General features: G+C 34.1%; 4 protein-coding genes across 6 annotated transcripts; 1 reads left to right on the top strand and 3 right to left on the bottom strand.

Moving 5' to 3' along the window:
- Positions 1–21598: 21598 nt before the first annotated feature.
- On the top strand, positions 21599–23638 carry LOC123892801 (F-box/kelch-repeat protein At3g06240-like). The gene has a single exon (XM_045942671.1). The coding sequence runs from the start codon at positions 21718–21720 to the stop codon at positions 22831–22833; it is 1116 nt and encodes a 371-aa protein (XP_045798627.1). The 5' UTR covers positions 21599–21717; the 3' UTR covers positions 22834–23638.
- Positions 23639–37151: 13513 nt separating this feature from the next.
- LOC123892800 (AT-hook motif nuclear-localized protein 7-like) lies at positions 37152–41798 on the bottom strand. Of its 3 annotated transcripts, none has more exons than XM_045942668.1 (7): positions 41497–41798; positions 41271–41381; positions 39933–40338; positions 38654–38709; positions 38406–38537; positions 38108–38269; positions 37152–37801 (listed from the first exon to the last, which is right to left on the bottom strand). In XM_045942668.1, the coding sequence occupies exons 3-7, from the start codon at positions 40288–40290 to the stop codon at positions 37505–37507; spliced, it is 1005 nt and encodes a 334-aa protein (XP_045798624.1). In that variant the 5' UTR covers positions 40291–40338; positions 41271–41381; positions 41497–41798; the 3' UTR covers positions 37152–37504. The 3 variants fall into 3 exon arrangements, with proteins under 3 accessions (XP_045798624.1, XP_045798623.1, XP_045798626.1); XM_045942667.1 differs by having other exon boundaries at positions 39933–40318; positions 41497–41647; XM_045942670.1 differs by having other exon boundaries at positions 41271–41389; positions 41497–41638.
- A 12209-nt stretch (positions 41799–54007) lies between these two features.
- Positions 54008–59312, bottom strand: LOC123892799 (65-kDa microtubule-associated protein 3-like). The gene is made up of 13 exons (XM_045942666.1): positions 59170–59312; positions 58157–58242; positions 57803–58000; positions 57449–57694; positions 57047–57253; positions 56808–56963; positions 56544–56703; positions 56035–56186; positions 55836–55923; positions 55472–55545; positions 55245–55319; positions 54892–55093; positions 54008–54799 (listed from the first exon to the last, which is right to left on the bottom strand). The coding sequence occupies exons 2-13, from the start codon at positions 58226–58228 to the stop codon at positions 54354–54356; spliced, it is 2076 nt and encodes a 691-aa protein (XP_045798622.1). The 5' UTR covers positions 58229–58242; positions 59170–59312; the 3' UTR covers positions 54008–54353.
- A 2352-nt stretch (positions 59313–61664) lies between these two features.
- On the bottom strand, positions 61665–65134 carry LOC123891923 (LOB domain-containing protein 19-like). The gene is made up of 2 exons (XM_045941790.1): positions 64838–65134; positions 61665–61949 (listed from the first exon to the last, which is right to left on the bottom strand). Exons 1-2 carry the CDS (start codon positions 65132–65134, stop codon positions 61665–61667), a joined length of 582 nt encoding a protein of 193 aa, XP_045797746.1.
- Positions 65135–72089: the final 6955 nt, after the last annotated feature.

The raw sequence follows: 72089 nt of genomic DNA, 5'->3' as shown, positions 1-72089 counted from the left end.
TAAACCACCGTAAACTACCGTACTACCTAAATCTATAATTATAGTCATTTTACATTAAATAAAGTTTGAATTTAAGAAAACTAAAGCGTGGTCCTAAGACCGGATATCAAATTTTATTTTTTTAAAAAAAACTAAAACGTACTAGTATATAGTGCAAATTAAATTTAGTTTCAAGGAGCATGAGATATATAATTTCATCACACTAGCTATACTAATACATGAGAGAGTATTCTCTCATTACTGTAGGATTTTTTTTTTTAGCCATTGATTTGAGTGGAGAGAGAAAAGAAAAAGAAGAAAAAAGTGAATTGAAAGGTAGAAATCGAATAAATTGAGAAACACGAGGAAAAATAAATGGAGAGAATTCATTCTCCTAATACATGTCTTAAATGTCATGTGCTAATTTTACCGACCGCAAACAATCATTACTCAAGTTATAGAAGTATACATACATAACATATTCCCGTGAGCTTAACTCAGTTGGCAGAGAGATCGCACTATATGTGCAGGAGTCGGAGTTCAAACTCCGGACACTCCATTTATTCACCTTTAAGGTGAATTTTTTAGCCACTACGCTACTTGAAAAGAAAAACAAAAGTATACATAACATTTTTAAACCAATTAATGAAATATAGAACACACGAATCCTTCATTGAGAAGATTTAAATTACAAGCTTATTCCTTGAAAATTAACAAAAGACATTTGAGTTTCACAAACTTGATAAATAAAATTACAACCGGTAATGCTTCTCCCGTAAACATAGCCTCCAGTCCTCCACCCATGACATACGGCGTTGGTGTTTCTTTGTATAAAAATAGTAACAAGTACCAATTATTTATTTTTGAAGAGGTAAAGTGCCAATTATTAGCAAACAAACCAAACTATATATTCAACTAAACAACCATATACTATATATTTCGGTAACATAGAGAAAACAAAATGACCCTGATCTTAACTGTTGATCAGAACAGGTAGAAGGCCAGCTGGAAGTCCGTTGAGCAGGTGGTAGGCAGTAATCCGAGCAGATGATCCACGGAGGGGGGGGTTGTACCTGCAGGTGCTCCGATGCCTAAGTCAGTAAGGGTAGAGAGCAAAAGAGATACTAGAGAGAAGTTAGAGAGAGAGAGTAATTGCAATAATGAATAGTGTCTACCTTGCTCTCCCAAGAGGGAGAGTATTTATAGCCCCCAGCTCTGGGCCAAAGGTCCTCTTAGTGGGCTGGACTAGCCAAGGCCCATTAGGAGGGACTGCCAAGATATCACCCTTAGATAGTGGGTAGAGTAGTAATTTTACCCTATCTTGGTGGAGAGGTTGTGCCATGCTGACATGGAGGTGATTGGGCAAGCCATGTGGACTTTGTGAGGGTCTAGGTGGACTAGCATTAGTCTAGTCCAGAACAGGAGCCCCCCAAGTCGTTGCTCCTAGGCATAGGAGTGATGACTTTAGATGTGTGCCCAAGTGCAGAAGGAAATCTCCTTGCAACCTCTCTTGAACGAAAGTGGACGAGGAAGTTGCTCGTCTAGGCCTTGCTCGCAGCAAGTATCTGCAATGTTTTGCTCGAAGTAGTTTCAGTATTCTGCTCGTATTTACTGCGAGGAGATAACTACGAGAGGGATTTGTTGCTCGTATTTATGACGAGGAGATAAAGGAATTGTTGCTCGTTGCTATGACGAAGAAGTTAGCAACGAGGAGGTTTTCTGCGAAGAGCAGCTTTTTGCTTGAAGACTTGCTCGAGTAAAATTCGAGCATCCTCTTTCATTGGGGACGTGAAAGGGTGCATTTACTGCTTTGATTTTTACGAGGGAGTGTAAGGACCATTGGATCAAAGCGTCTCTTCACTTTCCTGACTTGATCTATATAATAGAGGAGAGTGAACTTCATTTTTACTTTTCACTCTCTCTCTTCACTTGTGGATTTCTCTGAAGTTTAAACATCCTAGTCACATCGCTCTTCAGATTTCCCTCATATTCAAGGTAATTCTTCCAAATTTTCTTGCTTAGATCTATCTTTTGTCATTTCTGCCCAGTTTTGGGCGTTTTTTACATGAAGAATGTATGAATTTATGAACATTAGGATGAACATGCCGGGCACCATATGGATTTAGTGCCGGGGAGCTTTCCTCCCTTTTGAAACTTTAGATTAGACGACTAGTGACGGGGAGCCTATCTCCCCGTTTCAAACTTTGGATAGTTTATTAAGAGCCGGGGAGCCTATCTCCCCGTTTGAAACTTTGGATAGTTTGTTTAGGTGACGGGGAGCTTATCTCCCCGTTTTTTAACTTAGAAAATTTTGCATGAAATTTGCTGTTTAAACTTCATGCCGGGGAGCTTACCTCCCCGTTTTTAACTTAGAAATTTTTACATGAAATTTGTTGTCAAAATTTCATGCCGAGGAGCTTACCTCCCCGTCTTTATCTTAGAGAAAATTTCACGAAATTTGCTGTTTAAATTTCATGCCGGGGAGCTTATCTCCCCGTCTTTATTTGCCTTATCCTCCTCGGAAACGATTTTGATTGCCATTTGAAAAGGGCTTTGGTCGGGGACAGCGTCCTCGTCCTATCCTGCGCCCTTTCACTTGAATTGCGGTGAAAGGGTGGATTTGATCATCGAATTCACTTTGTTTTTGCTGCATTTCAGGTTGTAAAATGTCAGAGTCCGAGGAGGTTGTGGAAAGCCAGGGTGCGGAGAAGTATACATTGGTCGACTGCATAACCGATCCTGCGCTGGATTGGGTTGCTCCAGAACCCCGGGGAATAGCCTCGGCGCTTAGTTTCCAGGATCCAAGATTATATATGACCGTCGAGCAGCAGAGAGCAGACGGGCTTCAAAATTGGTCGACCCGTATACCCGGGGAGGGTGAACGGGTGTGCTCGTCTTTTGACGGGCATGATTTCGCTATGTACGAATTTGTATTTAAGGAGATGGGGCTCAGGTTGCCGTTCAGCCCCTTTGCGGCCAGCGTGCTTAAAGCCTTGCAGGTGGCTCCGTCGCAGCTGCATCCAAACTCGTGGTCTTTTATTATGGGGTTCGAGCACCTCTGTACGTATAAAGGCGTTCTTCCCACTCTTCCCCTTTTCTTTAGAATCTTCAAAATTCAACGTAAGCCGACGAGGGAGGTTGGGCGAGCACCTCGTCAGAATTGGGTTTCATTAAAGCATCACGAGGATGTTAAATTATTCAAAATGTTTGTGGATTCCGTTAAGGATTTCAAGGAGAGGTACTTTGTTGTCCGTCCAGAGTCTCCATCTGCCCGGGAGAGTTTACTGGAGCTGGAGGAAGATAGGGACGAGCAAGGTGTTGCTCGCAAGGATGCCAGCGGGCAAGTTATAGTTCGGGCAGTCCCTAAGTTCCCGTTAAGCTGGTCGTACACCCATTTCCTGAAGGAGCCTAAGGAATATACAACCGGGGACGCAGATTTGTCTCCCGAGGACATGGCTGCCTTTGAAAGTCTGAAGACCTTTGTGGCCGGTTTTACTCCCGGGGTCTGGACGACTCGTAAGGGAGTTACCATAAGAGATGAACACGGGGAGCCTAAGGCCTCTCCCCGTTTTATTAATACTAGGACCCTCCTTAAGTGCAAAAATGCCGGGGAGGTTAAACTGTGCCTGGGTATTGTTTCCTTTCCTTTTAACTTAGAAAAATTTATGTTATTGTTGTGTGCATTCCTCGTCTTTTACTAACGTGCTCGTCTTTTATTTGCAGACGAAATGGAAACCATTGCCGAGCGCATGTTGAAGGCCAAGCAGGATGAGAAGGCGAGCAGGTCTGGCCGAGGAAAAAAGAAGATTGTTGCCAGGGCTTCCCAGGAAGTGAGGCCGGGGACCCCTTCCGTGCAGGTTATTGGGACCTCGGGTGTTGGTTCGGGCACCCCTACCTCAGCTCCCCGGCCTCCTCCGGCGAAGAGGACAAGAGAAGAAGATTCCCCGGTTGAAGATGCGGGCATGGGAGGATGCAGCAAGTTTCCAGTTCCTCGGTGCTTTACCGTGGACAAATTTTTTGAGAAGTATCCTCCGGAGGTCTTTGAAACTGAAAGGGCTGCTATTCTTGACCAGGAACCGGAGGCCCGTAGGCAGCAGCATGCTCGTGACATGGCTGCTATGGTGCGGATGGTCTCGAGCTCCCTTGTCCTTGGTGACGAGCGGGAGTCCTTAGTCGAGCAGCTGAACACTGCCCAGGCCAGGCACGAGCGGTCCAAAGGTCGGATCAACCAGCTCAAAATTGCTGTGGAAGACCTAAAGGAGAAGCAAAAACATTGGGGTGACCAGCTGGACGAGCACCGTAAAAGGGGAGAGGATTTGGATGCTGCTCGGGCTGAAATTGAAAGGCTTACTGCTGCTATGGCGCCGGGCGAGGACGAGCACAAGGCTGCTGAGGGGTTGACCACCCGGGCAGACTTGGTCAAGGTGATTGCCCAACTGTCCCATGATTTTGTGGAGGGCACTGAGTACGCCTTTGAGAATGCCGTGCAGCAAATCAAGTGCCTTAATCCTGAGGTGGAGTTGGTGACCCGGGGAATGCATGTCAACGGGCAGGTCAAGGATGGCCAGATTGTTGTCCCGGCTGGCCTGGCCGACTCTGATGAAGAGGAGGAAGATGCTGAAGGGGTGTTCGAGGAGGGTCACGAAGACGAGCAGGAAGATAGATGCGAGGAGTAGATGTTCCCATCCTTTTTATTGTAATTTATTTTATCTTTTTGAATTTTTTGGGGCCTTTGAGCCATGGTTTGTAATTTTGGAACAAATGGGCTTTTGTCCCTTTTTGATTTTTATGACAATTCCGGGCAGGTGCCTGTTTTATTTATCTCTGCTTGTTTATACCTGCTCGTCTATTCCTGCTCGCATGTATGTTTACATTTTCTAACTTAGAAAAATTTTTGATGAAACTTTGTTGTTTAAAATTTCAGCCGGGGAGCCTCCTCGTCTAATAATAACTTAGAAAATTTTTGATGAAACTTTGTTATTTAAAATTTCAGCCGGGGAGCCTCCTCGTCTAATAATAACTTAGAAAATTTTTGATGAAACTTTGTTGTTTAAAATTTCAACCGGGGAGGTCTGGTCCCTATTTTTAACTTAGCAAAATTTTATGCTAATTTCTTGCCCAAAATCTGAGCCGGGGAGATTGTCCCCATTTTAAACTTAACGAAATTTGCTATTTAAACTTCGTGGCGGGGAGTTTTCTCTCCCCGTTATTGAGGTGCTCGTCTGAGCATGCTGGTATGCTCATTCGAGCAAGTTGGTGTGCTAAGTTTTGCCTGTTTGTTTTTATGCCTGTTATATTTTTGCATGTATGAATGCTGCGCTCGTTGTTATTTTTGCCGGGGAGGTTTCCCCTGCTTGATACTGAGCATGTTTTAATGAGGGTAGTCTCCTCTGTTTTGACTTAAACAGTTTAGGGAACTGTATAAGCACTTAGAGTTGTTTCTAAGTTACGCGAATACAAGCACGCTAGTGTACCCTTCTTCGCAACCTGAACCTCCCATCGCGAGCTGGGTGCTAGGTCGTGGCACGGGGACGATGGGCTCGTTTCGAGAGTTATCCTCGTCTAGCAGGAGTTCCATTTCCCTTATGGTGAATTAGTTCCCCTGCTATGGTTTTAGATGAGCACGTGTGCCATGGTGCCCTCCGTTGTTTAAGGTGCTCGATTCGTTGTGTTCTGAAGTGCGAGCAGCCTTTTAGTGTGGCAATAACTTAGCTGTAATATTGTTTCAATTTCTGGGCATTCCAAGGTCGCGGAAGTTTCTTTCCTCGAAGGTCCTCGAGATAGTATGCACCATTTTCTGTTTTGTCAATGACGCGGTATGGTCCTTCCCAATTGGGTGCAAGTTTGCCATCCTGGGAGTCTGCATTGCGTCTTAGGACGAGGCTGCCCACCTCAAACTCTCTTTTGATGACTTTGGTGTCATGACGGGCAGCTATTTTCTGCTTCAGGGTGGCCTCCTTTAAAGAAGCTCCTGTTCGAATTTCTTCGACGAGGTCAAGCTCCTCTCGAAGTGCTTCGTCATTTTGCTCCTCGTCAAGAGGCTGCTCAGTCCGACGAGATGGTTCCTCAATCTCTACGGGGATAACTGCCTCCGTTCCATATACCATTCGGAAGGGGGTTTCTCCAGTTGTGGAGTGTGGGGTTATTCGATAGGCCCAGAGTACATTGTCAAGCTCTTCGACCCATTTCTTTTTGTTTTGGTCAAGTCTTCTTCGTAACCCTCTCAGGATCACTCTGTTGGCTGCTTCAGCTTGCCCGTTGGTTTGGGGGTGCTCGACCGATGTGAAGTGCTGCTTGGTGCCCAGGGCAACAAGGAATGCTTGAAAATCTTTGTCTGTAAACTGTGTTCCGTTGTCTGTGACTACCACCTGTGGTATTCCGAATCTAGCTAGCACATTTCTTTTGAAGAAGCGCAGGACTCTGAGTGATGTGATGTCGGAGAGGGGTTCAGCTTCCACCCACTTCGTGAAGTAGTCCACTGCTACTATTAGGTAGCGATTTTGGTAAAGTCCTTTGGTAAAAGGACCAAGTAAGTCCATGCCCCACCAGGCGAAGGGCCAGGGGGAAGACAAAGATTTTAGTTCTCGAGGGGGAGCTAAGTGCATATCCCCATGCCTTTGGCATTTGTCACATTTTTTTACGTGGTCTTTGGCGTCCTGTTGCATAGTAGGCCAATAGTACCCTGCTCGTAGAGCTTTCCTGGCAAGTGACCTTCCTCCCAGGTGTTGGGCGTTAATGCCCTCATGGACTTCGCGCAGGATGTAATCTGCTGTGTCCTCGTCCACACATTTTAGGAGAGGAATGGAAAATCCTCTCCTGTATAATTTTCCATCAAGGATGACATAGGAGCAGGCTCTTCGTCTGACTATAGCTGCTTGTTTCTGGTCGTCAGGGAGAGTTCCGTGCTCGAGGAAGTTGTATACTGGAGTCATCCAGCAGTCTTTGTCGCCAATGACGTTTATGTCCACAACCTTGCTTGGTTTTTCTATGCTTGGACGAGGGAGTATTTCTTGGATGACAGATTTGTTTCCGCCCTTTCTTTTTGTGCTTGCCAGCTTGGACAGGATATCTGCCCTTTTGTTATGCTCGCGGGGAACATGTAATATTTCAACAGAGTTGAACTTGGTGATTTTTTCCTTTACTAGCACTAGGTATTCAGAGAGGTTATCATTCTTGGTCTGATACTCTCCTAGCACCTGTGAGGCGACCAGTTGCGAATCTGTGTATATTTTTATCTCCTTGGCTTGCAAGTCCTCGGCCAAACGTAGTCCAGCGAGGAATGCTTCATACTCTGCTTGGTTGTTTGAAGTTGGGAAGGATAGTGCTAGGGAGACCTCGATTAGTAAGCCATTCTCATTTTCAAGAATGATGCCTGCACCTGCTCCTGTAGCGCTTGATGCTCCGTCTACAAAGATTGTCCATTTATCTGCTCCGTCCACTGTAGGGGAGGAGCTCGTCATCTCTGCGACGAAGTCAGCTAGGACTTGGGCTTTTAGAGCTTTTCTGCTCTCGTAACGAATGTCGAATTCTGAGAGTTCGAGGGACCATTTGAGCATCCTGCCCGCCATATCTGGTCGGCCAAGCAAAGACTTGATTGGTTGGTCTGTTCGGACCACAATTGTATGGGCCAAGAAATAATGTCTTAGTCTCCTCGCAGCATAAACTAGTGCAAGGGCTATTTTTTCAATTTGTTGGTATCTTAGTTCAGGACCCTGCAAGGCTTTACTCGTAAAGTATACTGGTTTCTGCCCTTCGTTTGTCTCACGAATGAGAGCTGCACTTACAGCCTCTGAGGCGACGGAAAGGTACAGGTATAATACCTCCTCGTCACTTGGTCGTGAGAGGACAGGTGGCTCTGATAAGGCCTTTTTCAGATGTTGGAGAGCTTGCTCGCATTCATCTGTCCATTCGAAGACTGCTTCTTTCTTTAGTAGTTTGAAAAAGGGGAGTGCATGTTGTGCTGATTTGGATACAAATCTGGAAAGCGATGTTAGCATTCCATTAAGAGTTTGTATGGACTTCTTATCGCTCGGAGTGGGGAGCTCGGCAAAAGCTCTGCACTTGTCAGGGTTGGCTTCAATTCCTCGCTCGGTTAGGTAAAATCCCAGGAATTTACCTGCTCGGACCCCGAAGGTGCACTTCTCTGGGTTGAATCTCATGTTGTATTTCCTGGCCTGCTCGAACACCTTTCGAAGGTGCACGACATGGTCGAGTTCCTCGGGGGATTTTACGATCATGTCGTCCATGTATACCTCGAGCATGTCTCCTATTTGTCCTCGGAAGACTTTGTTCATCATTCGCTGGTATGTAGCTCCTGCATTTTTGAGACCGAAGGGCATTACGTTGTAGTAATAGTTGCCCGACTCGGTCATGAAAGCTGTTTTTTCTCTATCTGCTACTGCCATTGGAATTTGGTTATAACCTGAATAAGCATCCATAAAAGACAATAATTTAAAGCCAGAAGAATTATCAACAAGTCTATCAATGCAAGGTAAGGGATAAGAGTCTTTAGGGCAAGCCCTGTTAAGATCGGTATAGTCGCAACACATCCTCCACTTTCCATTAGATTTTTTGACGAGTACAACGTTGGACAGCCAAGTTGTATACCTGGCCTCCGAAATAAAATTTGCCTCTAGGAGGTCTTTTACACATTTTTCTGCAGCCTCCGATTTCTCAGGAGACTGCCTACGCCTACGTTGTACAATGGGAAGTGCAGTGGGATCAATAGTCAGCTGGTGACATGCTATGTTGGGGTCCAAGCCGGGCATCTCAGAAGCGTGCCAGGCGAACAGATCAGCATTTTCCTTCAAGCAGGCTTCAAGTTGCTTCCTAGCAAGCTCGGGGAGCCCAGTCCCAATCTTCACTGCCCTGTTCGGGTCTTCTCCGAAGGGCATCAGCTCGAACTCGCCGTCTGGAACTGGACGACGGTGCTCTTGGCTTGCCTCGTCGTCTTCCTTCTTCTCCTTGCGGAGCTTCTTCTCATCTTTGTTTTCCTGTTTGGAAAAGCGGCTGTCGAGGTCAATGGAGCTGATTTCTGGCAAGGGCAGGGAAGTTGTTGCCTTGGACTTCTTGGACTCGGGGAGCTGCCCGATATATTCATTTCCTTTGGAGGATGCATTGAAGACTCTCCTTGCAGCTTCAATGTCTCCATGCAGTGTCGCAACTTGGCCTTTATGAGTATAGTACTTCATCTTGAGGTGGGCGGTTGAAGGGACAGCCATTAAGTCAGCAATAGCTGTCCGGCCCAGGATGCACTGGTAGAGAGAAGGGCAGTCTACTACCAGGAATTTCACTTTGATGGTTTTTGCAGTTTCTTCAGAGCCAACGGTGACTAGCAGGTCTACATAGCCCCATGGCTTAGTTGTTGCTCCATTAAATCCGGAGAGATCAGATCCAAAATAAGGAGTGAGGTAGGTTTCATCTAGTTGCAGAGTCTTGAAAAGTTGGGAATACATGATATCACAGGAGCTTCCTTGGTCGACCAGTACCCTGCGGACGTCCATATTGGCCATGTCCACTCTGATGAGCAGGGGTATTTGGGAGTTTGCAGTTCCACCGGGCAGCTCTTCCATATAGAAGGCTAAAGGCTTTGACTGCCCTTTCGGTTTATCTAGAGTTGCGCTCAGGTTGGAGGAGCCATCTATCAATTCTTCAAATTTTCTCTTGATGGATCCTACAGTCTGTTTGTCAAAACCTCCACCAGAGATAACCATAGCTTGGGCAAGTGCGTCCCATTTGTTCAGTGTGGGAGCAACATAGGTGTTGTCCAAGTAGTCAGGGACAAAGAAGTCTTCAGGTCTGGAGATGGCGAGGGCAACTGGCTTGTGCCCGGATCGTTCTGGTGCAGCTTCTTCAGCGTTGCTGGTCTCAGCAGCTTCTGCCCGGGGAGCATTGCTCCTCTTCACGTATTGTTTCATTTGCCCATTTCTAATCAGAATTTCAATGGCGTCTTTAAGTTGTATGCAATCGTCAGTCAGATGGCCGTAACCTTTGTGATACTTGCAGTACCTGCTCTTGTCTTGGCCAGGCTTTGTGGGTTGTTGTCTTGGAAATTTAATTCCTGCTTTAGTGAACTCAGCTGAGTTGCACTCTTTCCAAATTTCTTCCTGGGTTTTGCTAAGGGGAGTATAGTTGCTGAACGTGCTAGGAGGTCCACGGGGTTCCCTAGGCCTTTCGCCTCTTCGTCTTCCTCCTCCTCGGCTGGACTGTTCAGCATTTGAACGAGGAGCAGGTTGACTGTTTCCTGCTCGCCCATAACGGGCAGCATCTGCAGCTTGTTGCTCTTCATATTGGATATAGGGTTGAGATTTGAGGAGGAGGTCGCCAAAGGTGCGCGGTTTTTCGATGCCAACGGCTTTTGCAAAGTCACTGTTTGGCCTAAGGCCCCTCTGGAGCAGGTATTTCTTCATATCATCAGTTGTTTCTACCTGGACGGCTTCTTTGTTGAACCTCTCTATGAAACTGCGGAGAGATTCATTATCAGCTTGGAAGATGGCATCTAGGACTGCCTCGGTTTTAGGTTGCTTGCGGGAAGCAGTGAAGTGCCTGCGGAATTGGTCGGACAGATCCATCCATGAGGTTATGGAGCGAGGAGCTAGGCTGTGGTACCAAGCCATAGCTCCCTTTCTCAGAGTAGTTGGGAATATTCTGCATCTAATTGCTCCGCTGACCCTTAAGAAGTTCAGGGTAGCATTGACTGATGCAATGTGTTCATCTGGGTCAGTAAGTCCATCATAAGCAGGGAGAGGAGGTGGTCGCTCACATCCCTTTGGAACGGGTGCTTGAAGTATGTCGTGAGATAAAGGGCAGCGGGGATCATCCTCGTCACTCTCATGTGAGTTTAGGGGAGGTGAGCCCTCACGATCAGGAGTTGGGCTTCTGGAGAATTGGTCAGTGTGATGGCTGCGGCTTGCTGGCTGCCCTTGTTTGGTCATCAAGCTGAGTCCCTGGGGAGAATGACGACGAGGAGGTGTTCGGTCCACAATTTTTCCTTTTTTCACATTTGGAGAAGATATACCCTCGCGGGGAGGGGAGACATGGTCTCTTTTCCTGCCAGGTTGCTCAATCCTCTCAAGGGCAGGTCGTCGTTGTCTGACAGTTTCCTGACGAGGAGGGGATTGAGAAGTGGGAGTTCTCCTCGGGGGAGAGTTGTTCCTTGAGAGTCGCTGATTCTTTTCTAAGCGATCTAGTCTCATATTCTGCTCGTCCATTCGGCGATTCTGGCCTTGGAGAGCTTCGGTGGTTTGCTTTAGGGCAGCTATGAGTGCTGCTAGTTCAGCATTGGTAACTGAGGCAGTGGACAAGTCGGTCTCTGCTGATTTGCCCTGCTCGGACTGGGGGCGCTTCCCTGTCTGCTTCTCAGTCAAGACGACCAGGTCGCCATCCTCAGAGGTCCAGGAAGTTTCCTGCCCGTCTCTAGGGTCAGACTCGGGGAGGGCCTGGAGGTCAGTGATGAGAGCAGGAGACAGACGGGGAGAAGATGGAGGAGCAGCGTCCTCAACGTCATTGTTGAAATGAGATGAACTGGCCATGATAAAAAAGTGATTGGTTGGTTTTGTTCTTTGGTTTACTTGCTCGAAACAAAGAAGGGGAGAACTCAGATCCCCACAGTCGGCGCCACTGATCTTAACTGTTGATCAGAACAGGTAGAAGGCCAGCTGGAAGTCCGTTGAGCAGGTGGTAGGCAGTAATCCGAGCAGATGATCCACGGAGGGGGGGGTTGTACCTGCAGGTGCTCCGATGCCTAAGTCAGTAAGGGTAGAGAGCAAAAGAGATACTAGAGAGAAGTTAGAGAGAGAGAGTAATTGCAATAATGAATAGTGTCTACCTTGCTCTCCCAAGAGGGAGAGTATTTATAGCCCCCAGCTCTGGGCCAAAGGTCCTCTTAGTGGGCTGGACTAGCCAAGGCCCATTAGGAGGGACTGCCAAGATATCACCCTTAGATAGTGGGTAGAGTAGTAATTTTACCCTATCTTGGTGGAGAGGTTGTGCCATGCTGACATGGAGGTGATTGGGCAAGCCATGTGGACTTTGTGAGGGTCTAGGTGGACTAGCATTAGTCTAGTCCAGAACAGACCCAAATATGTAAGATATATATCCCTGTTGAGAGCATTAAACAGCTGCTAGTCCACCTTGTAATTTTGGGCAATAGAAGTGTAAGTAGGGTTTATTTTCTCGTATATCCGTTTTTTGTATTGGTAACCCTGCAAATATATAAGAGATAAGGTTGTAGTAATTAGTGTTTGGAAAAACCGGATACAATATTTAAATATATCGGTGGTAAATTTATTTTTATAAACTCGTGAAAAACTCAAATTTCAACGAGGTAACTCGTGGTGAAATCGGATAAAATTGAGATAAAATCAAGTAATTTATTTTGATTTTACTTGATTTTGAAGAAATAAAAAAAAGTTTTTTTCCTTACTTTTTTTTCTTTTTTTTCTTCTTAAGTTTAAATTTTGAATTATTGATGGATTTATAAAATTATACAAGTATAGATGTCTTGTATATAATAGTATAATATTATTTTAATATGAGATAAACTCGAACGAGTTTACGAATTGAATTCATCTAGGCACAACGAGTTGAAATAAAAGCTCGAGTTTGACAACCTTGATAAAATTTTAACTTTCTCTCTTATAATCACAAAATCAAACTAATTAACTACTAAGTTGATACTCGATGAACCAAATACAATAATTTAAAAATATAATAAATAAATAAATATTTTTCACGAGCTTAACTCAGTTGGTAAGAATATCGCTATATGTGCAAGAGCCGAGGTTCGAACCTAAAACATCTCACTTACCAAAAATAAATAAATAAATAGCGAAGAATACCTTATATGTTCCATAAATGTAGTCACAATAGGTAAATACTGAGGCATAGTTGCATTGACTTCTTCCACCAACATAATGATGGTAGTCATGGTATTCAGGACCTCCATAAAATGGTATATATTTTGTGGGACTCCAAGGAAAATCATACCTATAAATGTTAACATGTTATAAAATGTAAGATTGAGGTCATCCAAAAACAATAGGTCAAAAAAAAAATGATGGCTATGATTTAAAATGTGTATTAAAATGATAATGGCAATTCAAGCAAGCTAGAAAATAGTAAGAAATAATCCAATCGAAATAATTCGTCTTTAATTATTATGTAAAACCAGCCTCACGTCGTACCCTCTCGTCTAAGACCCACAAGAACCATGTCTTCACTCAAGTCTCATGGTTCAATTCTCAACTTGGAGCTAACAGGCAAACATGGTGCACACACCCGTCCAATTTATTAAGCCAAAGCCATGTTCCATCACCTTGGTGCCCCGCTTGGGTCAAAAGGTGACGCTATTCAGCTCAGCAAAACAGTCACTCTCTACAACTACGTTATGCATGAAAATCTATCTTCAACTGAAACTCATTGATCACAATATAACAATTCTCTAATAATAAATATGTTTATCTAATTACTTGAGAAATAATCAAAGTCTTACCCACTATGTGTCTCAATGGCTTCTAGTTGTCGCAAAATGAACCATAACCAATAGGTTATTATGTGCCCTGGAATCAATGCTGGGCCAAGAAATGCAGGGAAGCCCAATATAAAAATCTCAGCCCAATGGGCATAAGGTGCTGAAAGCCCAATAGGTGTTCTATATTCATGATGAACCTTGTGGATATTCTCATATGCCCATTTGCAATGTAACCATTTATGGATCCAGTAGCTTACATAATCTTCTATAAGAACGTAAACTAGTAATTGCCAAAACAACTCCCAGCCTGATGGCAATGGCAAGCCTGTTCTGATTCCAAGCCACTGAACAAAATTTGTTGTAAAATATAAATCCATAGTCAAAATTTATAGCACTTAAATATGTAAACCACATCATTGAAAAATATACATGAGAAACTATGGCTCTCTTTAGTAAAATTAAACTGATAGTTGAAAAACTAACTAATAACTGTAATTTACTTTATAGTTGATAATTAAGCTATATTATTTGTTATAAGAGAAAGATTAGAGAAATAAGACACGTATAAAAGTGATGGTTATTTGTGAAAGTACCAAATAATTCATGGCATTCAAAAACACCTCCTAAAAAAGAAGATTATTTATTTATTAATTTTAATTAAGATAATCAATTAAATTATTGCTTCAAAAAAAATATTAAATTATTAATTAAAGTCTTAGAAATGAGTATTGGGCCTAACTCATCCTTACAAAACCGGCTTGTAAGGTGAGGATTGCCTCTAGTATATAAATACTTAGTCAGGCCATCTCTCAACCGATGTGGGACTCTTAACACACCCCCTCACGCCCAGCACTATTGGGCTTGGTGCGTGGATATAAACGGTAGGTGGCCAGATAGCGGAAACCTGATAACAGGTGGCCCAACGGATCGTGGAGAGGCTCTGATACCATCTTAGAAATGAGTATTGGGCCTAACTCATCCTTACAAAACCGGCTTGTAAGGTGAGGATTGCCTATAGTATATAAACACTTAGTCAGGCCATCTCTCAACCGATGTGAGACTCTTAACATAAAGTAAAGTAAAACAATTATCTCCATGAGTTTAGCTTAAGGACATGGCATTTTACGTGTATTTCTCCACTTTCTTCACCGATGTGGAAACTCCATGCGGAGAGAAGCAAAAAGCAAGGGCTCCCATCAACTTGTTAGAATCAAAATAAACAAATAGTAGGAAAAGAGAAACGAATAGCTTAACATTACAAAAATATTACTAGAGAATATATAATAAAATATAATGGACTGTAAACTAACAAATCCTATATACAGCGAAAAAACTCATCACGAACAGTTCACGAATTAACTATAGCCATTAGATATGGTGTTTGACTGAATACACGGGGTAGATGAGATTAAAAGGGTCCAACTACATATATATTTGTGCTTGTCGTGATACATTTCGTGATCACACTTTTGCAGTAACAAGCATTATGCAATCAAATAATATAGACTATTATTTTATTATCTAACAAGTATCTTCCATAGTTCTCCTCATACCAAACATAGGAAATATACCAATTTTCTTATATCTGTCACTCTCTCTTTGCTTAATCACCCCTACCAAAAAAAGGCTAAAAGTAAATACTAGTACTGTAAGATTCACCTTTGTCTATCGTCATTCAATTCATATTAAATTCCGGCCCCGCTAACTTCTATTCTGCGCAAATCAATTATTATGGTCTGGATTTTGCAATAACGTGGCTAGTAGTACTTCTGCAGTTGCATCTATAGATTTTGCAATAAAGTGGCATTGTACTTCTGCAGTTTCATCGCCATTTCCATTATTTCACAACAACAACTCTCCCAACTAGTCCCACAGCTGACCATGCATGTTGACAGTTGTATCTCCAAACAGGAGTATTTGTTTTGCTGTCTGGGGTGATGTTTGTTCGGTTCAGATTAAATTTGATCTAGATTACATTCAATCAATTATTTTTTTTTTCTAAGTAGTTTAGTGACTAGAAATTTCACCCTTAAGATAGATAAATGGAATGACCGGGGTCAGGCCCGGCCTAGATTCATGTGCAACATGTGTTGTGACATCGGGTCTCTAAAAATGAAGGCCTCCATTTTTTTAAGAGTAGTAGTATTAGTAAATTAAGGGTGTAAAAATTAATATATTATACAACAAACTGCAAAAGCCCAATTGTAAGGCTAATAATCTCTTTTATGGAGTTGTAGTTTTAATAAATTAGGGACCACAAAATTTAATACATTACTTAATTGACGAATTTTCTTAAAAAAATGTTCCAAAAATGACTCGTTTTAAGTAGTTAGAAAATATATTATATTGTTATTGATTAGACTATGACTCTTTTTACGTTAATTGCAGTGATGATTATTTTTTTTATGCTATTTGTAATTTAAATCAAGGATAATTTTAAAAAAAAAAAATTGTGTTTTTATTTATTAAAGGACCATTTTTTATATTTGCATATGACCTCCAAAAACTCAGGGCTGGCCCTGACCGGGGTTTGAACCCCGATCCCCGCGTATATAATGCAATGTCCTACCAATTGAGTTAAGTTCACATAACATATTCAATCAACTATTTTAGTGTCGTCAACATTGCAGACTCGAAGACATGAGTATTTCGAGCACTTAAATTTCTTTATATTTGTAGGCATTGTCACATTTGTAGACATTTTACCGTTGTATGCTATTAACGTGGGTACAATATGTTTGTTCACAGATTCATCATTTTCAGTTTTAAATAATTTTAAATTTATATTATTCAATGTATTTTATCAATTTGAATGAATGTATATTATTTTAGTTAAAAAAAACATGCAAATTCAAAAAAGGATGTTTTCTATGAAATGGATGGAGTAACTATGTTTTAAATAATTAAAATAGACATCATTTTTACACTCATTAAGACGTGAAATAAAGTTGTCAAGAAAAAATGTAGTTATCAAGAAAGAAGGAATTAATTTTATGGAAAATGTGAAGTAAGAATTATTGAGAGAATAAGGGTTTAATAAATTGTAATTTTAAACTATCAAAGCGACAGTTAAATAGGAACAAATTTTCTTCTTCTCAAATGACACTTTAAAAAGAACAAATAGAATATGATATATGTTTTGGTGTTTATGGAAACTAGGAGTATTACATACATTCACTTTTCAACGTTCTATTTAACAATTTTATAATTGACTAAACTTTATGTGGGTCTCGTAGAAAATTTGTATTTAATGTTTAAAAAGTTGAATGCACAAATTTTTAAAAGAATATCCTTAATTTTGTCTCCTTAACAAGTGTCCTAAAAAAGTAAAAATAAAATGGAAATTTTAATAATATAATCATTGATACGTGTTTTGTAAAAACATCAAGAAAAACTATTCTAGAAGTTCCATATACGAGAACGGTTTCTAATGCCTACGATTCAAATATTTTAGAGTAAATTACACCCTCCTCTCTTGAGAGATACTTAAATTACAATATCATCCCCTCTTATGTTAAAATATACATTCCACTCCCCTTTTATACATGATATATTAGAGAAAATTACACTCACCGCCCTTGAAAGAAGCTTAAATTTCATTTCCATCCCCCCTAATATGATAACCTACATTTTCCTCTTAATAAAACTCCATTTTAATATAATCAAACTTCTAATTCAAATATTATTATTATTATTATTATTATTATTATTAATTATTATGTTTTACTAAACTCTATTAAAAAACTATTATATATTCTAAAATAGAAAACAATTTCAAAGAAAGAAAAATTAATTTCTTCAATGATGACTTAAAGTTTTTTGACATAAAATACTGATTTAAAGTTAATTGTTATCACAAAAATATTTATTTATGTTAAAATGGACTAAAGTGTATATTTTAACATAAAAAGGGAGGTGAGTGTAATTCAAGCTTCTTTCGAGGGAGGAAAGTAAATTTTATTAAAACCGTTATCTATGTACGCATTATCAAAGAGAAACATTTTGGCGTATTATTGCCTTTGTATTGTAAAATTGTCCCCGTACGCCGGAAACAAAATCATTCTCATAGGTAGGTAAAGGCTATGGCTATGGTTTTTATAATTTGATTACAATGTTTTTGTCTTGCCTTTATGAAGCCCTCAAATTTTCGAGACCCTATGTGATGGTTCACCTTGTATATCCATAGACTGATATGCTTATTTTAAGTTAGAGACTCACACCTTAATTTTAATTGATAAGAGAGTGAGTATTACATTGAGTATTACAAAGTGAGTTTATTTATCTAATATGAGATATATGTATAGGATGGGATGTTCAGGGTGCCAACTTAATTGGTCGACACATTGTGGGTTTAGATCCAACATCCGTTGATATGTTAAATGCCACTTTAAAAGTAAAATAAAAATATTAAATGTCATTTTGATTATTTCATGCACCATAATAATTTTTCTTCCTCTTATTATTTTGATTTAAAAAAGGTAATACAAACTAATGTATTTATAGAAACAAAAAAAATTATACTTTTTTTTTACTAAAAAAAAAATATACTTAAAAATAACATTTTTTACAATTTTAATTAAGAGGTCAACCACAAAAATTTCAAAAATAATTTTAGTATATTTGATTCCTTATTACAATTATCTTAATCTTTTTATTTTTTTGACAAAGCAATTATCTTAATCTTTTTATTTTTTGACAAAGCAATTATCTTAATCTTAGAAACACTTATTAGCATTTTCTTTTAAAATAAAATAGTACTTGCATCATTCTTGGACAACTGATAAGAAATCAATGATTAATACTTCAATCACTGATAAGAATAATCTTATAAAATTATTCCAGTCATGACAAATATATTTTAATCCTTTATGAAAAAAAAAACTAACTTTAAATATGGAGTAATTAAGTTCACTCATTCTTAATTTTAATTATTGAACTGGTTAACATTTTTTTATTTACAATGGAGTTGATGACTCACTAGACCAAATCTAATGGCTTATTGAACTGGTTAATTTTATTTACATTGTCTAAAAGAAATATATAAAGTAGGATTGCATACCTTAATGGTAGGATAAGAAATGATCTGAATAGGACCAACTGCAATGATAAATGTCCACATAACATATTTGTAGCACTTAAACATTTCCCAGAATGTTCTCTTAACCAAAGGTTGAATCTTGTATTTGTTCAATTTCTTGTATCCACTTAGCTCGATCAATAGGAATGGAATAGGGGCTATGGAATAAAACAAGCACAAGAATAGTGTGTTGTGGCAATGAAGAACAAAGTCAGATTTTTTGGCAGAGTAATTGAACCATAGTGTCTCACCAAAAGTGAGATTTCTAGCAAGTGCATATTTTGAATATTCTTCAAGGGTCTGGTAAGGGAGCATTGTGAGAGAGGGTGGAGGAAAAGTATTGAAATAGAAATAGAATATATGAAGTATATAAGGTGAGGGAGAGATGAACTTTGTATGTTATATAGTTGGTGGCATTTAGGCACTGTTTGTTTTAGTTTCTTTTTAAAATAATTTTTATAGTGTGTGTGTTTTAGTTTTTTTTTTTTTAACAAAGTTTTTATTTATTTAAAAGTTTCAAATGAAAAATTGGATTAAATAGATTATTTTAAAATGTCGTTTTAAGTATTTTATCATTTTGTTACAATATGAAACCGGAGTAGTATAAAGACAAATAAATGTTTTAATTAATTAAAAATTTAAAACTTTTGGTTCTTGTATTTCTTTGACTCTAGTGTAACTTTATCTGGTCGTTCTTGGCACGTCTTGTGCTAAGAAGACTTTTTGTTTATATATATCTCATTTTGGCTTGTTCAAAAAAAAAAAAAAAATTAAACTTTTATTTTGTATTAATCTTCTATTCTAAGGGGAAGGAGTCTAGTAATTTGAAATTCGATTGCAAAATAAGTAAAGTTTAACTAAAAATTATTCTTTCTCTTAATCGTTTTAAATAAGTCACTAACTACATGAGTCAAATTATGCAGGACTTTGGATTTGTTTCCTATTAAACTTCTCACTACCAAAACTAAACTTATAAGACCATATCTTTATAAATAAACTCATTTTAGTTCGTATCTTTATTGTATGTGACATGTGTCTCAATTTTATGTAGAAAAAAAAAATTGAAAAATAAAAGTATATGAAAGTTCAAATTTTTTTTACTAAAATCACTTTTTTTTTTTATCTTGGTCCCCCCGAAGTCAAAATTCTGGCTCCTCCCCTGCATGCAATGATTCCTCTCAGCTGCCGACCACCCCAACCCTCTTTTCCATGATGATGATTATTATTATCTTTGGATTTTCGGATTGTTTTTATGATGAAAACAAGCTAACAAATTATAATTTGTTTTTCTTATATTTTAAAGACGACCAAGATCATGGATTTCACCTATAACTTGAATTCCTAACCCTTTTTCAAACATACATTTGCTGTGTGAAAACCTTCTTATTAAACAAGTTATAAGTTACGAAAGTCTCTCCTGCAAGCTATCCTTTGTCATAGCGGTCGTTAATCGCCCCAGGTCCTCAAATTCAACCACTCGCAATACCCCTAAATGCACAGTTTGCCCACTACGCCTGCCATAGATGATAGAGATCGAGGTGATCGGTTCATCCTTTCGATTCTCACCACCACCTTAGAATTTCCAAGACAAACATCTACCCTCTGTGATATACTTGCTAGTAATCACAATCAACATCAACACATAGGGAAATAATCACAAACTCACACTAAGATTACTCTCCATGACCTCAAGTTGTGGGTGGACTACTCACACCTTGACATGGTAACACTAATCTATGAACATATGAATGAAAACAATAACAAAGCAAGAACAACTAGAAAATAAACTAAGAACTTTTATTTGATAATATGCTTTGTTACGATACTTGCTTCATGTGTTTACAAGGGAAATGAAGCCTTTATATAGGCCCTCATAGCTGAGATTTTCATAGCCTTAAGGATAAATACAACTTAAATGAGCATAATGGTCATTAAGAGAGGGAAAACCAAAAGTTGTAACTGATTTTGTCTTCAGCAAAGCCTGTCACGGCCGTGTGGATTAGTGTTACAGCCATGACAATATTTCTAGACACTCGAATATGATTTTCTGGCCCTGTCACGGTCGCGACAACTCTTCTAACCCTTGATCTTTGATTTCTTCAGCCTTTAAACAAAATGTAACGGGTGGAAATGACTTAATGCACGAAATTAACACTTTGGCCTTCAAGAGATAAACGAAAAGAGAGGTAAAGAAAAGTCTCCTTGTAATGTGAATATATGATACATGAGATGTTTTGTATTCTAAAACATAATTATATTATTTTAAATTAAAATAAACTATAAAAAGTAAAAATGGATTTCAATTAAAATGATAAGGGTAAAAGTGAAAGAAAAAAAAGAAGTTATAAGCTACATGAAATAATGTCTGAAAAATAAGTTATAAGTTAGTAAAATAAGTTATACGTTCGTGATGTAAACAAAAACTGTTATCAAACAAGTCTTTTAGCATATAAGTTATAATTTCATTTTTTGATCTTACCAAACATATCATAATGTGATGGCTTGTAAATAGGTAACGATTAAATTGTACTATATGTTAAGTTATTGTTAAAAAAAAGTTGTTTGTTAAATTATTTTTTTTGGGTAAGGAAATAGTGGTATAGGGATTTGAACCCTAGTTTTTTTTACGCGGATTTGATTTTGAACCTTATTGTTGTGTGTTAAGTTGAGCACGCTTCTTATAATTGAATTTTTTTCTTTCCACTCCGTGTTTTTTTTTCTACTCCTTATTTTTCCATTTTTGTTCTTGTATAGAAACTTCAAAATGCATTTTTTGAAGTTTTCTAGTTTAAATTCGGGAAAAATTCAGAAAACACATTCCGAAGTTTTTCCAAGGTAAGAAAATTTCGAAAAACGCATTCCGAAATATTTTATTCAAAAGTAAAATTAGAAATTTGAGGGTAAAAAAGCATTACATGAGGTGGGATGAGAAAAATTCCTTATAGTTTAGCAAGGCAAACACCCTTTTAGTAAACAAAAAAACCCATAATTTGGTGAGGTGCATTTAGTCATTTCAAATTGGGCTTAATTCCATAATAAAGCATGGTTAGGCCGCCATGCACAGTATCATTCCCTTTCCTTTCCTTTACTATTCTTCAAGTTCAAAGTTCAAACTCATTATTCATCAGAATCGCTTTTTCTACAACACACTTTTTTTTTTACTCAAAAATTAAGTTTCTGCCTCGGCAAGATGATTAATATGGAGCCGAAGAAGATCGTGGATCTCCCTCAGGAACTGATAACTGAAATTCTGTTGAGATTACCGGTGAAGATTCTGTTACGTTTCAGGTGCGTCTCTAAATCATGGAATTCTCTCATCTCCGATGATTCCCATTTTGCAACTTCACATTTTCAACTTTCCGCAAATAAAATTTTCATCATACGTGATGATACTCTTGTAGCCCTATCCGTTGATTTTGATTCATCCCTTAATGATTATGTTTCATTAAGCCTCAATATTTGGAATCCCCAATCTTATATTGACGATGAAATTGACACTCGTATTGGAGGTTCGTGTAGAGGGTTCCTGTTTATACACAATGAAGTAGGCTTATACCTATTGAATCCATCCACACGTGTCCACAAACAAATACCTGTTTCTCCTATGACTATTGCCTCCTACTCCCAAGATTCTTCTATTTACAGGATTATTTATGGCTTCGGTTATGATTCGTCAACGGATGATTACTCGGTAGTTTTAGGGTTCTACAATTGCAATACCAATCTTCTTGACTTTGAGATTTTCTCACTTAGATCTAATAACTGGAAACAAATTGTGGTTGGTTCTCATTTTCCTTATATATTGACTGCTTATCATGAATCCGAGGTAGGGTTGTTCTTTAATGCTTCTATTCATTGGCTGATTTATAATTATGAAACCAATAGGGAAGTTATTATCGCCTTTCATTTAAAGGAAATGAGAATGTCTGAGATTGCTTTGCCAGATGATTTTCATATGTATTCATCTGTTAGTGGTTATGACTTGTTTGTATTTGGCGGTCTTATTGGTGTATGGATCGAAGACATATATGAAATCAAGATAAGAGTGATGAAAGAATACGCAGTGTATTCATCTTGGACCGAGACTGTTAGTTTTTCTGCTCGTCCTAATCCGACTTTTTCCTCGGTATGCTTTACCAATTGTGGTGATCTCGTTGGATCAAGTGGTGGTGGATTAGCCAAGTTTAATGACAAAGGAGAGCTACTAGAGGAACGCTCCTATCCTGACTGTTTCTTTGAAAGATCCCAAATGACGGTGTATACAGAGTCTTTGCTTTCCCTCCCTGATAGCAGTGACCAAAGCTAAGAAGTTGACTTATCATACAAAGAAGAAAGAAGAAGAACGTGATTGCGAAATATTCCCATTTACCATTTTATCGATGCTTGAGTAGTGTGATAGGCACAAGAAGAAGAAGAAGAAGAAGAAGAACGTGATTGTGAACAATAGTGAAGCTTCAAGAAGACAGAAAATAGTTGAGAGTAGAGTTTGTGAATCCTTTGATTTCCCAAGGTTCTGAATCATAAATCGTTCTCAGCTGCTCAAATACCAATTCACAAATGGTTAAGCTCTGAGGTTTCTCTCTCTTGTAGCTCTTTAGTTAACATAAACTTTATTTACTTATACCTAGGGTCCGTTTGGCCTAGTTTTTTTTCCTCTTCTTTTTACTTAAAAGTAAGAAGCTATGCCAAACAACAATTTTTAAAAGCTATAGTAAAAAAAAAAAAAAACAGTTTCTATATTTTAGAAAAAATAATAATATATTATCAAATATATCTTTTCACCCTATTATAATAAAAACAACTTTTAACTTTTTTTTTATAAAACAAATTAAGATTTACCAAACAATTTTAACTTTAGTTAAAAAGCTATTATTTCTAGCTTTATGATTAAAAGAGCTTCTACACCTAAAAAAAGTTAGGCCAAACGGGCCCCTAGTAGGTTATACTTTATGCTTCTTGATTTATGCTTGAACGGTTGATTTTAATTTGTTTTAAATGGTAGTGCTTGATTTTGCTTGAATGGATATCCTTTCTTTATGTTATCTTTGTTGATATTGTGCTATATGTTTGAATGCGTGTTGTGTTCTATTACGGCTTTGTTATGTAACTTATGTTGCTTACACAATTAGTGAAATTCTGGCAAACTGGTGGAAAGATGCTGCGAAAGATAAATAAGACAGATCGTTTGTTAACCCAGTTCGGTGCAACATCACCTAATCTGGAGGATTACCAATCCAGGAATGAATTCACTATAATAGCTCTAGTTCAAAGCCCTCGACCAACACCCGGTACTTGACTTCTCGCCTAGACACTACTCGTGCAATCCTATTTAGGAACCTCCTAGATAATGAGACCCCGTCCCAAATTCCCTCTAACAACACGTATCATGTTGCTGTCAACTTTATAACAATCAAAGATGGAGACACCCTCCTAAGAAACTAATACCTAGCCAATATTTGACTAAGTTCACAATTTGGAGTTGCTTACAAGCTTCCTCCAAGTACAATACCCAACTCATTACCTATAGGTTTCTGAGTGAGGACATAGTGACCATCTCACAACCCGAGTGGTTCACTTACACCAACTCTCCTAGAGAGTGGCTCAAAGACACGAAACCCTAAAGACTACATCTTGATGAACAATGGCTTCGGTGTGCAAATAGGTCTGAGTCTTCATGTATTTATAGCCTTGAATTGTCTTAATGTACAAGCTAGGTCTTCAGACAAACACAGCTGGAGTATTACGGCCAACCCTAAATTAATTTCAAAAATGTAATCAATTTTTTGTTTCACGTAACAAAAACAAATTATATTTTTGTTTTAAATAATACAAACAGCCTTCCAAAAACTTGAGGAGAAAGACTTCAAATAAACAGCTGGAATCTTCATTGGTCAGCTCACAAGATTTACTTCAAAATAATTCTTCAACAAAGATTTAGTCCAAAACAATATTTGATTGAATTCAAAAATATATCACGATATATTTTTGTATCAAATAAGAACACATAAACCGCCTTCAGATACTTGTGGGACAAGGCACGTCTTGGCTTGTTGGATAAGCACGAAAATTATATCTGAAACAAATCTTCCAAAGATGTGATATAAAAATTTTGCGTAAAACAGAGCATCAATAATGCTGTACGCGATGCTACAGCATCCTATGTAGCATTATGACTATAACTTGTTTTTGCAAAATGTAGCCAACATAAAAACCTCAACAATTAGGATCCTTAAATGGTTGGGACATGAGATGAAAGGTGAAGTATTTGTAAGACTTTTACCATGTCTTGTCATATCATTTAGGAGCAAAAGCGGGTGATTCATCCATCTGTTTAGTTCTTAACACATCAGCTTCATTTAGCCTCATCAAACATTGGACATGGTTGTGTTAAGTCCTATAATATTTTTGCTAGGTTTTCTGATTATGGCTTTCAATTTTTCTATTTTTTTTTTGTCGGGGGTCAATAGAAAAGAGAGGGTTAGTTTTTTTTTTTGATAAGCAAAGAGAGGGTTAGTTGGTTACATGGATTATGAATACCGGATAGAAGGGGTGGTGTGGTGGACTGGTGGTGTTTATGGGTTTGGGGTGATTTTGTTGGAACTTTTAAGTGTAAGAGGATATGAGTGAGGATTGTTGGTGGAGTGAGATTTAGTGAAGTTTTGGCTCCTAGGTTGATGATTTTTTCTGATGTGAAGGCTATTGTTAGATTAGCAAAAGTTGCTTTAGCTTGTGTTGGTAATTCGAGGACTAGTTCAATAAGTTGCTCTCATATAACTGTAATTTTCATAAACTAGTGAAGCAGGCTGTTGTTCAATAAGTCATTGAAATATATGTCCTGTACAGCTGTAGTGTACTGGTTCTGTTTTGGAATGTATGCTTTCATGAAGAGTTTATATTGGATTGTGTTTGGGGTACATGTTGAAATATTTACTTTGAAGACTTTGCAGGCTTATGAAACTTTACCTGCATTTGTTGTTGTCATGTTATTTGCTTGATCTGTGGTGCCAGATTTTAGAAATGTTGGGGTATATACTTTTTAAATCCGAATGCCCAATTACTTATCATGCAACTATACTATATCGAATTACTTATATGCAACAGTATTATAAATTTTTTGAAGTGAGGTGTTTCATTATAATGTTTGGATATATCGAAATTGCAAACACATCCTCAAGTGTCTATTTTACTTGGTCATTTTAATCTTCTTATTAGTCATTTTGGTTCTCAAATATGTTTTTCGTTGGACACTTCGGAATGCATTTACATTTTCAATATGCCCAGGTACTACTAGTATAATACGGTGCCTCAAACATATGGGTTTGTTTTGTTTCATGTGTTCAGGTTTACTAGGAGAATAATTCCAAGATTTCATAGTTATGGACCTTAAAATTATTTGACATTAACCTATTTATGCAGGTCTGTAATGGCAATACAAAATACAAATGAGATTTATGCAGGTTAAATTTAATAAGCTTGCGATGAGTCTTTAAATTTATGCAAGTTGCTTTTATTACTATTTTTTCTATTTAAGCCTTCAATATTTGTGAGATTCCTAGTTGCTTCTTAAAACATAGGGGGAGAAGAAAGAAAAAAAAACTCTTAAAATTTCTTCTATATCCAGTTTTAAAAACTGAACCCAAATCAAACTTGATCATCAAATCTTAAAATTGGTTTCATAAAACCAACCTGGTTTGGTTCATAATATAAGCACTAAATTTTAAAATGGTTTATGTGATGTGATTTGGTTTAGTGTCTGACTATGATGCATGGGTATGATGGTACCCAATACAATACTGGCACGGTTTCGAGAATATAAAAAAAAAAATTAATATACGACTGCAGGTATGTCTACTGTGTTGCATAAAAAAATAATTCAAAACCTGTTGAAGAGTAGCCTCAGTTTGCTCCAATGTCGTTGGAGATAAAAAATTGTGAATCATGTAATGCAGCTCCAGCAAAAGTTTCTAATTCGTATCATATTGTGAACATTGGCCAATACACTTGATCATATTTGTCCAAGAAGGATTTGTATATCTATTGTTGTTGAAAGTTGAAACATCGGTTGAAGCTAACGAAACTATTCTTGTTACTGTACACAAGTTCACTCCGAATGTTGCAGATGCACCTGTTATTGTATAAACGTCGGTTGTGACTAAGGCTTGCACTACTGTTGTTGATCCCATTTTATATTGATATTAGGAATGCATTCCGAGTATGCATATCGATTCCGTCCCAAATCTTTAGTTTTTTAGTTTTTTAATTTTGTCTCAAAACTTTGGTATTTTTATTAAACCAATGCATTTTTTAAAAACACTAAAAATTGAACCAATCGAGAGTTCATTATTTCAGACATTGGATTAACTCAAAACTGATCCAAACCGGTCCAACTACTCCCCTACTTTTTGGCCTTTTATTTTTTAGGGTTTTGGTTTTGTATCCGGTCTTGTATATATTTTTCTCTAATTTTTTTATATATAACACGAGTGAGGGGGTAGAGGATGAAGATCTTCTAGAAATCGCAAGTTGAAATGTTGAGTTTACCCCTTATACTTTCTACACTCTTAGTTTACCTAAAAAAACCATCAATAAAAACATGAGACCATGAGAGAGCTAAATTGTTTAATTCACAAAGAACAAAAAAAAAACCCTAACATTCTTTTGAAATTTGTGCATTTAACTTTTCTAAATAGCTTCTCTCAAAATGTCGTTTTAAATATTTCATCCTTTTGTTATAAAATTTTTTGGATCATAAAATTTCAAAAAAATCTCTAAAAATTGGTTTAAACTTTAAATAGTTTTTCATAAAAATCATTTTTGAGAGATACCTTATAAAAAACCGTGATTTTTATTAAGTTAAAATCTCTAACATGAAGTCTTCGAGAGCTTAGCTCAGTTGGCAGAGACATCGCACTATGAGCAGAGGTTTGAACTCTGGACACTCCACTTATTCAACTTTAAGGTGAATTTTCTGGCCATTAGGCTACTTAACAAAAAAAAACTCTAACATGAATATTTAAGTTATGAAATGTCAAAATCACTCTTTTTATTCATAAAAAGATGAATTTGAAATAATTTTTATAATTTTTAATCAAGTTATCATACAAATCATTTTTAAAAATACAAAGAAAAAATTACTACCTCCGTCCCTAATTATAAGATCCTGTTTGACAAAAATATACTATTCATTTACCTTATTTTGACCGTATTTTTTTAATAATATATAAATGTAAATATTAGCAACTACCAAAAAAAAATGTAAATAGTAGCATATAAGATCTTGTTCAATTGTTTTGATGAGTATTTTCAAAATATTAAATTTTTATAATTTTTATGAATAGACAATTAAATATATATTAACGATCAAAATTATGCATTGGCGTACGTGTAGTGGTCAAACATGATCTTATAATTAGGGACGAAGGTAATATTTTTTAAAGCTAAAACAAAGGCCTTTATTTTATCAAACAAGCTTATAAGCTATATATCCTATGGTATTTATGTATATTATTTTTATATCCAATAAAAAAATGGTTAAAGGAGTAAATAAAAAGAAACTAGGTTAATTTTCTTTGTAAAAAAAAAAAAAAAAAAGAAGAAACGAGGTTAATTTTTGTTAGTTGTTATTTCCCAAAAAGAAGGAACGTGGTTTAAGAAAAGCAAAGAGAGGAAGAACAGGCATGCAGTAGCAGTAGTGGGCGTAATGGCAGATGTGATGTATTGGATATTAACGTTTGTTCTAATTTTGACACTTCTTTGTCTCCTAGGTTACCAGGTACATACATACATACTACGTAGTACTACATCTCAATTTTTGTTTTGTTATTTTTCCATCATTACATCGCAGTTATAATAACTACCTCATTTAGATTTGATTCCTTTAATATTTTTTTTATCAATCCTTTGTTTTTTATTTGATAATTGTATTCATTGATCATGTCCTTTGTTGTTTTTTGTGGATCAACATAACCAGACCAACGACATCACAATTCAAATTTTCGTTCAATTGTTGTTTCTTACATTCAATGTTTCTCATTAGAAAAAAAGACAAGAATTTTGTATGGTTAGATAAGTGATTTTATTTTGAGTGTGCAAGGACATTCCACATAGTGAAATGTTCACTACCACTCTTAAGGGTGGTGAATGGTGATTTTATCAGATGTTTAATCTGTACCATTTGCTTATTTAATTTTTTATATTGATACTTTGAAAATTTTATATTTAAAAGAGAATTTTTAACACCCTTTGCTTATAAATGGTTCTTAGAACAATTTGCTTCAACAAATGATTTGTATGATTGTGTTTGGTTCTATGAAGCACGAACACTCTTCGGATTAGGCATGTTCCGATGTCCGACACGCATCAGTGTCAGACACCGACACTTATAATTGCATCGAATTATATCATTTTCTCAAATTATTATCGATGTCAGTGTCGTATCTGGTGTCTGTGTCCGTACTTCAATGGTTTCACCGTAGAGAGAGAGCCGGAAGTGATTCTAGAGGTATTAAATTGATTCTAACCTAAAGTTAGAATTTGTATCTTTTGGCCTCAGATGCAACTTTTACACTAAATTTTTTATTTTTTATTTATCAAAACAAACTCATATTATTTCATTCATCAAAATTGGAACAATAGAGATGGACTTAAATCAAATGTTTGGTGACGAGCATGAAATTTTGATGCTCTAGCAAGTGTGTGAGTAACAAAATTGGCTTGCCTCCTAATGAAACTTATCTTAAAGTTTGGGAAATTAGCTAACATCGTTTTACAATCATCTAAAATAGCTCCAAATTCGGTGAAGTCGCTTGTTCTATCAGTAATGGCTTGTACCACTAGCATGCTGCTAGTTCTATATCCACTCTCGATAGTCCAAGCTCTCCAAGCCAAATGAGTGCTTCTTTCAATGCATAAGCTTCAGCTTCCAAAGGTGGGGGGCTGCCATCAAAAATCATGGTCTTAGCTTTCATGAAGATGCCTTGTGTTCCTCTAATACACATGCCAATACCAAACAAGTGTTCTGCATTAAACAAAGCAGCGTCGATATTACATTCAACTATTCCATCTAACGGTGGCTGCTACCGTGCCTGGTGTAGTCACATAATTCGTGCTTTCTCGTACCTCTCGCCATTGTAACAAAAATTCCCTTGTGTCTTGAATCAATGCTCTTACTGGCTTTTCCACCTCCTCCCATATTTTTTCATTTCTTCTCTTCCATACACTAAAATTTATTGATTCTCACTTCACATGTAACTCACTTTTAACAACAACAAAAAATCTCGTAACTAAACATACACTAAGTTCTGCATTGGTCTGAGTCTCACTATGTTTATGCCTCACTCTCTTTTTGTTGGTCTTTTAGCATGCCATGGAAAGAAAATTGCCATTATTTAGAAAGCTTCATTTGTTTTTTCCTGTGTAAAAGAATGATGGCATAGTTTTTAACTTTAATCATTATATTTGGCCATTACATTTGGTTATTTAGACCTCTGTAATGTCATCATTGTCATCTGTATTAATCCTCACTAATTCCTTAATTCATTGCTTATTGTAAATATATTCTATAATATCAAAGATTATTCTTAGCATATTCCATAATACATATTCCTTTTATAAGTAATGCTCTTAATTGTAGAATCGACTATATAATAGAATTTTCGTGATGCTCTTACACACACCGTTTTCACCATATACCTCTTGTATTCTCTTATCTTTTCCTTTCAAGATGGCATCTAGAGCATATATTTAAGAGGCAACCCTACACCGTGCTTACCCGATGGACCCACCGTCCTCCAGTGAGAGTTTTTCCGGCAAATTGCGTGTTAACTCTAGTTTTTCCATTATTAGTTGCCGTGATTTATTCCGGCATTTTTCCGGTCAGTTTTCATCACCTCCAGTCATCGCCGCCGCCAGCCATTCCGGCGACTTTTTCGGTACCCAACCCCACGATCCGAATCGCAATACCTGATCCGACCGGTCCGCAAAACCGTATCAGCAAATACTCCTCACTGGCGATTTCGTCCAAGCGCAGCCGCCGTAACATCGCGTGACAGCATGTCCGGCCGCCATATAGGTTGTCGTTTGTTGCACCGGACTCGCCTCTCTGTGTTGTTTCCATATCTGCCCTTAGTTTTCAGTTTCAATCAACCAAAATACGTGTTATTGCACAAACAACCCTTATTCAGACAGGATTGTTTGTTGTTTATGTCTTTTGTATTACCATGGCTGCTGCCTCCTCATGTCTTCAGCATGTTTTTTTCACAATCTCTCTCCTGGTCTTGACAAACTGTCAACCCGATCACTAAAGTGTGTCTTTCTTGGTTATCATTGGTCTCAAAAAGGTTATGGTTGCTATTCTCCTACAATACAATGATACCTTGTATCAGTTGATGTTACCTTCCTTGAATTTGTCTCATACTTTGAGCCGAATAATATGACTCTTGAACCCCTTAAGACATTAATCCTGAACCCATTTAGGAAGTCACTATTGTTCGTCTTGAGCTTTATCAGTATGTCCCACCAGATACACCTCTTGTTGATCCTCCAACTTCACAACCACTACAAACATATCAACGTCGTCCACGACCCTCTAGTGTACCTGTTCCTACACCTGTTCCAAAGGCCATTGAAGACTCTCCGCCAACGTCATCTCCATCATCAGATCCAGTCCCGCAAATTGAGTCTAATCTTCCCTTTGTAATCCGTAAAGGTACTCATTCAACACAAAACCCATCTCCACACTATATTGATTTGTGTTACGGTCGTCTTTCTCCTTTACATTACACTTGCTTGTCATCTTTGTCGTTTGTTTCTATTCCTAAATCTCCAGGTGAAGCATCATCCCACCCTAGGTAGAGGCAAACAATAATTTTTTTTTTTTTTTGTTAAGCAGAGGCAAACAATAATTGACAAGATGTTTGCTTTCCAAAGCAGTGGTACTTGGGAACTGGTTCCTCCACCCCCTAAAAATTCTTTGGTACGTTCTCGTTGGCTTTATACATTGAAGATTGGTCTAGATGGTAAGATTGATCGATTTAAGGCTCGCTTGGTGGCCGAAGGCTATACTCAGATTTTTGGGCTGGATTATAATGATACTTTTTTACAAGTAGCCAAGATGACACCTGTTCGACTTCTTGTCTCCATTGCAGCAATTCAACTTTGGCCTCTCCATCAGCATGACATTAAAAATGCCTTTTTACATGGTGATCTTGAAGATGAAATGTAAATCGAGCAACCGCCTTGGTTTTTTGCTTAGGGGGAGTCATCTAATATGGTTTGTAGGTTACACATGTCTCTTTAGGGCCTTAAACAGTCTCCTCGAGCTTGGTTTGGCAAATTCAGTACAGTAGTTCAACAATTTGGCATGATTCGTAGTGAAGTTGACCGTTATGTTTTTTTTCGTCACTCTGTCCAAGGTTGCATTTATCTTATTGTTTATGTAGACGATATTGTCATAATTGGTAGTGGTCAGCGGGGAGTACTTCAGTTAAAACAACATCTCTCGAATCAGTTTCAGATCTAAGATCTTGGTAAACTCCGGTATTTTTTGGGTATTACAATACTGGAGTTTACCAAGGGATGAGGTAGAACATAGAGCCATGGCACTAGTAACATTGTTGGAGGAAACTTAGTATCTTGGAAGAGTAAGAAGAAAAATGTAGTAGCAATATCAAGGGATGAGGTAGAACATAGAGCCATGGCACTAGTAACATGTGAGCTGATTTGGTTGAACTAGTTACTCAAAGAACTTCAATTTGAAAACGCTAAACCAATGACATTTATATGTTATAATCAGACTGCACCACACATTTCCTCAAACCCAGTTTTTCGTGAGATGACCAAACATATTGAGATAGACTGCCATTTTTCAGGCGAGACAATCGAATTAGGCGACATTGTCACAAGCTTTGTCAGTTCTAATGATCAATTGGCAAATGTTTTTACAAAATCATTGCGAGACTTGTATGCTCCATCTTGAGGGGGAGTGTAGATATTTAATATTATTGTAAATATACTCTAGAATATCCTAGATTATTCTTAGCATAGCATATTCCATAGTACATATTCCTTTTGTAATTAATGCTCTTAATCGTAGAATCGACTATATATTAGAGTGTCTGTGATGCTCTTACGGACACGGTTTTCACCATATGCCTCTTGTATTCTCTTATCTTTGTCCTTTCAACAATACTATATCATATATCATACTGTATCCTATCACTGCAAAAGTGCTTACTATTTTAGAAAAAATTTAACATCCCTTGAAATTTTGAATTGCAGCTTATATTGTTGGTGGACTTGGAGTTTGATTATATAAATCCATACGATTCAACATATCGAGTAAACAAGGTTATCTTGCCAGAGTTTTTCTTGCAGGCAATCTTCTGCTTTATCAATCTTCTAGCAGGACATTGGTTTATATTATTGATCTCTCTCCCTTGCCTGTATTACAATGTGAGCTTGTAAGTATCTTCTCTTAACCTTCTTAAAAAAGTTTCTGTTCTTTCTATATCTATTCATTCGTGTCAAACTCATGCGTCTTTATAAGGCAAGATAAAACCAACGGAGCAGATATTATTTGTTATGTCACATAGCGGCTATAGCAGCGCTATAACAAGCATAATTTTAACAAAACTTCCTTGTATCCAGGGCTATTGGGCCTGATGGGTGGCCTATTGATGGATTCAGCATAGACTTTGATACCATATTATGGTTTAGGTTTAATTCATCTCTACAAAATTGGTTTAGCCGATGTTAGACTATGAATTTTTATAGTAATGATGCCCCTCAAACACTTTCGAGACATAATTTTCTGAGTTTAATAACTAAATGTTACAATAGGCACCAACTTCCAATTATAATTGATCATCTTGCCATATCCTAATAATACTTAAAATACATTCACATCGTGCGAAGAGGTGTAATATGATTAAGTAGCAGAGCTAGATTGATTCAAAGTTCAAACACATTAAAACTGATATTTGCAAATTAATGAAATCCTGTATGAGATAATCATTAATCAATAGAATCAAGAAATCATCATCAATGCCAAAAATTTCTCTGTTTAAGATATGATAAACTGTTATTACCTATGCGCGTTATTTTTGGTGTATTACTACACCTCATTTAACTTTGAAGCTAATATATCAGGTACATCGAAGGACAGCACTATGCCGATGTTACTGAAATCTACAATAAGCTGAATTTCGAGAAAAAGAAACGCTTTTTCAAAGTTGGACATCTTATTACGATATTTGTCTTTTCTATATTGAGGTATTATGGTTAGAACTGCATTCATTTTTTGAACCATTCTGCATTAATTCAAAGGAAAATTTGTTAACTGTTTTCTCATCTGAATATATTTTAGCTTGGTATGGGCCCTCACCGACGAAGTGCAGTAAATGGTGACTTACCTTCTTGGGAAGCTGTAAGTTTCCAATACCTTTGTGTTTAAAGTTTTGAGTTCTGTTATTCTTTTCATAACTATATCATCTAATCAAATTCTTTATAATATCGATGAAGCTATACGCTGACATTCAATACTTTTGCAGGCGAATACATCTTTTAAACCGAATTCCATGGACAAGAACCTTGGAGCAAGTCATGGATGATGAGATATAATTTTTAGAAAGATACATGAGACAATCTATGTTGAAGCTTAGGCAAGAATGAGGGAAAATGGTGCTTGAGAAGATTGTGATACATATCATAGGTGAAGTTTTAGATTCTTTCTGTTAGTTAGAGTGCTTTAGAGACATGAACAAAAAGTACTTTTAGAGATGATAACCATTTAGGTACTAACTGATTTTATGTGATATGCATATTTTTTTCTGTGTTATTTGCTTACTTGATCAATTCTATAAATAATCTTCAAATAGAATAGCTTATTGTATAAAGGGAAAACTGCCATTTTGTTCTTCGAATGTGTAAGTTGCGGTCATTTTAGTCCGTTAATGTATCAAAATTCTAAACAGATCCACAAATGTCTCTTTTATTAGTCGTTTTAGTCCTTTAATCTATTTTTAGATAGTCAATTTTAGTCTTCGAATATATTTGTTGGTCAATTTAGTTCATAAAATTACAATCATATGAGATATTTTGGATGTATGTATAATTTTAATACATTCAGAGACTAATGGCAGTTTAAATAAATAATTTCTTTTGTTTTCTGTACCCAATAAAAATAGTTTAAATAAATATTATTTTAAAATTTTGATATCTAGAAGTAATATCGATCAGATTTTACTTGTCTTCCGACTGAACTCAAAATTACCAGAGACTCCTCTTAAAAACTGGAGGGATAACATAAATTTGTTTTATTCAATCTTACGTTTAAACAAATATTATAGAAAGTTAGAACCAAAGCCTCGAAGATGGTTTGCCTGCCTTGTCGTTTGATTCATAAGCTTTTTAATAGACGTCGAATTAATCTGTCGCTCATGGAAGTAACTTTTGTGTGATCATAATAACATCCTGATGGCCGGAGAGATGGCAGAAGATGATCCAGATCCAGTCTAGGGTCTGGATCCTCTCCAATTGCAGACTGATGTTGATGCAATCTCAGTCACCTCATTTCAATCTACCAAATGCAGTCAATAATATTAATTGATGAGTAAACGGTTAACATTAATGCATGAAGAGGAAAAAAAACATGAGAGAGATGGTTGGATAGGATCCAGATCCGTTCGAGGATTTGGATCCTCTCCAGTGACATAATGGTGTTGCTGCAATCTCAGCCACCTATCTCAATCTATAACATACAATCAATGCTTTTTAAAAAAAAATAAAAAAAACATACGATCAATGATATTGATGATAGGTGTACGGTTAAAATTAACTCAAAAAATAAAGGCCGAAGAAGATCTATAGATTTGACGGTCTAACCAAAATCTAGTGTTTATTGTTCGGGAGAAATTCTTAGGTGGATGAATCCAGTTCAAGGTGGATATTACTAATTTTAATAACAATAAACTTTCAATTTAGTTCTTAAATTACCACTATCTCTTCAACTATTAATCAACTAAAATTTCTTAAACTATCTCATTTTACTATTTAGTTCTTCGATTAACGCTCATGTCATGTTAATAGTCCTCGAACGGACATATGTTCAAAGCAATCACAACTCCACATGGCCTGTCCTTTTCTTGTCATATTGGTTGGTTGCCATCTAAATCAAAGAGACATGAAAATGATTTCAAGAGGCTTCTTGGATCTTGGAATTCAACACATGCAAATTTAATGCTCAAATATGGTTTATCGTAATTGAAACAAAACAAGTGGAGGATGAAACAAAACAACAACACTGATAACTCGTTACGAAATGGTGAAACAAGCAAGCAACAACATTGATAACTCCTTACAAAATGGTCCGACACATCATGCAATAGATACTTGACTTTTTTAATTATTTACTTCAAAATTCGATAGTATGTTGAAAGAAAGAAAGAATATGATGGTAAGTCACTCGGTACACATTAGTTTTAAGTATTAGTGCAAATATTAATATGTTTAATTAATATTTAATTTTTTTTAAGTATGATAATAGGATAAAATTAGAATAAAAAACAATAACTTATAAGCTCATGAAAAAAATATACCAAATTATTTTTTTTTATCAATATGAGCTCATAAGTTTAAAATTTGGTAGTATCAAACAGTGTCTGTTTTTTTACGACTTATATATTTATATTCAATATAATTTTTGTATTTAATTTATATATTATTGTAATTTTTTGTGGCGCACTCAAACTACTTTTTCTTGTTCTGCCACTAAAATTCAACCCTTTAATCTTATCAAAAAAAAAAAAATTCAACCCTTTAAACATAGGGATGTTTCTTTTCACGCCCCATGAATTTCTCAAACACCATCCGTTACTTAAGTAACGAACGGTAGTTTTTTTTCTCAAATTTCTCATTTTATAATATATGCTACTTAAGTAGCAAATGAGTAAATATAGGGCGCGCGAGAAACTCATAGATGCCAAAATAAACTCTTTTAAACCTATCTTACTTAACTCAATCGATAAATTAGTCTTCGCAATTGAACACTATGATACATTTGTGGCCCACTCAATCAAACTATTTTTTCTTGTTCCACCACTGACACTCAACCCTTTAAACATAAGGATGTTTCTTTTGGCACGTTATGAGTTTCTCAAACATCATCTGCTATTTAAGTAATAGACGGTGTTTTTTCTCAAAATTCTCATTTTATAATATCTGTTATTTAAATAGCGGATGAATAAAAAAATGGTGCGCGAGAAACTCATAGAGCGTCAAAAGAAACTCTCTTAAACATATCTTAGTTAACTGAATCGATAAATTAGTCTCCCAAGACTGATGACTCATTTTCATAGCATCTTTCCAAGTTTATTCTCATTCCTTTTCCAACATGTCTAATAGAAAGTACAGTACTATATCCTTTTCAAAATACTAGCATATGTGCTCCATTATGTTCAATGTTCATCTTTTATTAAAAATTATTATGAACATTGAATAATATTGAAACATGCAGTTGGGAAGCATTGAAATAATATTAAGCATGTAAATTTAGGTGAAAAATCTGTTGTCTATACTTACAAAAAATAACTAAAAATGTATCCAGAAATGAGCAATACCAAAAGCATATGGTTGTGAATTGTGACATCAAATTATACTTCATCAACTTCAGTTTGCATCAAATTTTCATTGCAACCAAATTAGCCTACTCATAAATACTTTCACATTGCAGCATCTACCTAATCAGCGACGTAATCATATGCTCTATTAAACAACGAATAATGAAGAAACGTCGCTGCAAGCCTGCAACATACAACACAAGTCAACTACTTCATCCTACGGTAATTAGACAGTAGATAACAGGTTTGAAACGATCTACACGATACAGAACAACACCGGAAACATTACAAATAAATAGCTCATCCGTCATGAATGTAGTTAGCAACAGCGGTGGATTTGTGATTGCGGGTTGATTATCATCTTTAATTATCAGGCAAAGATATGTTAATATCAGTTGCAGACTTCATTGAGTCCGGCATGGAGTGCATGTTAGCCCAGTTTTCTCTGCGAAAGGCCGAGGGAGGAGTAAAGTTCGAGTTAAATGTTCCGGAATTTTGCATTGGGTGTCCACACATGACATCTATCCTTTCACCATTGGTTGAAGGTGGTTCCGAAGACACTGGAATAGGTGCGGTAACGGTAGCTGTTGCATAATCAGATTTTGGCTTCTTCGTTTTCTGGTCTTGTTGGTTACTTGGCAGAAAACTTCCAACCACCACCTGGTAAAATAGAGAATATAACGCATCTATTAGGATAGAGTTTAATTAAGCGCTTATTATGAGTTTTTATGTATAAGTCATTTTTTATACGATGATTCCATAAGCTGTTTTCATAAGCTAAAATAAATTCTATAAGCTGTTTTCATAAGCTATCCCGGAGAGCTTACAAAAATAAGCTGAAAACAGATAATGGACACGTTATACGATGATTCCATAAGTTCCCTTGTGTCCATAAGTTCAATAGAAACACTACCAACAAAAAATAAGTATAAGCTCAATAGAAACAGCTAATGGACAAATGTTTACCTGCACAGGAGTGGCAGCGACAAGAAGACCGGCAACTCCACCACCTACAACACGGCCATCAGGGCTTGACAAAGAAACACTCATTCCACCGGACCGGCTTATTGTTCCTTGGCTCTCAGTAGGCATGAATGATCCAGATAGCGAGAGTATCTCAAAACGGCCCTAGGAAAAAACATACAAAATATGATACATTAGATATTGAACCAATTAACACAAACTTTATACCAGTAATCAGATGATAAAGAAAATTTATAATTTCCACATGAATATTTGAAAATTATAAAACAATGAGAAGCACCTCATAGGTCAAAGTACCGCCAGAAGAATCAGGCTGACGAAGTGTAACATTTGAAATCACGCCACTAGCAGATAGGATGCATATAGCTCGTGGTCCTTGTTGCGAAAAAGATATAACTTTCATTGTAATGTCCTAAAACAGGAAAAGAGTAAAGTAAATAACATTACATAATTGTCTCTTCTTAAAGAAGAATTAACATTATATGCTTGCTTATTTATAATTTAAAATATGTTATCACTCAAGTATACCTCGCCAGCATTGACGGTAATGATATGCGGCATAAAGTTGGTACCAACCGAGTCACCTTCAAAAGTAACAACAATAGCTATTAACAGAACCGAGTAGATGCTTAAATTAGGCAGTAATGTCTATAATATACAAAGTTAAGCACATTAGTTGTATGTTATGTTTGTTTTATATTTTTCTTAGGGATAAAATTGCCATGTAACATAGAAAATAATGCATGCATAGAATTACACATTAAATGTTTATTCAACACTCTCTTGTTGACATAGAAATGACCTTTCAAAGCAAGGAAACAACATCATAAAATTGAGTATGTGTTTGGTTTCACTTCTAGGACTCCAAACTCACGTTTTTTGTTGCTCCTACCATGAAAGTGAAAATTATTCATGTTTGGTTTTATCATCCAAAATCAATTCTAGGGATGTAAAAGCAATTCTCTTTGAAGCTAGGATTTTGGAGCTTCTGCTTTTACTAGAATCAATTATGAATTTCACTTTTTATTTTCCAAGACTATCTTCCCTTATTACCCTTTATACCATTTATAAGTGGGCATGTGTTTACTGCCATTGTAATGTTGTTGTTCACGAGGAAGAAGGAAGACACAAGAAGTAGAGGATTTATGCTGAGAAATTGTTGCTGCTTGTAGATAAGAGTTTGCTTTCGGTGGTATGTGTGTTTGTTACAGACGGCGAGTTGGTGACCGGTGGACGGTGGTGTTCAATTTGTAGGACTAACATCACAGAGATCTGAGCTTCTCTTTTTGATAATTTTTTCTTTACACTTGAAGCATTGTATTAAAATCCATGTTATGATTTTAGATAAGTTTAAATAATTATTAGAATGAGAATGGGTATATCTTGAAAGGATAATTTGGTCATTACATTTTCAAAATCAATTTTGATTCAAATTATCCAAACAACATCAACTCGTAAGAATCACTTTTGCACGAGTTTATCCAAACATAAATCAATTTACATTCAACTCACTTTTAACTAAAATCGATTCTCTCAAAATCAATTCTATTAAAATCAATTCTTATCACCACCAAACCAAACACACACTGAATTGTTTCACCTCACTTTAATACAAAAGGATGACTTTTTACTGTGGTAAAAATTGATTTTGTAAACTTGATTCGAGTTAAAAGTGAATTTAAGGTAAAATTATTTATGTTTCGTACTTTGACGTGAAAATGAGTTAACAATAAATCTAAGTGAAAAAATCATGTTTAAAGACAAAAACTATGTGCAATAATAACACCAAAACCATCAAATAATTTACCTAGAGGATCAACTCCACCTTTTTTCGACTGCTTAAACTCCATTCCCTTCGGTTTCCCCTGCTTCGCGGTTGAAAATTCATTAACAAAAGCAGCTGAAGATGAGATTGGCAACGGGGACAACGCCACAGCAGCAACCGACCCATCTGGCCCATATTTCCTTGGCCTACCTCTTTTCTTCTTAATTGTTCCTCCATCCAATCCTACATTCACCGGTGAGACACCGATAGCTCCACTTCCTGATTCAGGAACAGCACCATGTTGAGTTGGAGCTTCACTCCTTGGTGCCATATGATAAGTTGATGGAGCTTCTGCTCCTATCACTGTTACCCCTGAGTTGTTACCTTCTCTCCCTTCCATGCAAACTTCAAACTTTTCCCTCTTAAATCTATACAATCAAACCAATAACTGCATGATGACAAAAGAAAAATGTACTTAGAATCTAGAAAGAAAATGGGCCTGTTTTTTGGTACATAGACGAAATGGCAAAACCATTATAAACTCACACACACAAGTGAGGAAACTGGGTTTCGAACCCTGGTGAAAGGCCTTTTTTTTAAGAATAGGAATCGAACTTGTACTCGGTACTCAAGATTTACGACAGTGACATTGTGCATCAATCATTTGCGCTAGACCCGGATGGTAAAACAAATGGGCCATTGAAACAAGTGTCATTATTAAAATTTAAAAAAATAAAAAAAAATCCCATAAATGTATTGAACCTTCTTGAATATGCCAAGTTCAGAAGCTTAAGTGAAAAATCAATAAAGGATTCTCATTGATAATGAAGAATAATGAAGAAAGAAAAATAAAGATACAAAGTTTGGGTTTTAGTTTAGCTGAATTATATCATAGATCTATTTTGAACTTCACTAAATTACAAAAAAAAAAAAATTGTTTCATTGCAACTTGCAAGTGTTCTAACTTTCAAGCAGTAAAATCAGAAATTAATCTCTTAACAAAAGACAAAAAAAACTAGCCATTAAAATAAAAATGTAAATAATTGATGAGATATTTTGCAAATTTATGATTTAAAAAACCACTAGACTAAGAAAATTCTGAAAACATGATTAAAAAAATTAAACCAAACATTTATAACAGTTTTGGTTAATAATTAAATCACTCATTTACTAAAAATATTTCTTAACCTTGAGCTAAAAACAGTGTAAAAGTCATTAAAAAATCCAAAAGCTTTACTAAAAACAGAAACTAAACTACACCCTTTTACATAAATCTGCTTCATATCCAGCATTTGCTTAAACTTTTAAAAAACATAAAGCTGAAACTCAAAGTTAGAAAGAAAAAGAAAAAAAAAATCTATAATATTGTTTTTTACTTACCAAAATCAAACACTGGATATTCTTCAGAGTACAAAGATCATGACATGTCACTATGATTTCACACACTTCAGCAAGTGTCAAGATTTTCTTTCAGCTCCCTCCAGAACTTAACTAGCTCACTCAAAACAAAAAGTGAAAATTAAATTAAATACAAAAAAGTAAAAGAAAAAAAAAAGCAGAAAAGTTAAGAAACAGCTAGCTAGCCCAGAAATTCAAAACAACTTACAAATTTCAGAAGTTGAAAAAATTCTGTTGGCTGGTTGATTTTTCCAAAGCTTCTTGAAATGAAAATTGAATTTTTATTTTAATGAGATAAAAGCTGTAAACCTCATAATAATAAATTAATAAATACTACCACAACTACAATGTTCAAATAATAATATAAATAATGAAGCAGAAAAGAAAAAAAAAAATCAAAGGACAACAAGGGTAATAAAGTAGGTAAATATTTAAGATTTTATTTTGAATAAAATTGCTAAGCCCCATAAATAGAATTTAGTTAAGTGCAATTTCAGGTCCGTGAGGGGCAATTAAATTTTTTAGGCCAGTGGCTAATATGGTAAATTTGTTTTCAAAAAGAAAAATAAATACATTATTAGATGGAAAATATGAGTGGTGACTTTTTCTTTTATCTTTTAGAAAAACCATCATTGTTAATCCTAGAAACTTAATTCAATATCACATTGATCTTTAATTTCTTTTATCTTTTAGAAAAATGTTTGCATATTCGATCCATTTATAAATATAAGTAAAGATTTTATATTAGGAGATACACTTTTATAGCAATGGTGATTTACTATTTTTTTTATACGGCTTTCTCCCTCTTATCATAAATCATTAATATAAGTAAAGATTATCTTTTTAAGTTTTGTTCCGGATCAGCCAAAGGTCCAATAACATACGAGAGATATCATCCACGATCACGAATGGAGAAGACGATTATAGACGCAAGGATATTCAGGATTCATTCATTGCTCATGGAGGAGGACCCCACCAAACGGTTATTCCTCCAATTCCACTATATATGTATTCATGCACACGCATTCTCAATGTACACACATTCTACAACAATTTAGCATTTTCTTTCACTTTAACCATATACTAACTTCAACGTTGAAGTGCTAATATTATTGCATGTATGATTTCCCCTTTTGGTACTTGAGCTTGAAGATCACAAAATATTCCATCAACTACAAATCTCACTGATTCATTTCAACGAGAAGAACATTCTTATCTAAGCATGTTAATTGAATCATTTATGCATTTTATCTAAAATCTAGCCAAATACATGAATAATTCAATGAACTAGAAAGAGAATTTTTATTTATATTTGAGACATGAGGGCATCTCCAATGCAAGTATCTTATTGAGTTCTTAAGGCTAAGCAACCATGTCTTATTTTTTTTTACCATTGGAGTTGGATGACATGGCATTGGAAGTTGCTTAAAAATAGGGGATGGAACTTCATATTGCAACTCTTAACTTGGGTGGCTTAACAATAAAAATCATTATTTTAATAGGTATTAGTGGGTCCCATAGTTATTATTTTTAATAGGTATTAGTGACATACATGATGGTAATTTTGATTACGATCATGTCGATAATGACACTCCATCGGCTAAAGTATCTCATGGTCCTCATCCACTCTTTTTAGAAACATACATGCAAAGGCGAGCACATATGCGTGAAAAACAAATTCATCATCAACTTCAAGCAGATTTGGTGGAGCATATTTGGGAACACTTCAGGCATGAGAACAACGAAAATTAATTTATAAAATTTATTGTTATGTATTTTATTTTATTATGTATTTCTTATTGTTGCGTATTTTTCGTCACTTGCTAGTTATTGTCGCTATGTATTTCTCATCGTTTAAAATAAATTTATTATATTTTTATGTATTTATTATATATTTTTAATGTTTTTTAAACATTTATTGGATTTAACCATATATATTAATAAAATAATTGATATAAAAAATTTAAATCAAAATTAAATGAAAATAAAAAATATATATAAATTGGTGGGGTCAAATATGAGTTGCTTATTTTAATGCCATTGGAGTAAAATTGGTGAAAGTTGCTTATCAAATTCTTAAATCCTACATGGCAATTTGGGTCCACAAAAAGTAACTTAAGCCACCCATCTAAGTTCCCCATTGGAGATGCCCTGAGGGAGTAATATTTATCTTTTCTATAAATCTTTATTTTGACATACGTACTGTACAATAATAAGGCACCAAGGTCAGTGTTAGATGACCAACCATTCTACGGCAGATGACCTGCTGTAATGCTTTTATTGACAAAGTCACAAAACCATCTTCTATCTTTTATTTAACAATTTTTAAAAATATTTTAGTGTAATAACAACAATGTTATTTGAACTGGCAGGTGCATTTCAATCATACCTGGCGGGAGGGGAATAGAAGTGCTGATTGGCTGGCTAATTTTAGCTTCTCCTTAGACTCTTTTAATATTCATGTTATGGAGAATCCTCCCAGTGAGATTTCAAGACTCCTTTTTGATGACTTTTTCGGGACTTGCATGCCTAGAAATATTCGTTCGATTCTGTAGTTCTTTTCGTTTTGGGCTTTAGCCCTCTTTTTCTACCAAAAAAAAAAAAACAACAATGTTATTTGCATGTTCAATTAAGATTTTTTTTTTGGACAGACAGAAGCATGTTCAAAGTTCAATTAAGTTACTAATATTTTTTATTACTAGTACTATCTGGTATTATAATATATGGTTGTAATAATAATATTTATGTTATGAATAGTATAGATGTGGATGTCCATTTGTCTAGGCTCATATTCTTGGCCCATGTAATCTCCTATATATATGACTATATCACAATGTAAAACACACACCTTGAATAGAACAATACAATACTCTATTCCTTTCTCTTCTCCCTTTCTCTTCTCCCTTTCTCTCATTCTTCTCTATTCTAGTTATTCTCTAGAAATAGTTCATAACACGTTATCAGCACGATAGTCTCTCTCCCCTCTCTAGAAAGGTATAGCAACCATGAGAGGTGATAATTTTATTTCTTGTATTTTTTATTCTATTTTTTTCGTTTTTTTTCATATTGGTCCACAGCCTACGATCCAGAAGTATCGTAGTGAAATTTTAAAAATATGAATCCTGAAGATTCATAGTATGATGAAATTTTAAAATATGAATCCTGAAGATTCATAAACCTACGCTTCTAAAATATCAATCCCTGAAGGATTGAAAAAAATAACTGATTTGATCTATTATATAGTTCTTAAAGAACTTAAAAAATCCAAATTTTGTTCTCCATGAAATCTTGATGAATTCAATTGGGACACATCCCTGAAGGATGTACAAAATAATTGATAAGATCTATTATATTTATAGAGTTTTTGAAGAACTCATGAATAATTCAATATATTTATGCATCCCTGAAGGATTGCACCAATATATGTATTCCTATTACATTATAATATATGTTATACAGTTCCTGAAGAACTCAATGTTGTATGCATTCCTGAAGAATTGCATAAATGATTAATTTTACATTATAATGATGTTATATAGTTCTTGAAGAACTTCTTATAAATTATTTCTTATGAATTCCAGAAGAATTCAAAATACATATACATGCATCCCTGAAGGATAGCTTTATCAATTTTTTTTTAGAGTTTTGGCTATTTATAATTTTTATTGAATTTATTTTATTTATTGTTATAATAATAATAATAATAATAATAATAATAATAATAATAATAATAATAATAATAGTGTATAATCTATGCATATCATGCTGATTAAAAATAAATAAATAATAATAATAATAATTTAATATGTATCATCATATTGTAAAGCTAAAGCATAAAAATATTCCAATTTATTTTCAATAAGTTACTAATTAATCTCATTCATAGCATATGTTACATTATAATTATTATTAATTTCATTATGTTACTATTTAATTTGCATTATAAAATTTTAGTACGTTACATTATATTAGTATTTCATTGGAATTATCTTTTATTAGACTGTGTTTAGTATGTTTATCTAATTATTTGCTTAATTTTATTATTTGATGATAGTATATATCAATGATAAATAAATGAAAAATCATTCCCAGAAGTGAATGAAATCTAACCCACTGATGTTACTCCATTCCCAGAAGTGAATGTAGTAACACACGATTACCATGAAAAAAATTTTGTGGTCATGGTCGTGGTAATAGTCATGACTGTGTTAATTTTAAAATTTCGGCTTCTCACTAGAAGTGAAAAAAATAATGAAAAAAAGAGTAAAAAGTGGGCAAATTAGTTCCTGAAGAACTAAAGAAGAAAAAGGGAAAATCCAATTGAATGCACAAGGAATAAATTATTCTTAATCATTATGAAGATCACTTGTGATATAGTTCTTGAAGAACTAATGCTTTAATAATAATGATCTCCGATGGATTACTCAAAGAATATGAATTTCCCGAACCATTGTTAATGAAAAATTATTTGTATAGTTCTTGAAGAACTTAAAATTCAATATTAAAGCATTTCTTGTAGTATCGCTGAAGAACAATTTTTCATAATCAATGTTTATAAATATTGGTGGTATAATTCTTGAAGAACTAATATTTTAATTTCCCTAAAGATATAGTTCTTGAATAAGCAAAAGTTTAATATCAAGTATTCCAGAAGGATTGGAAAATTGTAATTTTCCATAGCCATTGTTGATAGAGATATATTGTTAAGTTCCTGAAGAACTTACAAAATTTTACAACATGATTACAATCTATATGATATATTTGATCTTGGTATAAGGTGAACCAAAATTAAAAGGAAATCAATAGAAGAATTATTTATGTCTCTTGAATATGCTCTTGAAGTAGCAACTTTGAAAAAAAAAAAGTTCAAGAATATTTTGTATATCCATTGTTGTACATACATTGGATGGATATTATTGATATATTAAACTCGTGATTGAATGCATGGTTCAAACGATTTTTTCTTCCTCTCATAATAATGATTATTCTTTGCTCTTAAAAAAAAAAATTATTCCTTGCAAACATAAATTAATTTTAATTATTCGGTTACATATTTAAATCAATTGATTGATTTTAATTTTAAAATCTTTTAATTGTTACTATATTTTAATTTCTAATTCTACTGAAATCCACATAAACATTATTTTGTTATACTTTATTTTTACTCTTTTAATTCTCATACAAATAAATTATTACTATTTTTTTATTGCGTTCCACCGAAAAGATTTTTTTTTGTAGAAACATATTTGTTTAGCTTGAAAATATTCATCGATACTACTATTCATGAAAAATTAAATTTTATATTTGGTAGTACGAAAATTATTGAAGGCTCCAGAAGAGACAATGCATTATTATATCGAGAAGCAAAGTTGCACTTTGCTAATATATTTTATATTTTAAGTCTTAAAGAAATTTGTTACCGAAAGATATTCACATAAATGAATATCATATTGAAACAAGAAACGACGGAAATATTTTATCTCTATATTACGAGACATATTATCAACTTTTGTCTCTAGTTTGTGGTGTACTTATGATATTAGTGCAATTTAAGCACATGTTCAAGTAAACCAGAAGTTTACAAATAAATCATATTAATTTTATCATTGGCAAGATCAGTTGGGTCATTTCTGGTCTATTATGAAGCGAAAAATTTCTATGAATATGTATTGAATGGCCAGAAGTTCATTCAATCTAACACTTTTTGTGTATTACTAGTTCCCGAAGAAAATTGATAAATTTAGTAAACGAGCGTCTCTTATTTTATATATAAGGTGATATTTATAAATCAATACACCGATCATGTGGACCAATTAAATTTCTATAATTTAATTGATGCATCAACTAAATGGTCACATGTATGTTAGTTATCAACTCACAACCAAAAGTTTGTGAGATTATTTTTGAGAGCTCATTATGTATATATTATTCTAGAAAGTATTTGATAAGTATCATATGTTAATTGAAATTTATATCGAACATCTTGTAGAATATGTTCATACAAACAAAAATAATAATGGACTTGAAGATCCATTCTTTAGACGTCTAAAGTTAATTACATGATCGATACTTATGAGATCAATACTTCTATGTTCTATTTTATATTTTGGGAACATTTAAATATATATGTTGAGATATTGATTCGCTCAAGCCAATAAGTTATTGTACGAAAGTCTTCCCCCTAACTTGCAATTAAGTTTAGTTTTATACTCTAATATTTTTCATATAAGCATTTTTGGATGTGTTGGTATGTTCCAATTGCTCCAATATAATGCAATACGATGAATTATTAAAGAATATTGGGAAAATATATTTGATACAACTCTTCATCCCTTATAAATTATATTGAGCCAATAGGGACTTGTTTATATAGCCCAGAAGGATAATTTTCAAGTGATGATGAATTAGTTTTCCCAATATTAGGGGGAGGGAATAAGCAGCTGAAAAATATGAACCTGAAGTTCAAATGAATCACTTGAAATAAATAGTTATTATTATCTCATCTTGATCCTCATATAAAATAGATTGAACCAAATGTTCAAAAGATGTATCATTTGCAAAGTTTATGAAATCAACTATCAGCTGCTAATGCTCCAATCAAAATGGATGTCCCTGTTGGACAATCTTATATTGCAAATGAATTTTAACCACCCTGTAGCGTGGTAGGTCAGTCGGTTCCAAAGATTAAAATCCTCAAATAAGAAAAGGAGCTAAAAAGAAAGATGACCCAAGTGAGGATATGAAATGATTATTTGACATAATTAATTTTCTAGTTCCATAAGAACTTATCAGGTACCTGAAATTTATGAAAATAAAGAGATCTCGACGAATTATGTCATGAATGGAATACGATGAAACCGAAAGAAAAATCAACGTTGACGATGTTTATTTATATAATATAGCGCTATATATGATAAGAAATAATGAGGATCATAAATCAAAGTCTATTAAGGATTATAGACAATGAAATGATTGACTAAATAGATAGACGCAATTGATACAAAATTAAACTAGCTTTGCAAAGCAGAATGTTTTTGGACCAATAGTCCATTCCATCTGCAGATGGAAATAATTCGATATGAATAAATTTTCAAGAGAAAAATAATGAAAATCAAATATGTAGAGTTTGAATTGTTATTCAAGTATATTGATAAATGTCTATCATTGATTTTCAAGAAGCATATTCACCTAAAGTGAATTCCAAAACTTCTTTGTAATTAATTAAGTTGAGTAGCATATGAAATACTCAATTTATGTGAAATATGTGTTTTAACGTATTTGACTAGCTCACTTGATAATGATGATTATATGAAAATCCCAGAAGGATTTAATTTTCGTAAGACACATATATATTGGAGAGATGACTTAATAAAGATGAATAAGTCTCCTTATATACTCGAGCAACATCTATATGCATGTTGAATATTTCCAAGTGAGAAATATGAAAACGACAATTTGTTCATTTTAAGAAAATATTTGGCAATAAATTTGTTTAAGATTGTATCATCAAGAGACTCCCAAAGAGCTTGAGATATTGTTATTTATTACAAAATAAGTATTTGAAGAATATTTTGTGAATCATGAAGCTTATATACAAAAGGTTCTAAAATGATTCTATAAGATCAATTACGTACCCTAATTTTTGTAAGATCGTCGATGTAAACAAATGCCATTTTAGAGTTCGAGTAAATGGTGAAGAACTAATTGGTCCTGAAGCACCACATTTTGGTTCTAATGGGGACAAATACATTGTTAACCTATTATTTGTTGTCAATATATCATCAAGTATATACTTTGCTATTTTAGATATGCAGGTAATTTGTTTAATCCTCGTAAAGGTATAGATCACAAACAAACTATATGTTCACATGAAGAAGTACAATTACTCATGGAGATCTATGAAACAAACAACAATAACAATCTCATGAAACAAAATGATGAGGAAAGATGAGCACTATAGAAGATAAATCAAGAATGTGTTTTGGTTGAAGTATATGATTCATCAGATACAAGAATTTGTGAGTTTTCTTCTAAAGGGTTCTTGCAACGATTCAACATGAAGATAATGTCGCACAAACTACATATTTGGAGAAGAGTATATGATCAAGAAGATAAGACAGGTCTTTCTACAAAGTCAATTTCAAGTAAAACTTTTGAGCAACTACTACAACTACATAAGATTATTTGAGTTTCTTCGTCTCATATACAATTGTCTTTATGAGGGGGAGATATAAATATGTTCTGCACTCTTTTTTCCTTCACCGTGATTTTGTCCCACTGGGTTTTCCTGGTAAGGTTTTTAACGAGGCAGTTCACACACAAAAGATGTTGTACTCTTTTTCCTTCACTATGATTTTTCCCACTGGGTTTTTAATAGTAAGGTTTTAATGAGGCATATCATCGATGGACATCCAAGGGGGAGTGTTATGAATAGTATAGATGTGGATGTCCATTTGTCTAGGCCCATATTCTTGGCCCATGTAATCTCCTATATATATGACTATATCACAATGTAAAACACACACCTTGAATAGAACAATACAATACTCTATTCCTTTCTCTTCTCCCTTTCTCTTCTCCCTTTCTCTCATTCTTCTCTATTCTAGTTATTCTCTAGAAATAGTTCATAACAATTTACTCTTTTTCTACCAAAAAAAAATTAATATTTACTCTTTTTATAATTTTAGAAATTCACTGTAATTAGAATTTTTAAATTTAACAATAGACCTTTAAATACCAATAACATCTTTTTATATTACTCATGTTTGGGGAAAAATAAAAAATCAAATAGTTTTGTGGTTACGGTTAAGTTCACACACTTAAGTTTGAATTTTTTTTTTTAGTTTAAACTCAAATTTCAGGAAAGGATTACATGCATTTAGTAAAATGGTGCAGTAACATAGTTACTGAGTTTTTAGTTTTTTGATTAAGATATTTATGCAGTCTTGCAGTCAGAAGTTAAGGATTGTCTGATTAAGATCAGACAAAAAACGAAAATATATTTATTAAATAATTTAAAAAACACTGTTTTTAAAATTAGGACCGTCTGATCTTAATTAGACAGTCGTTAACACCAAACTGCACGACTGCATAGGTATCTTGATTGCATCCAATCCAAGTCCATTTCTACATATCAACGTTTATGTAATTAACAATTGCGTTAGTCTTAGGAAACATCTTTATTTGGACTAATTATTAATGTTTTTGTAAATGTATCGGTTTGTTCAATGATTTTTTTTTTTAGTTGTGCCAAAAACTTATCTTTAAAAAATAATTTGTTATAAAACTAAAATATTCGGTACTCATTCATTACTTAAAATCTGAAAAGATACGGTGGCATGTGACTGAGCGGGCTTCAGGCTACATCAGGCCGAGCTAAAAAGTCCGGATGAAAAATGGGCCCAAAAAAATATGGCCCGAGCCTGGTCCTATATGGTCTTCGGGCTAGCCCATACATTTTTTAAATTTTTATAATAAAAAATTGTTTGTTTTTATTTTATTTTATTAAATTTTGGTTTAGCAAAAATTTTGGCTACCAAAAAAACATACATTTATATTATATAAAAACAAAAAAGAAAAAGAAAAAGAAAAAGAAAATGTTTTTTAAATTAGTTTTTTTTGTATCATTAAATGCTATATTTCTATTTTTGGGTAGCTTAACATGTGCCCTAAACTTTAGGACACAAGTTAACATGACCCTTTTTATTATTACTAGTCAAAAATAAAAAATTTATTATAATTTATTATTCGGGCTTGCGGGCCGCTCGTGGCCCATTCGGGCTACCCGTATTTTAAACGGGTATTTTGGATTTTGGAATACTACGGTGTGTACTAAGTATTTGGATGATTAATATTTTAATTATGAAAATGACCTATGCTACTTTTATTAGTGTATATGTATTTTGATAATTGATTGATAGTTTGATATTTATTATGTAAACTTTATTTTTATTGTCCGCATCACGTCACTAAAATAGCGCCCGCGATTCTCTGCATTATCGCGTCGCGTCAATTTTGGGGTTATACGCATTGCGTCAATTTTCTGCTTTGACAACATATAGCTCCATCACTATTACATTTAATCCAGTTGAGAATTGGAGGTTGGCATCACTTCTTTGATAACATGAGAGTGAACATTTTTTATCTGAACCTTAAAAGCACTAAGGATAACAAACTCCTCAATGGAAGATCACGGTTTTTAAAATGTTTTATCCTCATTTGTTATTTATCTCATTTGTTATTTATTTTTAATATCTCCTCAGTTATGTAATCAAGTGAGTCCAGTTCCATCCTGATCGTAGTTACTGGGATCAAACCGTGATCCTCCATACCATAATAAATTTATATCATTTCATTCATCAATAATTAACACTCCTATAAAATACATTTACTGATGTATTTGAAATTTCAATACTTTCAAAACATACAGTAACATATCAACATAGTGTGACACAAGTGGTAGATACTTGAGTGCTTTAACCATTTGATCCTGGGTTCGATCCCCGGCCGGTGCGTATGGAGAAATATTTGTTGGAGAAGTCAACCCCTTAAATGAATCTCAATTACTTCGAAGAAATTAATCTCTGCAGTTGCACGCCGAGATACCTTTGGTCTAAAAAAATACAGTAACATTTTTAAAGTTTTAATAAGATTTTATAATTATGAATTAAATATTTTCTATTGTTTATTATTTTCGTATTATTTTACCTTTTTTTTAATAGCTAATTGATTTGGGTATCTTAAACAAATGATTTGGGGTTCGATCTCTGACCTTTAAAGAAAAATTAGTTAAGAGAAAAGACTCACTTTGCATGTCTCAAGAATTTTTCGAATAAAATTAATCACCAAAATGTTAATTTACTCAATACCAAAAAAAAAAATGTTAATTTACTCTTGTTCTTTTATCATATCTGACTCCTAATGAAAAATGTTAATAATTCAACAATGAAATAAGTAATGTTTGTTTGAAGTTCCGATTAACTTAACTCAGTTGGTAAATGACATCACATATTATATACATGACTAAAGTTTGAACTCCGGACACCCCACTTCTCCATCTTAAGGAAGAAATTTCTGGTCACTAGATTACGTGACAAAAAGGTAATGTATGTTTGAATTTTTTTTTTCTTCTAAGAATTAAACTTGCATTTCCTCAAACATCTAGTATTATACTTCCTCTAGTTCTTAATATAAGAAGAAATTGACTTTTTTTTTGACTTAAAAGAAATTGACTTTTTAGATACATTGAAAAGTGAATGTATCTAGTCTAGATATATCAATTTTTTAATATATCTAAAAAACAAATTTTTTCTTATATTAAAAACGGTATAAAATAATAAAATAATTTCAATTCAATCCAATTAAGTTCCAACAAGAACCAAAATCCAGGCCATTGTCCTTCTGCCACATGTAGGACACCCATGAGATTGGATAGGATTAATTTATTGAGTCATAAGCAGTTACTACATTTGTCCTAGGTTGCTTTGCTTTGGAATTTAGTCATCCTCGTGTCATTGTAGTGCACATGCTCTTTCCAAGTCAAAACCCAACATGATTATAAATTTTTATAATGGATCCAGACACAATTTCAAATCCATACCAGACACAAATTAATAAGGATACTTTTACGCAGAGATATTAAATTGACATTGACTTTGAAATAATTTGGTGCACAGTTTTCTCGGGATAAACCGTCAGCCTTTAACTCTGCAATTAGCTGTGAGAAGAGTCTATTCCATAGAAGTCTCGGTAGCATCATCCGGAAGATCTGCTAAACAAGTTTCCACTCCATCTTGAACTTCTTAGAAACCAAAGATGACTTTCATCCTTTAGGCCTTCACAAAAGTCTTAACCAACTTAACAACTAAATTGACAACTCAAACAATTCATTGTAACTAACTTTCATAACTTGTCACACAAGGTAAGATAATTTCGAATTATACACCAACACTCCCCTCTTAATTCAAAACTCATAGACTAGTTACATTCATCATTTTCTTCCATTCATTGAACATTTCTATCTTGAGTGGCTTAGTTAAGATGTTTACAACTTGAGCTTTGTTTTGTAGTATGTGAGCTTCAATTTCCCTTTGCTTACTTGATCTTTTAGGAAATGAAACTTTGTCTCTATATGCTTGCAAGACTTGTTATCCACCGTTAATTCAAACTCTTCAATGTCATTTTACTACATTAAGCACTTTAACTAGTGTCTTAGAAGTACTAGTTAGCATTTTCCTTATTTTATAAGAGAAATTTACCGCAATAAGTATCACTTTAAGATTAAAATGGATTTTTTTTTCTTAGGATATGCGGAGATAGAATTAGTTTAGTGTTTTGAATTTTTATTTTAAATGAATATTTCACTTATTAGAAAACACCAAGAAAGATCACCTAAAGTTTGTCCTAACAGTAACAGATATGATTATGTAGACAACATTTGCACATAGGACAAAAAAAATACAACTATTGTGGTCAATAGTGGTAGGTGTCCGTCTGGTTGCATTTAATAATTTTAATTGAAGAAGGACTTCCACTTACCGTAATAATAATATACCCTAATAATATTGTTGAAATAAACCAAACTAAAATGGTTGAAAATTGAATAAATATAATAAATGAGTCTTCCTAACGAGTTACATCTACACTAAAAATTCACTGTTAAAAAAAATAAAAAATAAAGAACTAAAAATTCAAATAAATAAATAAATCTTAACCATAAATTTATAAGAACAAAACAAAATAAAATTTATAAGAATAGAACAAAATAAAAATTGTGAACAGTAAAACTAAAAAACTTGGATATGAAAAGCATCCATCATCCATGTCCCAAAAGAATGACATGTTCACCTAGTTTTTAAGATTAAGTCAAAAGTATTAATTTGATGAATCATACTAAATCCCATTACAATAATAAAGATGTTGCTTAGTGAAAAGATGTTGCTTAGTTAAACTAGTACTTTCCAAAAGAAAAGAAAGAAAATTGCTATTGCAAAACAGAGATTTTGTTAGCAACCTAGCTAGTATCTTGTGTTGATTGAACTTCCTCACCAAACTATTCAGTCATTGTCATTGAGCATGAGTCTGAGGTAGGACAAAACCAGCTCTCAACTCTTCAAAAGAATACTCAAGTGATGAAGCAATCTTTGTAGCAGCCTTAGAAGTAAGAGTATCTGGTGTAGTGACAGTGAACATAGGGACAGTCAGAGGAGTTGTTGGCACAGAAGATCTGGTATTCCTTGGAGTCTTGTTTTCTTTCTCATCATCATCATCAGCAATGAATGGTTTGGAAGGTGGAGTTCCTATTAGCTTTTCACTTTTTTGCAGCATTGGTTTTGTTGCAACATTCTTTATTTTTCTAGGCTCTTGAGAATTTATGTTGGCTTTGGACAGTACTGTAGAAGAAACAGGAGAGAGTGGCTTCCTAGTTATTGGTGATTGAATTCCAGTTCCCTTTAGTGCACTTTGTGGAGTCATCGTTGCTGCATGACCAAAAACCTTAGAGGTACTCTTTCCTGCATAAGTTGCAATTGACAATGCATTCAAATTTTTAAAGAACTGAGAAATGAGGAATGAGTTTAACGACATGCCGTCTTGGCTATGTTACCTTTTTTATTAGATTGCTGAATAAGAGTTGCTTGTCTTAGATCCTGAAGCATAGCTCCAGCAACAGAAAATTTTCTAGTATTTGGAACTCCTGTTGAAATTGAACATCTGGGAGCCTTCATCCCGCTTTTACATGGGCTGGGTTTTGACCCGAAAAATGTTTCATGCTCAGCTATCAGTTGTCCCTTTAGTCTCTTTTCTTCCTAAAATTTACACCAAAAAACTAGTAAAAAACAATTGAATTATAGACAATGAATTGGAACAAATAAAAGTCAAGAAGGGAAGTATAGACCATCCATAATACTCCCTCCGTCCCAAAATATAAGGGAAAATTGGTCAAAGAAAATTATATACCTTTTGTCTTTGCTTTTCATTCTCTTTCTCCTGCCTTAAGGTATTGTAATCTTCAAGCATGGAAAGCAGCCGAGTCTTGATGCATATCCATGAAAACAAAATGCATTAAAATGTATGAAGCCTAACATGGAAGATTTTACGTTGTGACAAGTGTAATTCATTGCAAAATAAATTTTCGAAGGCTAATTCATAAAATTTGTACTAGTGATTTCGTTCAAAATACTCACTCCGTTGTACAAAAACTCGAATTCTCTTTCTTTCTCCCATGCTGCAACTTTTAAAATCAATGCCTCTATCATCCCTGTTTAAATAATGTGTATACAAAATAAAACAAAGGATAAATGAGAACCAATCCAACACAATTCAGAAACTATGTAAAATTAAACTCCTATCCATGTATCTTACTCATTTGCTAAATCACTAGATCCATACTTGAAGAATATCACAGTTAACAATATGAGACAAATGCATACGAATTAGTATGCCAAGCCAATTTTAACATGTCATTTCCATAGCTAGCCTATTGTAAAACCATAACTTTATAGTAATATATTTAAGAACGAATTATTGTCTGCAGAGAGGGATATTCACCAGGAATTTTGCTTAATAAAACACGGGCCTTCTCAGCACGTTTCAACGCAAGATGCGCACCTCTTCCAGCATTATAACGATTATCATCCTAATAACCCACAATAATTATAAATAAAATAAAGCATGAAAAAATAATAGAAGGAAATGTCCATTATTGTCAATAACAGTAGTGACAATAATAGAAGGAAATGTGCCTCACCCTATTGTATTCCTCGAGCCAGCTTTCTTCTTGAATAGCAGCCAACCACTTCTCAACCTTTTCAAGAATTTCTTTCCTGCTAAAAGCTTCTTCTTTTGTCTTTGAAATTTGGTCCTCAATTTGTTCTAACATTTTTTCATGGTTTGCAGATTCTGCAGAATAATTTCAAAATTGGATGAGGAGATATAATATGAGATTCATGGCACATTAAGATAATAAATTCAATCTAACAAACTAGTTGTGAAACAAAATTTTGGGTGCATCCGTGCAATCATATGGACGAATAAGATAAATTTAATTTAGTCAATACTCATATCTCTTTTCTGTTCATGACAATTCATCCAAATCGCCATGAACTATGTATCTGTCATTTATCATTAATCCTTAAAGAACTTTATTTTTACTGTTATGCTTAAAGAACTTAAAGTTGGAAATGTGAAATCGTTATGCAATATAAGAAAAATGATGTAACTAATAGGGAATCTTCAAAAACTAATGAAAAATCTTACCCGAGTCAAATAAATCTATTGGATGTCCACTAGGAAAAATTGTTTGTATAGTCAAATGTGTATTTTTGCACACTTCCTCTAACTCCAACTTCTTTTTCTGTACAAGTTCTTTCATTTTTGTTGATTTAAATTGCTCAAGCCTTCTAACTTCTCTCTCAACCTGCAAGGAGAAGAGTCCATTTAGTTAATCACAAAAATAAAATCAATTTATTTTAGGTGAAATAGAAGAACAGAACCAAAACAAATGGATAAAGACAAACTCACATAGATGATGTTGTCAATTGATAGTATGTTAGGCTCGGTAAATTCAGATTCCAAAGCAACAATTTTACTGGTCATGTTGTGAAATTTCTGTTGTTCCTCAAGTGGGGTATCCATCAAATTCCACATCTCTAATAGTGAAGTTGCACAATTTTGAAGCTGATACAACATGAAAATTTAGAAATTCTAGCTGAATAAAATTGGTTTTCTATAGGATGAAAAGTATGAGCAAGAATACTGACCTTCTGCATTCTTTGCATTTTAACCTCTCTCAAACTCATAACTTCAGAAGTTAAACTCTTTAATGTATTGTCACTTACATCTTTTGTAACAGCGGAAGTCATAGTGGGGCAAATCTCGCTAATTTTGTCTTTGACATCAAGACCAAGAACCGAGCACAGTGAACTAAGAGTGTCCAGTAGATCAGATACCTGTTTCAGTCGACTGGCCTGCAACGATTTAAGAGAAATTTGAGCAATTAACATTTGAAACTTTCTTTTTTGACGAAACTCACATTTGAAAGTTACTACTATCTTTCTTGGGGAAAAATAATAGGTTTGGAAGAAAATAAAAGATAACTTCATCAACAAATAACATGGGCAATATTCAGGCAACAAAAACATAGGAGTAAAGACAAAAACCACCTTTTCATTTTGAAATTGAATTAATTGCCTCTTTAATTCTTCAAGTTTTTCAAAAGATAAGTTCTTCTCGTCTAAGTTTGAATTAACCCCCACATTGCCATACAGCTCACTGGAAATATTCTGCAACTGGTGTAAGACTTCCAAAAACTGTTTCTTTCTTTCAGTTTTCAACTTGCGAATCTCCTCAAGTTGTGAAATAACAGCTTCACGTTCTTTCTTCAAGTTTCCACAAGACTTAGGCTCAAACTAATGACAAATCAACGGAAGTTTGTTAGTTGAAAAATTTCCCTCTCAACTCTGACCAAGAGAATGGCTAAATCATAAACTCAAATCTAGAATGCCAACAAGACTTACAAGTGGTGACTGTTTACCAATTGCAGCACAGATGCCAGAAATTTCTTCTTCATAATCAGCAATTTCATGCTGAAGTTGTGCCCTGTACAGTTTAGCTTCATCCACTTTTTTCTTATACAAATCCAGACACATTTGTTCTATTTCAAGCAACATTGCATCCTTTTGAGAATCGGATTCTCCAAGTTCATCCCATATTACCTTACATTCAACATACAAGATTCAAACAAAGTAATACAATGTTAGCCCTTTTCCTATGATTCTCTAGATGCAGCAGCATAAATGATGGTTTAACTGTTAAGGAACAATAGAAGAACCAAAAGCGATTCTTCACAAGTTAGATAAAAGGAAGAGAACCTGAAGTTCTTTAAGCAACGATTCACACATTGTTTCTTGCTGAGAAAACTGACTGCTACGTTTGCTGAACATAGGAAAACTGTGTGCTGTAAAACAAAACAAAAAAAGCCAACATGATGAAAAGGAAATGTGAAACCTAGGCTTAAAAGACTAGGAAAAGAATTAAAATTCACAATTAAACCTAGGCTTAAAACTAGGAAAAGGAACATAGCAATTAACAAAACATAACAGAACATTCTTTTCTTTATATGCTATGTTTGTGAAAAACAGTCATTTGTTCTGTTTTCTCTTTCGTGTTTTTAAAACTAAAACCCCCTTTTAGAAAAAGGAACCAAACAAGGCCTTAGACTCTAACAAAGATTTTAAAATTGAAGTAGAGTTAAAACTGCATAGCTCGAAAAGAAAAAAAGAAAAAGCGCAACATAGAATGGAAATCATATTGTGATTGACTAATTAATTATAGTTGCAACATAAAATCAATATCTCAAGAAAACACAAAATATCCATTTCTAATCCATGGTGACATTTACTACCTACTTATCAGTTATCACCATGTGTCGGTGTCAGACACATGTTGGTGTCAGACACCGACACACACAAGATATGATTACATTGAATTATGTCGGTTTTTCAAATTATTACAGGTGTTGACGTGTCAGCATCCGTGTTTGTGTCCATGCTTGATAGGTGATTACTACAAATTCATATAAGTCTCTTAAATTAAATTAAACGATACACTCAAACATATCATGTGATTATGAAGTATAGGATCAACATAAGGATCTACAACATTCAGGTACTTGTCAATGATCTCATACAACAGGGCAATAACCTCAAATTGCAGCCAAATTAGATAATATTTGAAAACAGTGCATAGAAATTAATCACTAAAAACAAAAGAAATTAAAAATTGCAAAAATCTGAACAAACATAACAACACACACAAAATCGGTTATTCAAACTATTTAACCCCGTTCGTTTTCGCCGAAACCAAAATGGGAATGGAAACGAACCTGACCAGGAAGCGTGGTTAAGACAGAGTCGAAACGGTGGAAGACGAATTTGGAATTTTTTAGGGTTTTAAAAATGGAAATGAAGTGATGTGTGAAGAATGAAATGAATGAAGAGGAGATTTTGAGCAATGAGCAAAGTGTGTGAGATTCGAAATCGGTTTTGGGAGGAAAACGGAGCGGGAGGAGCCGTTTTCTTGGGATTTATCCAACAGGGTATTGACACGTCATTTAATAATCATAAGTATTCATGAGGTGTAATAAATATTTATTTAATTTCATTTTAATTCATGGATCAAACATTTGAATTTCAATTTTTTTTTTTTTGTAGATAGTCCAAATAATGAGAATTTATTTTTTTTGATAATCATAATGAGAATTTATTGAAAACTCATACAAAGTGGAGGGACCGAGATTCGAATCCGGTGTTCGACACTAGTAATTTTAACATTTCTACCCGTTGAGATAAGATTTTTGAACGAATTTCAAAATACTTAAAAAGGGATAATAAGTTCGGTTAACCAAAGCTGACATGACACTATAACGTGGCACTGGGACTATTTTTTGTAGGGTTGTCCGCGAGATTTTGAGTGTCCTGCTCGAATTATGAACTTGGTGTCTTATTTTTTTTATAAGTACATAATTTCACTTTATTTTTACAGATTTATAAGTCGTGCATATAATTATAAAAACAATAAAAGATTACACGAATATTGAAAAGCTTACACAATACCAAAACTACAACAGAATCATAACAAATTTAGTTATACATATATTATCAATATATCTGAACATGCATCATATCCTCCTTGTATTTTTTGTTGCAAATAACTTTAATATATTAATTATTATTTTTTTAATCTAAGTAGTTAGTTACTCTTGTTTACTAGTACGTTTACCCGTGCGATGCACGGGGACAAAATTACATTTTTTTTAATGGGAGAGAAGCATTATAGTAAAACATATTTACAATTATTTTAAAAAAAGTCTTTTTTAAATGATTGGTGTTAGACCTTACACTATGTTTGGATTGGTGGTATGTGATGAAATAGAATGGGGTGGTATGAAGTTAAGTTCCATTGTTTGGATTTCACAATTGTTGTTTTTATTTTTGAAGGAACACTTCACGATTATATAAGGTCAAAACTTGCATAGAGTTTATTATGTACAGACTGTCCTTTTATTTAATACGTTATGAAAAATTGTCAAGGCCTTTTCAACCTATTTTGTCTGAGATGCTTGGTGTAAGAAATTTTCTAAAAAGTTGTGGATCAATTCAATAAGGATAAGTAGAAATAGTGGTGTAACAACAACACCCCACACATTGAAGTAAATGGAATCATTAATTAAATGAAGTAGACTTTCATTAATAAGGATATGCAGAATTTCAAATGAAGTAGAAACAGAGGTGTAACAAAAAACAAAATTAGTACTGTAATGTGGCTTAAACCCTTTGTGCCACACATCAGGTATGAGTCCTGTAAATTGTAGACATAATAAAGAAACCAAATGGAATAGGTCCTCTAAATTTCCAACACAAACCTTTGTTCCTGTAGCGATTCAGTGAGACGAATAGCGGGGCTTGAATGAAACTGATTGATTGAGATCATTGTTCGTCGTTCTCGATCGCAATTGAAACCCTAAAAATCGCCATTCATATCCCTAAAAACCCAATTTTCTTCAAACTGATGAAGTGTTGGAGTTTTACTGGTATAACACGCCTAGGATATGAAATCAGACGTCTTCATTTCGTAGAAAAAGCAACATGGGGGTATTTTGGGTTTTTTTTTGGGTTAAAAAGCCACATAAGGGCCTAAAAAGCAATTTTCTTTAACTGTTTCTTCAAAATCGTGATATATAGAGTGGCCCAAACCATTACTTTAGGCCTCCAAAAAAGTACATTCTTTTTAGGAATTTTTTTTTTCCTACCCCAATATTTAACCCTTTATCCCTACAAACAAACCAATATTCTCATTTAACACTTTACCCCTACTTTTTAAGTTTTTTGAAAGGGGTAAAATGAGAATATTGGTTTGTTTGTAGGGGTAAAGTGTTAAATGGGAATATTGGTTTGTTTGTAGGAGTAAAGGGTTAAATGTTCGGGTAAATTTTTTTTTTCTCTTTTTAGAGGATTTAGGCCCAAATTTTTTTATCTTTGTATGCTATATACCCCGTCAATTTTAGTAGTTGCATACCATAACATAAAGTTTAGCAAAAACTAAGATAAATTACATTTTGGTTAACCATTAATAAACCAAAAGTATTTTAAATATTGACTTAAAAAAGAGTACAATAAGATAAAATCGTAGTGAGAGCTACCAATCGTTAGTTGGTTCAGTGGTGATTGGTGCTGAACTTGGTAGGGAGGACCGCGGTTCGATCCCCCACAACTGCGATCGGGAGGGGGCTGGAACCACTTGATGCCAGAACTGACCCCCGAACCAGATTCAACTGGTGGTGAAAAGCCGAAAAAAAAATCGTAGTGAGAGCTAAATTTCTCATGGCAAATTAGCTTGGAGTTCTTGGTCATTGAGTTGTTGATGATAGGAATAGTATGATGGATTATTGTGAAAGTTGCTTAATTCAAAAGGTATTGGATGATGATTTTGCATGGACATGTAAGAAGTTTCATTGTTTGATGACAAATGATGAAGTGATGAGGAATGCATAGTTGGGGATATTGAAGAGTTCTGAGGTTGTTGAAATTGAGTTTCTTGAGAGATGCGATTCAATATTGAAAGACGGGCTTGTACATAAGCTAACTCTGCTTGCAACTCCACAACCTGTAATATGTAAATATAAATCTATTTACATTTTATTTTTGACACAAATCTATTTACATAATTAATCATCTAAAAAAAGTCATATAAATTAATTGTTCAATATATAGATTATGGCGTTTGAAACAGCCTCAATATATAATATTTTTTTTCGGCAACTAAAAAAAACAACATTTGGTCCTTTATTTTTTTTTTTAACACTTTGGTCCTTTATCTTTTTTTTTTGTAACACTATGATCCTTTATTATTTTTTATTTGTAACATTTAGGTCCTTTATTTTTTATAGATAAATAAGATAAGGACCAAAGTGTTACAAAAAAAAGGACTAAAGTGTTACAAATAAGAAAGATAAAGGACCATAGTGTTACAAATAAAAGATAAAAGATCAAAGTATTACAAAAAAAAGATAAATGACCAAAGTGTTACAAAAAAATAAGATAAACGACTTGCAGTGTAATTTTGCCTAATATATATCACCCTCTCTAATAGGGGACATGATTTAACTAACTTAACAAAATTACAGTATCAGCCGTTGGATCATAAAAAAGCAGCCGAGATCATAAATAGTTGATTTTATTAATATTCAATCTGGACTGTTCGATCTCTATTTAACCGTCTAGATCCAAAATTGCATGGAACTCTATTGTCAATCTAAATCCCTCTAATGGGTACTATTTTATTTTGGCCCACGATGAAAGTACTTATTAAGATATTTTCTTCTGCTACCCTACTGATTTTCTCGCGTGTTACGAATTTACAAAAATACTCACGTCTGCTACTTAGGTAGCAGATACACCCCAAAAACACCTACCAGATTTTGTTTTACAATGTCCGCTACTTAAGTAACGGACGTCGACATTTTTCAAAAATTCTCATTTTTATAACATCCACTACTTAAATAGTGAAAGAGTAAAAATGAAAATGCATAGAGTGTACGAGAAGCAGGTAAGGCGGCAAAAGAAGATTTCAGTCATTAAATATCAAGCCTTATAGGTAAGACTCTTCCATTTGTGGATGATCTAACACTAAAGTGACACTCCAATTTTTGTTTTTAATGTATAAGTACAAATTGTGCTCTAGCTATATTCATATCCTTGATACAACTTAAAAAATTGTTGTAGTTGACATCAATGACATGATGAGTTAAGCAATGTTCATTCATTAAGAAACTAAACTTTTCTCACTATAAACACACGAATTTCAGGAACCAAATTTGATGGTAAATCTAACTGTAAGAATATGTTTGATCATGCATTTAATGGTCTTACATTAGACCTTTGAAATCACAAGACATGCACATTAAGGAGTTAGTAAATGTGTTCCATATAAAACCTAACCAAAGCTGACAAGAGTGTCAAAGCAAACAAGACATACTCAATACTATGTAATGTGAAACAAACTTTGGCCTACGTGCAATGAATAACAGTTAACAGTGTGATTTGTGTCATGCCACTACTCTTGAAAAGTACACATTAATTCTACAGGGTTTAACTTTATACCTTTAGTATTCAGCAATTAATCCCTATGATTTTTTCTTCTTTCTCTAGTCACAAAATTTATTAGAATTAGTGTTCTGTTTCATATATTGAATACACGTCAAGTTTATGGTTTATAAATGAGACATGTTTTGTATCATGCGCAAATTTGTTTATATGTCGCATCACATCTCTTTTGATCAAATGATGAAACTTTATTGATCTAACAATTAAAAATAAATTTGTTCATCGTACAAGACTTAGCTCATTTTGTGCGCATTAAACAAAACTAATACTCCATCCAGTCTTTTTTATAAGCAACACTTCGAAAAAATTACACATATCAAGGAAACACATTTTACGTAGTTATTTTTATTTAATACTCTTAGAAATTTAAATGTATTTCATGTATACCCTTATTTAATTACTCTTAATTCAACTAACTTACTTATTTTTAATATTCCCTTTCATAATAAATAAGGGCATAAGTGAAATTAGACATTTACAACATTAGAAAAATGGTCAAAGTTTCTTATAAAAAGGACCAAATTTTTTTCTCAAAGTGTTACTTATAAAAAAGACCGGAGGGAGTACATCTGTGAAGGTGTCAACTATCTTGTTGGACTTCATGTAGCTATTTTCTATGTAGCATGCTCCCAATTTATTTATTTTTTAAGAAGCCGAGCTTTAATTCTTAAGAGCCCTAGTTTCATGTAGCTATTCTTCCTTGTAACACCATCTATTTTCATCCTTATATTACAAGAATTTAAAACAAGTTTTGCCTAGTCCTGGTGAGCTTAACTCGGTTGGCCGGAGTCGGGGTTCAGACCCCAGACACTCCACTTATTCATAAGTTAATTTTCTAGCCATTAAACTACTTAACAAAAAAAAGTTTTGCATACATAGACCATTCAAGTCTCTTCTCTCTCATTACCATTATCAAGAGACAATCCTACTAAATTCTCACAACCTATGTCTATACCCTTCATCTTTTCTACGATATGTATCTATTGGATACATCTCCATTTGTACTTGTAGAGTATTTGAACTATATATTTTCATATAAACCTAATTTTTATTTATTTATTTATAAGCAGAAACTTGAATTATAAGGAGTATAAGGGATACTCAACCCTTATAATTTAAATAAGGGTCATTATATGCTCTGAATACAAACTAGAGGATCATTACACCAATTAGAGAATACAAAAGATGTTGATTTCCTAATACGACCTATAAACCAAAACCAAGAAATGTATTTTATTTGATCCACAATGTCAGAAACTCTGATAACCTCTCGTCTAAAAAGGATCTTATTTCTTCCTAATGTGATGTGATTTACTTTAGTATATAGGAGTATCTGAACTCATGAAAGAAAAAATGTAAAAAAGTATATATAATGAAGAGAAAATATACCTGTTGTTGAAGAGCAAAGATGTGAGCAACACAACCATAAACAGGATCAGTAGCTCTAGCAAGAGCCTCATAACAAAGAGTAACAACAGCATCAAGACGTTTATGAACTGGAATCCGCATCAGTAACTTAGCTGCATTGCTAGCACCAAACACCTTATGAACTGCTGCAAAATGAGCACTTCCTTGTCCTGATGACTCAAAATATGGTGCAAATATGCAACAACCTTTCACACATTTTCTCCTTAGAAACTTACAAGCACCACAAGGTCCATCTCTACCACCATATCTCAAATCCATTAATTTCTCTCTTTCTTTCTAGAAGTTCTAAATGAGTACTTTCTCAACTCTCTGCTGACAGATTTTCTTGTGTGTCTCTCTCTCATTCATGTTCAATAAACCTTTGTGGTCATGCACTTTATAAATTACACTTTTTCACTTTTTGCCTTTTCAGTGTACTTGATAGAAAGGGGAAAAAAAGAGATAAATGAAGTCAAGTCGTGTCATGAGAATTGAAGGGTACTGGTAGTACATAAGAGAATAATAGTTATTCATAGTATTTACCAAATTGATTTTTTTTTCCTTAACCCTCCTATTCTTATAAAGGCTTTTAGTAATTAGTAATTAAAAGCTAATGTATTGGAGCTTAGTCGGTCTTTGAGTCGGATATTAAATTTTAAAACAAATAAATTAGAAGGTATTGTAAATAAGTCTGACCAACATTGTAGAGAGTTTTCAGACTTCAGATACTGACACAACTTTGTCTGAGATGTCTTTTAGGATATTTTTCAGCGTATAGAAATATATGTGAAAAAAGAGGCGTCTGTGAACTTTTTGACAGATCCACATGAAGGATGATCGACCGCCAGACCGACGGATTTTATGGTGTATGGGTGGGTAGGTGGAAAGTATGCATGTGTGGATTTGATTGTAGTTTCACTACTTGCAGTGGCGGTTTGCACACATGTGCAAGGTGTGCGACGGCATCGGGCCTCAAAATTTTGAGGGCCTCGGCTCAAAATTTTAAGGTCCTGTAATATTACTTATACATTATTTATACCTATAAAATATCAGATGTATATTAATAGATTAATTTTTAGGCCATAAACTAATAGTTATATATTGTTAATTTTCATATAATATTATATGAGTATCAATAGATTAGTTATCTATACTCGTAAATATAGTTTTAGTCCATTTTAATCTTTCCATAAAATTTAAACTTAAATTAGGAGGTTCTCCTTTTTGACGTTATATACAAAGATAATTATTTTGTATTTCTTATCCCATTTGATTTTATGCAATTGGTTTAATATTTATAATCTATATGTTTACAAGAATAAAAATGATTTTTTTTATATTATACGCAATTTAAATCGACAGTTTTTTAAAAAAAAAAAATTAAATTTTTTATATTAAGGGTCACTTTTATATTTTGCACAGGATCTCCTAAAACTCGGAGACGCCCCTGACTACTTGTTAGATTGAGGGCCGAAATTTTTACTGTAGGTCAGGTAACCCTTAAAGTTGTTTCAAGTAAAATGACCAAACATGAGAAGCATATTCTAACAATCAACATGCTTTCATACAATTTGCATTTGACATTTTTGCCTTCCTAGCAGCAGAGGCTGTGAGTCTTATGCAAAGAGTTTAAAATGTTATAAATAGTAATGTTGTGTTCCCTAGAACTATGATTGTTGTTTTTAAGAGAATTGACTTTATCATTCAAAAAGGATTAGCAGCGCAACTTATTACATGTTTGCTTTTCATTCATACATAATTATCCTTGTCAAGTAACAGAGTTACTCAAATTTTATATTTTATGATAAATAAATAGAAAATTCTAGATTCAAATCTTAATACTTCATCCGTCCCAAAATATAAGAGCTAATTTGACTAATGCACGTTTGCCAATGCACAATTTTGATCACTAATATCTTTAATTCTCTATTAGTAAAAATTTTAAAAACTTGATATTGCATGTTGTGCGGGTTCCAATAGAAAATTTAGGGTTAGCCGAGCAAGTTAAACATAGGAATAGGATACGCAAACATAAACATGCACAAGTGTGACAATATTATTTGATCGAGTTTCTAACCGCTGCGGTGTAGACACGTGTGCTAGAGTACTACATCAAGACCCCTACGAGAGATGGGACAATTACATCTATCCCTTCCATTCAATCTATCTTTTCATGGGTCATCTCTCGTGTTACTACTCACTCACTTTCGTGTTCCTCATCAAAGTCATGGCAAAAGAATGAATGAATGTTAATTTAAAAATGTGTACGGCTATCTCATACATTTGCTTTTAGGGATTTGGATTTACTGCAGTAATAAATACACGTAGTTATACGCTATGATCGATCTCGATCATTGATTTATCATCGGACAGTTTAAATTATTTTTACATGGAACGGCTGATGGTGTAACTGCGTTGACGCAATTACAACCGGAAATCAACTTCATGTTTTTAATGGCTTTTAAGTACCAATACAATAATTGTGTAAAAAAAGTATCAATACAATAACACTATTTTCTCTTTTTTTTTTTTTTTTTTCATGTAGTCTAGTGTGTAAAAATTCTACTCTTAAGCTAATAATAATGTCTCTACCAACTGAGTTAAGCTCACGAAAACTAAACACTATTTTCTAATTAATAAGTACCAATATACTATTGTTTTATATTGATTAATTTGTCTATCAAGATCGGTTGGTTCTCAGCGCGTTGTCTACATTGTGGTGGATAACATGAGGTATAAAAAAGAGTTTGAGGAGTCTCAAATCAAACTTAAAAATTACGCAAATCAATGAATGAACTTGGATTAACTTTTACTCTAAGTTCATTCTTGATTTGCGTAATTTTCTTTCCTCTCACTTTCTTTCTATCATATCAAACAGACCCATAAAGAAATAGTTGATCTTTTTTTATAGAAACTTATGACACGATAGAGATTGTAATTTGTGATTTGTGATTCAATCAGTATCCATTCAAAAAAAAAAAGAAGATTTTTCCCTTGCTTTTAATGAATAAACATTTATCATGTCAATCTTTTAGCGGTAAGTAGATAAGAAATCGTAAACATCTATTTAAAGGATTTGGATCCTCTCCTTCACTCTCCTCTCCATCTCTCTCAATCCTCTCTATATGTCTCTTAATCTCACTCTCTCTCATTATTATTTTAAAACTTTTTATTGAAGAGAGATTGAAATTAAGAGAGAGATAGAGAGGATTGAGAGAGACGGAGAGAAGGGTGAAGGAAAGGATCCAATCACCTATTTAAATGTGGCACAATTCATCGTCACCTAACTACTATTGATCAAATTTTAAGCATCGGTGAATCCTATATATCATATAACAATTTCTCACCCCAATAGTTCCCTTGATTTGATTAGGTGATCGATCTAACTCTAAGCCATTAATTTTTATTTTTCTTGACTTTCACCACCAATTCGGGGTCAGTTTTAGCATCAAGTGGTTTCAGCCCCCTCTCGATCGCACTTGCAGGGGATCAAACTGTGGTCCTCCCTATCAAGTTCAGCGTCAATCACCACTAAACCAACTAACGATTGGTTAAGCCATTAATTTTTAAAACATATACTATCTCTTACATTATACTCCTAAAATAAAGACAGTAATTGCTATGCACAAATAGTGTAAAATTGTCCTAAAAAATGTGTAGTTTCGATTTTATTTTATTTTGGTCAATAGTTTGGATTTTTAATGTGGTTTTTAATTTATTTTTTCTTCTAATTGTATATTCGCTTAATTATATTGGAAGACCCAAAATTTTCAAAAGTCATGATGCTGTTTGGTTTTGCTGGATGTGGGCTAATTGGGTCCGGAGTACTAGTTAGGTAGGGAAAAGTGTTATCTACACCATCTTCCTTTTTATTCATTTCTATTAATTGCTCATGAGTCTGTATTTTCTCCAAAATCACTTTCACCTCAATGCAAATCACTTTCACCTTTTGGTTTGATACTTGGTTAGACGGTGGTTCATTGTAAATAATAGGAGACTTTTTTAATTTTTGTGAAGATAGTAATCTTTGGTTTGTTGAGACATGAATGAAGGTCAGAGTGGGGGGTGGATGTGGATGAGATTATTGTATGCTTGGGATGAGTATGGAGGAGTGTTAATATTTGTATGTAGGTTAATATTTTTGATACATGGCGTTGGAATTTTGACCCCACTAATGGTTTCAGGTTGATATTCAGAATTAAAATGAAAATAATTTTTGGTATGCTTGGGATGTAATGTTGTTTTTTTTTGCCAATTATTCAATGAATCTGAAAAGTTAATTTTTTCTTATAATTAAGATGACATCCTATAGTTCAAAACACAATCACGTATGACAATGCATGACTTTGACCGATTAATATTTTTAATTGTACAATAGTAAAAATTATAAAAATATGATATTTTGAAAATACCCATCGAGATGAATTCAACAACATCTTATATGTTAATATTTGTCTTTATTTATTAGTAGAAAAATAGAATTTCCGGTAAGTAAGTTTTAATCATTTCTAGGTCTTCACCACACGGGTGGAGGATCTCGCTTGTTATTTTAAAAAGTAATATGTTATGAATTTATGACTTACCTTACTGTACTACATTTTTGCTGTTAACCAAAGTTATATACATGAAGGTCGACTAGTCACATGACACTAGTAAGACAAGTTTGAAAAAATTCAAAGAGTTACAATATAGAATTATGGATATATTCTTAAGTCAAAGGAAAATATGGATAGTATATTCTATCATGTGGTGCAAACACAAAGCATTTTTGTTCAGTCTTTTGGGACAATGTTGCTTGAACTACTTCCATGATAATGACTTGCAAATAATTAATTTGGCTTAACCTCATTTGGTTTGCAAGTGGACCATTCTATTTTATTAATTAAAATATGTTTGTTTATTATATATGTGTTTGATTGATTGAGAGCAATTTTACTTAATAAGAGTATCTAGCCTTGGTCATAGTGATACAAATATTTATATCATTCATCTACTTATAATCAATTAAAATCGACTTCTATCAAAATTACTAATTTATTCTTAGTAATTTTAACTATATTTCAAATTTTGTATCCTTCATTGTAATTTTACTAAAAAAATATAGAAAAATATAAAATACATATAATAAAAAGATGATGTGCTTAAAATTAGGAATAAAATAGATTATATATAGGAACAAAACAAAACAATCTATATACATTAAAATTTCACTAAACAAAACAAAAAATAGTAATATATGAATCTATGTTAAAAATAGGAACAAAACAATAAAAAATTATAAAAAGTTTAGTCGATAAAAAAAATTATAGAAAGAATATAGGAAAAAGGAGACTAGTTCGACATTGATAAGTGGGAGGGCATGAAGCCGTCTGCGGATTTTTGTTACCCGGTCCTCTTCAACTATAGTACAAGATCAGTTTAGGGGTTATTAATTAAGAGTCGTGTTTACTCTTCTTAATTTACTTCTGTTCTCTGGAATTTGTATTATGATTTATTTATTTGGAATAAATATTGCGACTATGTTTCTTTAGACATAATATTTAAGTTATGTTTTTAAATTACTCTTTATCGAGGAAACAATTTATAAAAGAGACATTGCATTCTGATTGATGTTTTAGAAAATTTTTACTCTAATTTAATTTGAAAATTATCGCCAATGTTTTATTTCAAAGTTTTCGTTGTTTTTAAAAACAAATATGCCTACTTTAAGGTTTAGAAATCAGGGTTTTACACACGGTATGAGAGACATGTCTAGACATAGAGCCTATTATTATATTGTGTGATGTAATTTCTTCCATTAATTTTTTCCCATGTTTATATAATGTCAAATCCTAAACAAGTGAGTACCTTCTCTTGTCCCAGATAGCTTCCACGAAATGTTCGGAACACAAATGAGTACATTTTCTTTTTTATGTGCCGACACTTTCATTCTTTTTGAATTGTCGGTATATACGGATATTCATGCGGGATCCTTTCTTTTGTCAAATTGCTAGTGTATAAATATTCATAACAGAATATTGATTGTTTAATTGTCTAATGCGAGCACTTTCAAACAAAATTCATACAAAGTTGGATACTGGACATTTCATAAGTTGAAAATGTCAATATATAAATGTGTACTAGACATTTTAATAGATGAAATGTTGTTACACAATTTCGTACCATCAATTTCAAATTATGAAAATTATGGTATGAAGATGTGTAACAAAAATTTTATATAATGAAATCTCACAAAATTAGGAATTAGAAGTTTTAAAAACAATTTTGTACGGGAAGTTTGATGGGGTTGTTAGAAGGTTTCAAAGAGACAATTATACATATATTTTCTGATATATTATATTGAAAGATGGTCAAAGAATTTATACAACAACTTTCCTATAATCCCTCTTCTATCAAAGGAATACTTGCTGGACAATAATAATTACAAATCTCTAATTTATAACTATAGATATATACTGCTGACTAATTCACAGCTAGCATATGTTGACTCATCTTAACACCCCCACTCAAGTTGGTGCATGGATATCACACATTCCCAACTTGAACAATGACTCGTTAAACACTCGGCTTGCCACTCCTTTTGTGAGAACATCAGCTAATTGCCATTCTGATCTGACAAAGGGAAATGAAATAATTCCAGCTTCAAGCTTCTCTTTGATAAAATGTCTATCAATTTCTACATGCTTGGTTCTATCATGTTGGACAGGATTATGAGCAATTGCTATAGCTGATGTATTATCACAGTACAAATTCATGGTCTCTTTTGGTTCAAAACCAAGATCTGACAATACATTTCTTACCCACAAAAGTTCACAAACTCCAAGTGCCATGCCTCTAAATTCTGCTTCAGCACTTGATCTTGCTACTACTGGTTGTTTTTTACTCCTCCAAGTTACAAGGTTCCCTCCTACAAAGGTAAAGTATCCGGAGGTGGACCTTCTATCATTTTCTGAACCTGCCCAATCCGCATCGGTGTACCCTTCTATCTTTAAGTTCCCATGATTTGAGAACAAAATTCCTTTTCCCGGAGTAGATTTCAAATATCTCAATATCCTTTCAACTGCATCCATATGAGGCTTACGCGGGTCATGCATAAATTGACTTACAACATTCACCGCATAAGTAATATCCGGACGTGTATGAGATAAATAAATCAATTTCCCCACCAGCTTTTGATACCTTTCTTTGTCTATGCTACTTGAACTTGAGCACTGAAAAAGCTTATGATTTTGTT

This window comes from Trifolium pratense, linkage group LG6 (genome assembly GCF_020283565.1).
Source record: "Trifolium pratense cultivar HEN17-A07 linkage group LG6, ARS_RC_1.1, whole genome shotgun sequence".
Classification (NCBI taxonomy): domain Eukaryota; kingdom Viridiplantae; phylum Streptophyta; class Magnoliopsida; order Fabales; family Fabaceae; genus Trifolium; species Trifolium pratense.
Note: the sequence above shows the minus strand (reverse complement) of the source record. Positions and strands in the feature narration are given on the sequence as shown.

Excerpts from the sequence above, each read along its gene's own strand:
- LOC123892800 (XM_045942668.1), bottom strand. The coding sequence starts at position 40,290 with ATGGAAGGGAGAGAAGGTAACAACTCAGGGGTAACAGTGATAGGAGCA. Across the intron at positions 38,538-38,653 it reads TTACCGTCAATGCTGGCGAG|GACATTACAATGAAAGTTAT; the intron begins GTATACTTGAGT and ends TTCCTGTTTTAG. Across the intron at positions 37,802-38,107 it reads TCGCTGCCACTCCTGTGCAG|GTGGTGGTTGGAAGTTTTCT; the intron begins GTAAACATTTGT and ends CTATTTTACCAG.
- LOC123891923 (XM_045941790.1), bottom strand. The coding sequence starts at position 65,134 with ATGGATTTGAGATATGGTGGTAGAGATGGACCTTGTGGTGCTTGTAAG. Across the intron at positions 61,950-64,837 it reads TCTTTGCTCTTCAACAACAG|GTTGTGGAGTTGCAAGCAGA; the intron begins GTATATTTTCTC and ends TACATATTACAG.
- LOC123892799 (XM_045942666.1), bottom strand. The coding sequence starts at position 58,228 with ATGTTCAGCAAACGTAGCAGTCAGTTTTCTCAGCAAGAAACAATGTGT. Across the intron at positions 58,001-58,156 it reads CGTTGCTTAAAGAACTTCAG|GTAATATGGGATGAACTTGG; the intron begins GTTCTCTTCCTT and ends GTTGAATGTAAG. Across the intron at positions 57,254-57,448 it reads TTCAATTTCAAAATGAAAAG|GCCAGTCGACTGAAACAGGT; the intron begins GTGGTTTTTGTC and ends AAATCGTTGCAG.
- LOC123892801 (XM_045942671.1), top strand. The coding sequence starts at position 21,718 with ATGATTAATATGGAGCCGAAGAAGATCGTGGATCTCCCTCAGGAACTG.